At 44.0% G+C, this 72,089-nt stretch overlaps 2 protein-coding genes across 2 annotated transcripts; one reads left to right on the top strand and one right to left on the bottom strand.

Moving 5' to 3' along the window:
• Positions 1 to 13,115: 13,115 nt before the first annotated feature.
• On the top strand, positions 13,116 to 31,530 carry POU1F1 (POU class 1 homeobox 1). The gene is made up of 6 exons (XM_083170967.1): positions 13,116 to 13,257; positions 17,341 to 17,490; positions 23,603 to 23,824; positions 25,523 to 25,687; positions 28,699 to 28,759; positions 31,317 to 31,530. The coding sequence occupies exons 1-6, from the start codon at positions 13,116 to 13,118 to the stop codon at positions 31,528 to 31,530; spliced, it is 954 nt and encodes a 317-aa protein (XP_083027093.1).
• Positions 31,531 to 40,329: 8,799 nt separating this feature from the next.
• On the bottom strand, positions 40,330 to 55,487 carry CHMP2B (charged multivesicular body protein 2B). The gene is made up of 6 exons (XM_083171930.1): positions 55,330 to 55,487; positions 48,154 to 48,245; positions 45,668 to 45,862; positions 45,396 to 45,498; positions 42,744 to 42,850; positions 40,330 to 41,910 (listed from the first exon to the last, which is right to left on the bottom strand). Exons 1-6 carry the CDS (start codon positions 55,361 to 55,363, stop codon positions 41,797 to 41,799), a joined length of 645 nt encoding a protein of 214 aa, XP_083028056.1. The 5' UTR covers positions 55,364 to 55,487; the 3' UTR covers positions 40,330 to 41,796.
• Between the last annotated feature and the right edge of the window lie 16,602 nt (positions 55,488 to 72,089).

The following is a 72,089-nucleotide window of genomic DNA, read 5'->3' as shown; positions in this document are numbered from 1 at the left end:
GCTCCACCTGTGTATCTTTTAAAATGTGTCAGTGATTAATGATTGCAGTTGTGCAGCAGCTAGGTTGTCTGGAAAATGTGCACTGTTGGTAGCTCTCAAGGGCTAGGGTTGGCTACCACTGCACTAGAAGGTTCCATCTCTTTCTCTGGAATTTTACCACCCTCTCTCCCCAGTCACCTTTTTGTCCCCACCTGTTTTTTTCTTTTTCTTTGCCTTTTGGGGTTTGTCAACCTATATTTGTGGCGGGAGTAACAGTGGCTATTGCGCTGCTGTTTTAGGTTGCGCTCTTTGCCCAATACATTGTATAAAGTGGCTTTCCTACCGGGGTCATTGGGGTTTGGCTGTCTGGCCGGCTCTATTATGGTATACTGGGGAGAGAGTTGGAGACCCGGCATTTGTTGGCGTTGCCAATAAATTAAAGAATACCATGTTGTTGACATGAGTGTCGGCGTTAAGGCGAAGTGTCACTGTGGGTCTGGCCGTTCTTTCTTATTGCCACCATATTTAGTTTAAAGATTTAAATAAATTCTGGTTGACCAATTTTAAAAGGCATTTCAGTTGTCCGTGTGATTATTTCTAGTTAATTAGTGATGAGATTATTATGCAATGATGTCACACAACACACATCTACCAATAGAAAGTGTATGCTATAATAGGGCATAGTGTATGTTTCTCCTTATCTGGGAAGATGAGAAAACAATTAAGTCAGCACATAAGCCCTGAAAGGTCACATATTGGTCAGGAGACACAACGCACACGCTAATTACCACATGTACTCCTTAAAATGACAAATACTCATTTCTATTCATAAATTACCTCAGGTCACTCACTGCATTGATGCATATTGGTGCATCGAGTGACAAAAACATCATCTGTTCTCTGCTTCGGCAGGTTTCAGTTTCAGTAACAAACACAGCATCTTCCTAGCAAAGTGATTTCATCAGCATATTCAGGTCTGGCGTATATGGAAAGGTCATCACTGAGCGATACACTATCGCTCCAGCTGTTGTGGAACTTTAAGTCCCAGCATGCCCTGCAATGTTACCACCTAGGACAGGTGCACACAAACCTTTCTTTGTAGCATAACTGAAACTTCATCTATACTTCTAGAACATCCAGGGCTGCTACAATGTCCATCTTTTTTTTCCCTTATATTCATTTTTATTACAGTTAGGGTTTTACTACACACACATACACACATACACACCACAACCAGCACAATGACAAAAGTAAGCAATTGGAGGTTTCCAATTAGCTTAATTAGTGCAATTGATCGACCTTCTGCAACGCTACCTCCTCCTTCAGTTCTACTCTCCAGCATTACAGACAGCTTCCAGCAGTGGCACGCACAAGATTTCTAGAGGGGAGTTTCCAGATGTGATCCAAAATCTCCCGTTGTGCAAAACACTGGAGCAAGAGCAGGAGTCTGGGGAAGCGATAGAAGAACCGGTACTTGTGTATTATCTGGGCGCCCAAGATTTCCATCGTAGGGCATTGTACAACCAAAAATCGATCGCATGCGATGCGACCCGATTTTTAATTGTACAGGCACCCTGATGTAATTACTATGTTAAATGCCCCACCATTGTTAACGCCACCCCAGTATCGACGCCAACCCGAAGCGTGGCGAGCGCTGCGAGCCCGCGAGGGTCGGCGGTACGCGTCCTCCGACCTTTTCATACCCCCACTATCCACGTCGGTGTGGAGATGATTTTATATAGTGTGGCGAGCGCAGCGAGCCACCGAGCCCGAAGCGTGGCGAGCAGACGCGGATTACTTTACATTTATTCTGCATCCCCTCGCCACGCTTCGGGCTCGGTGGCTCGCTGCGCTCGCCACACTATATAAAATCAACTCCACGCCGACGTGGATAGTGGGGGTATGAAAAAGTCAGAGGACGCGTACCGCTGCCCCTCACGGGCTCTCTGCGCTCGCCACGCTTCGGGCTGGCGTTGATACTGGGGTGGTGTTAACAATGGGGGGGGATTTCACATAGTAATCACCCATCAGGGTGGGTGTACAATTAAAAATTGGGTCTGTGGGTGCATTTAACATTGGAATCAGGCATCAAGGTGCCTGTACAATGTAATATCGGGTATAATTGCGTCGCATCGCATGCCATTATAATGGCATGCGATGCGACACAATATTAAAATTGTATACTCTGCACGGGAAAGCCTCAAATCGAGTCCCATCGCATGCCTTCGCATACCTTAATTAGTGGTATGCGATGTGATGAGATGGGCGCCCAGATAATACAAAAGTACCGAAGAACCTAGTAACAACTCTGAACATTGGTCTTTTTCAGAGCAGGATTAAGGCCCATGGGGGCCCAGGGTACTTAACACAAGGGGGGCCCTCAAGACTAAATAACCACACACACAAACACATAGCATACGTCCACCCAACACACATTGCATACATATACACACACACAGACAAAGCATATATACATAGATACATACATACATCAGGGTTGCCTACCTGACCCTCTCCATGAGGGAGAAAATGCTCTGTTCCTGGACTTCCCTGGTAATGTATGATTGCCATCACCTGTGGTGAAACACCTTTACCTAGCCCCCAAAAGGTGACGGCAATCATACATTACCGGGGAAGTCCAGGAACAGAGCATTTTCTCCCTGAAGGAGAGGAGGGTAGGCAACTCTGACATACATACACACATAGAGCGGGATGTATCAACGCTTACCGCAGCGCTGACATCCCGTTTACGCATCCGCAGTGCCTTCTCATGATGTATCAATAAAGTTTCGCATTGCTGTTAGTAAAAAAACTCAGCCGGCTTGTACTATCGCGGCGTTTCTGGTGCGGTAGTTACTGTCATTCATTTGTATGTAAGCTGACGCGCTGTGTAATGTATTAACATTCGCAGCGCTCAGCTATGCCTCGGAAATATTCGCCTAGTATTGCAGGCGATAAACATATAAAAAACGCATCAGCAGCAGGGACTTTTGGCCAGCGGGCATTAGAGGAACTTCACAAACACATCAACCATATACACAGCCAGCATAGCGCTATTTAGCGCTATGTATAGCATTCAGGTAATCATGTTATCATCATGCTAAATAGTGCTATGCTGGCTGTGTGTTTGGAAAGTTCCTATAATGTCTGCTGCCCCTAGTCCAGTGCATAGAAAAAAACAAATTTAATAGATCTGCGCATGAGATGCAAAATACACTTCATTGCGCATGCGCAAAAAAAAAAAAAACAACGAAAAGATTCCGACGGAGGTCTGCATTACCGCAGATCTAGGAACAGAGGGAAAAAATGATACATAACGCGGAAAACTCCGCAAAAAGCCCGCGAAAACACCACGGAAAAAAGGACTCCACTTCACTACAGAAATGCGAGTATTGATACATCCCGCCCATAGACACATTACATATACTGTATATATACATATATAAACCACATAACACACACACACAGCATGCATACAGTACACACAGCATAGATAAAAACACTTAGATCATACAAAACAATATATATATACATACATACAAACATACAGTATATTATACATACAATACACATGCACAGCATACATACACACACACACCCTACATATATACATTCATTAATTTAAAAAACAAATATACACATAAAACATACATACATACAGAGTATGCATACATACATACATACGCATCATCAAGGGGGGACTCCCAACTGCACCCCCGCCACAGGACACTGCTGGCCCCAGGTGGGATGCGAGAATGTCCCCAAAAACGGGTCGTTCATGTGGAAAGCGGGACATTTGGGAGGTATGCTTTACTATGGCCTGTACCAAATATTCAAATTATATGAATATGTGGGCAGATCCATAAACACCGGAAACTTGGTAGAAGAAGCTGCTACCACTGGGCATGTGCAGCAGCTCTGCTCTGTCCCTAACCTGCATGATGTAGCGGCAGCTCTAGTACTCGTATTATATACTATTGCTATTGTCATAATGCAAGACACCAAAAGGAGGGTATTTCTGGGCAACCGTAAACACACCTGTCCCACCTGCATTTGTCTATATCCAGAGACCATCTGGGCATAGAACAGGTCTGCTCTACCCCTCCCGCACACATTACCCTACCTTTTAACCAGAGGAGTCTCTTACATATTTGTGATCTGTTATTTGTCTGTTTGTCAGGTATATATTCGGACACTGTTGGACCGATTTAGATGAAACCAATGCGAATTGGCTTGATTGGGTCCAGATTAGGTTCACAGCCACTAAGACCCCCAATCCTGACTCTGTGGGGATTTCGGGGGCCAAAAAAGTGGTCCAGCCACTACACAAAAGTGGATCAGGGAAGCAAGATATGGCAAAGTTGCATAACATTGAAGGGGTTTGCATGGGTCCTCAAACTGCGGCCCTCCAGATGTTGTGAAACTACAAATCCCAGCATGCCTTGCCACAGTTTTGCTATAAGGGAGTGTTAAAACTGTGGCAAGGCATGCTGGGATTTGAAGTTTCACAACATCTGGAGGGCCGCAGTTTGAGGACCCATGGGTTAGAGCACCTGGGGTTTAGGAAAAAAAAATGCTGAGATCCGGGAGCCGACCACAAAAAGATGTATAGTGGGTACACCATGGGCATGGAGAGCAGGTTCAGGGCCTTCCACTGGACGGATTTCAATGAGAACTTCAGATGACACCAGGCGGCCACCTCCTGGGTCTGTTGGAAGAGCTGTAAAGCTTAAAACAAGAGAAGGATGAAGTTCAAGTAATGCTAATTGCGCAACCCAACCCGAGCAACGCCGGGTACCTCAGTTAGTAGTCAATAGAGCATGGGATAATATGTGTTAAACCATGTAGAATGATAAAGTGGAGAAGTTAGCCAAGCATGCAATCTGCTTTAGCCATCTCTTAGCAGGTAGCTGAGGACCACGAGAAACAGCATGTTTCCTATTTTTTCATTCATACTTTTCTTAAGCTGAGCTGATATCATGCACATGTCAGTCACTTTTAGTTCTCTGTGAGTGAGCATTACCTACTGTATGGTCAGATCCCAGATACTGTTGAATAAAATGGTTAAAGATAAAGTACAGTACTGTACCAACCAATCAAATTTAAACTGTCATTTCTGAAGCACATGCCACTGATTTGTGAACCATAAAGTCCAAGATGCTCCTGATGAAGGACCCAATGATCTGAAATGCATTGAGCAACTATACTTGTGGCTGGAGAACAGTACCATTTGCTTTTTGGGAGGATCATCCACACCGAAGCTTTGCCTGAAAGAATCGGCACCTGTTATCTAACACCACAGGAGTGGTTGGTGAGATCCCCGCTTTTATCACCGGCTGGTGATGATATGCTTGTTTTTACCTACCTTTGTGAGTGAAATAATTGAATAAATTGTTCCCCCCTGTCTACAAAGGTGTTGCACTATTTCCTTTCTTTTTCTAGAGATTAACTAATGGAAAAGGAAGTGTATGGACTGTGATTTATTGGGACACAGAATATCTCCCTAAAAATAAGAGAGGAATCTCTTGGACTTTATGGTTCACAAATCAGTGTAAGTTCATTGGCTTATGCTCCTCCAACCTTAGCGCTCAAGACAGTGAATATTTTTTCTTTTTACATATGTTTTGAAGTTTTGGTGTAAGTTCTTGTCAGTGTTTATGCTGCTTTGGTATATTTTGCGCAATTGTACAAATCATTCCATAATCCATTTCTGAAGCACAGCTATAAGCTGAATGGTTGGTATCATTTGAGCATCAATTTCTATATATAAATGGGAAAAGTATAAAGGTTTTATATATATATATATATATATATATATATATATATATATATATATATATATATATATATGGGGATACGGTCATTGTGTCTACAGCAAGTTGTTCGACAGTCATTAGGTCAACACCATTAGGTTGACATGGTTCTAGCTCGACATGGTTCTAGGTCGACATGGGTCAAGGTTGACATGGGTCTAGGTCGACATGAGTTTAGGTCGACAGGTCATTAGGTCGACACAAGCATTAGGTCGACAGTGTCTAGGTCGACCTTCAAAGGGTTGACATGGGGTTTATGCTGTTTTTTTGAGCCGACAGGCAGTATTTCATGCCCTACCATCCACTAGGTCGTGGTGGGAGAATAAAATAGTGTGCCCGATGCATTGCGAGCGAAGCCGGTGCACTGGAAACTGGGTCCATGTCGACTGTGTCAACATTCCGGTCAAAAAAGCAGTTTAAAACCCCATGTTGACCTAGACACTGCTGACCTAATGCTTGTGTTGACCTATTGATCTGTCGACCAAAACCCATGTCGACCTTGTCCCATGTCGACATTGTCCCATGTCGAACTTTACCCATATTGAATTTTCTGTAGACCAAACGATTCCAACCCATATATGGGCAGATACTGTAGATAAATAGAAAGATAGATTTTATCTATCTATCTATCTATCTATCTATCTATATATATGTATATATATATATATATATATATATATATATATATATATATATATATATAGTATTCCAAATAAGGAGGCACTCGGAGACTGTATAATCAAGCAAGAATTTCTGTATTGAGGGTTAAGTACTCCTAGATATAGCGCTAGGGACCCCCAATATACAGAGAAGCCTTGACGCGGCTTGGGGGCATGTCATACACCTGCGCATGTATATGTAACCAATATCTCTGAATTCTATTATTATGTAGTGTTCAAGATTGGTTGCTAAAACTATTCAGTGTGTCGGGGGAACCAATGTCTTGTTACTTACTAAGTATTAACCCCTCCCTTGCATGCACCTGAAAAGTTTTACTGAACTAATTTGAGCATCTACCACTATCTGTATGTATGTTGTGAGAGGCAGAGAGGAGCCTGTATTAGGCGGATATGCAGGTCCTGATATGCCACATGAAGTAGTCTGGGGTTGCTCCAAGGTAGGTAGCTCTTAGTTCAGATATACCAAGTAAGGAGCCATTATCATGTGGCTCCTTGCTGACTAATTGTAGACCCAATTTAGAGTAACAGTGGTGAGGGGTGCGGTGCCCCTGGACTGGTTGGGCTGGGTGGCTTTAGTGCGGCATGCCCTTACATTCTATTAACACTTTTCCCTCAATAACACTATCTCTCTCTTTATGTATAGCTTCGGCTTCCTATCACTAATTATTAACACTTAGTATCTCACTGGCATGCCGCACTGGGCCTCCTAGCTTATGATAGTTTTTTGGGGTGCCGCACCCTGCACCTAGATATAGCGCTAGGGACCCCCAATATACAGAGAAGCCTTGACGCGGCTTGGGGGCATGTCATACACCTGCGCAGGTATATGTAACCAATATCTCTGAATTGTTACTTTATATATATATATATATATATATATATATAATTGGAATTGAATTGGAATAGTATTATGTACTAATAATGAATATCTGCTTGGCGCTGTTTGTACAGATTTCTATAAGCACTGTTGAGATTAGAACCGTGAGAACTTTATAAGCCAATACCTTGCCTAGGACGCCTGCTTTCTACGTATATACATTTGCCTTTTATTTACCACGCGGACAGCGCAGAACACGAGCAGGTGCTTCTGTAACACAAATCTAACTAGACTTGTCCTTTACCTAATATGTTTGTTTCTTAAAATCTGGCTTTACGCCATTGTCACCTATAATGCAATTATGCTTGGTTGCATTGAAAATCCAGTGAAGCAAACGTTAGCAGCGAGACCTAATAAGCCATCTATATGTTCTGTAAAACCTAGCGCATTGTGCTGCCGCATGGGAAAGTGTCTTCCTTTCAGCCGGCTAATTGGCTCTGTATTCCTGCTGATCTGTATTACACTGACCAGGGACAATTTATTTCTGTATAGTCCACACTTCTGCTTAAGATGAGATGAGACACAGCCTTATGTAAAAATGATGTGTGCAACGGTAAAACGTCTTCATTTCGGGAGAACTATAACAACAATTTAACAGCATTTTTAGCTATTCCTCCTATTAGTCATGAAAATGTATATTTAAAATCCTTGAGCTGGATGTAACTTATACAAGAGCAGGAAGTGCAGCTGCCATAGGGCCCACGGATTACTGGGGCCCACCTTCTCAGTCAGTACAGTTACATATGCTATATACATTGGGGTCTACTAATATCTAGTTAAGTAACTGTCCTTGAGTAAGCATTGAGTAGGGGATGTATTAAAATACATCGTCGCCCCTTGACGCCCCCCAACAGCGATGCTAGCGCATATGTATTAACATATTCGCCTAGCATTGTAGTGCGATGATGGAAGCCCCCACAATACCTGTGATGTGGTGTGCGGGGGGTCTCCGTCACCTCCCTGGGCGCCTCCTCCTCCCCTCACGCTGGGAAGCCTAAGCAAGCTGTCCCCGGTGCCTCCTCCTCCCCCCTGCAGCCGGAAGGACATCCGTCTGCGTTGCTAGGGGTAGGAGGAGTTTACCTTGCAGATCCAGGAGGACCTGGAGGAAGGTAAGCCAGGTAGAGGTGGGTCGGCATCTGTGACGGAGGCGGTGGGTTGCGGAGGGTGGCGATAGAAGCCCGTAGGCTTCTATAGGGTATCGCCACCTTTGAGTGGCGATACCCTGCCCTGCAAAGATGCAGCGACTGGGTATTGGTACATTTTAAAATGCAGTAAAATCCCCCAAAAAAGGCGGTTTACTGCATTTTTCCCTTACATTCCGCCCTGATTGTGATAAGGTGCCCATAAACGGTGCAAGGGTGCTGTGCGATGCGATGTGCGCTCCCATGGGCATCCCATTTCACAACACATAAAGTCTCTGCAGCACATGCTTATTGAACTAGGTCCAGATTGCATTGCATCAGACGCAAATCGCATGCAAATGGCATGTGATGCGATCTACTTCAAAACGCATGGGAATATTGTACCGTGTATGGGCACCTTTAGACTACATTCCTAAGGGGATAAAAGAATGTTGATAATATAAACAGAAATGCATTATGATTTGCATATTTCTATAAATTGCTGTAATAGGCAGATAGGAGAGATGTCACTGCCAATCGATTGAGGTCCGGATTACAGAAATATGTAGCATAAATTACACTTCTTTATTCACAAAAAATTATAATATTTCATATATACAAGAGGATAATATCTTAATGCTGTTAATAAATGCGAGTCACATGTTCTTGGTAAAAATATAATGAAACATAAATGCAGATACAAATTAGATTAAATGGAGTACAAAGTTTAAAATCAAATGAGAATCTTCTTCCCTGCAGTAGCACAAATGTAAACATCAGTGTTGTAATGTAAATAGACAGCAGCGATCAGTCATTACACAGTCAGCCAATCAGAATTAGCTGCTGTTTCATGACCATTGCCTATATTTAGTATAAGCATGACTCCTCCATTCCCAGGAAGGAAGATTTATACCAATATGAGTCCTTATGATGAGTGTCAATGGATGCAAGTTATCATTTTCCGCACTAAATTAATAATATGCCTTATACTCCTGGGATTTCCAAGATTAAACATTGTGGGGGTATATTCAATTGCAGGTAATATTTAAAAATAAACAGTGATGCTGTTTTTTTTCCCTGTGGCTGCATGGTTTTTTCCTGTTCAACAGCTGCAATCATTTTAATAGGAATTAACAGGTTTCTTTTTTTTTCTTTTCTCACAGCCCCGAGGTCTAAATTTTTTTTTACAAATATCGTTTTTGCAAGCTTAAATGTCAGTTTCAAGAACTCAAGAACTCAAGAACTCCTTCAGAAACCCTTGGACTCTCTATTGATGAATTAGGCAACTGAAAATTACCCTAATACTGCTTTCACATTGCAGAAATGGGTAATGACACGGTATTCTTAAATGGGACTTTAAAACGGGTCTGAGCCTTAAGACCTTTCACATTGCAGGTGAAAACCGTTTTAAAAATCATTTAATACCATTCAAACATTCAACCTGTTTAACCCCCAAGGGACACGTTTCAAGCCATAGAAATAGAGCTGTTCAAACTGCCAAAAAAACGGCTTTAAAACGTGTAGGACTCTGCTTTTTAACTGTGTTGAAATACCGGTTAACTTTAACCGGTAAATCAACTCTGGCACTTTCATATTGCAGCCTTAAACGTTTTAAAATGGAAAAAAAAGGCCAAATACCGTTTTAAAAGTGCAGTGTGAAAGGGGTTTAATTGACAGTGTGTTGTTGTTTTTTTTTACTGTAAAATTACCATGAAATTAACTTATTTTATAGTTAATTCACTTGACATTTCATTATCTAAGTATTTAAACAAAATAATTGCTTTTTACTATTTTGTTTACTTTTTAATTTGAAATGGCCAAATACTTAACCATAAATTACAGTCCCAATCCTAAACTGGTCATATAGGACTGTTACTGTATGCATTTCATGCCTTATTTCTTAAAATGACCTTTAAGCTTGTTTCCCCCCAAGTATTTCTTTTAATCATGGCCCTCACAAATCGTTTCTTATCTCAGTGATATGCAATTATGTTTATCAGGGCTAAAATGCAGTGATAAATCAGACCCCAAAGTTTGAGATTTATCTGGTGAAATGTTATTTTTATTAATATTTGAATCTTTAAAAATAGCTCCATCTAGTGGAGAAAGTGTAAATTCATCCAACTGTCACTACAATCACCTGTGCTATATAGTCAGGTGTCAGATTTATTGAAACAGAGAATTGAATATGCAAAAGAATTGCTCTGTTATCATATGTAATACTCATGCTATATAGTACGCTATATACATATACAGTCTTGGTGTGCAAAGAATTTCATCTATATTCAACCACACAACGGTAAATCCCATATTTCTTTCATAACTGACTATAATAAACTCATACTTTAGAGCACGGATGGGGAACCTTCGGCTCTCCTGCTGTTGTTGAACTACACATCCCAGCATGCCCTGCAACAGGTTTTAGCATGGCCAACTAGCAAATCTGTAGCAGGGCATGCTGGGATGTGTAGTTCTACAACAGCTGGAGGGCCAAAGGTTCCCCATCCCTGCTTTAGAGGGTGTTATTCCATCAACTATTCTTCTGTGGGTAATGGCTGAGTTAACTCTGTTGCATAATAGGTTGTCCCATCTTTCTATGTTGTTACTGAAAGATTTCAAAGCTAGAATATAATGTTACATATATTGTCTATGGGAGACATTTATTTTAACTGATGTCACTACTTGAAACCAAGGTTGTTTCAGAGCACATGGCTGTGAGTTATTCTATAATATGATTTGGAAAGTGATTCTGAGATTCTGTGAGACAGTTAGATTTGGGTGGGGTTTGTACTTCAAACGGATATCTTATAAAATCCCTATAAAATAAGCCGGTTGCAGTGCCAGAGCCCCCTCTCGCCCATAGCCCTCTGATGACTGATCATGACATAGAGGGGTATTCAATCCCGGCCAGGTGAAAAAAATGTCCTTTTTTGTGCCTGTTTTTTTGGGTGAATTTGATTTGTTTATTCAATCTGAGTGCTGACATTTCACCTGGGAGAAAAATCCAGCATTGGTAAAAAAACACGTGTATTTTGCGAAATTGGCACAAATTCATGTGGTTTTGTTGAATTTGCTGTAAATTTGTTGTTTTTGCAGCTGTTTTCACCCATGCAATTTCGCCCTCCCCCCAAAAAAATAAAAAATAAAAAGGCATTGTCTAAAATGTACTAAAAAAGGGCAAAAATATGATTGAATACTGAAAAGGCGAATCTCAGACGTTTTTTTATCCGGTGAAGATTTCATCCTTGATTTAAAACCCCCCTTAGCCTAAACTGTGCCTAAATATAGCAAGTATTAGAACAATACAGGGTACACATTACAGTAACTGAAAAACTAAAACAGAGCACAGGTAACATTTCCCAGTAGACAAAACAGCTGAGATGTAGGGAAGAAGAGGCTTTATGTGCAGCAGTCACTGTTATAATAGCAACAGCAGAAATATGCTTCATATGTTTTTTTATGTATCCTCTGCAATAATACTGTATATTCTATTATTTAACCTTTTCTTCAATGGATCCCGGGAATTATGGCCCTTATTCTAATCGTCACTCTCCCCTGCGTGACTGTGCATGCATATATGCATATATGTGCTCGCTTGGTAAAGCGGTCGTGGGGAACTGTTAGTTCGCCGGCTTGTTCACACCCAGCAGTGCACGCGGGAGGCGTGGGCCAGTGGCGAAGGGACGCGCCCATGGGAAAGCGCAGCATCTCATGGGCGTTCACATGAAAACGCTGGGTGTTTCCATGCTGATGCATCCGTTACGCAGGTGCGGGAAGTGGGCAGCTGACCTCAGCTGCCCGTCCGCTTCCCATACAGGTTGCCCGCAGATGTAAGACACCTGAGAGGTGTCTTACATCTGCGAGTGCCTGCAAAATCATTCGATGACCATCAAATGATTTTGTCCCTGCAAAATTCACAGCTTTGCGTGTCATTCAAATGCCGCCCACTGCCCACACTACCAGACCCCCCCCATCACACGCCGAATATCCCTGCACGATATTCGGCGTGCGATGGGGGGGCTGGGTGTGTGGGCAGCGGGCAGCGTTTGAATGACACGCAAAGCTGTGAATTTTGCAGCTTTGCATGTCAACCAGAATAACCTCCTATGTGTTTTGTTTACTTCTTAAAGGTTAAGAAAAATATATATATATTTTAAATATATTCATTTCTTAATCTTATTAATAATTACTGAATTCCATTTGGGGTAGAACCCTAAAATAAGAAGTATTTTAGGATAGCATTTACACTACTGCTCCTCAGCTTCAGAGATGCACAATCTGGGTCTCTAAACCTGTACGCAGTGTTCTACTTTCACATAAAGCCTAATGTACAGCAGAGCTGTGTGAGCGAGTAGCCCCTCTCAGGTTTCTGTGCCGCTAGACCAATAGGCCATTGTTGTACTGGGTGGGAAGGACAGTTGATACGTTTATGTAGCCATCTCCAGGGAAGAAATCATTAACATGGATCAAGGGATTTCCTAACAGTATAAATACCTGCACACGCCACGCATTCAGCAGGCTGCCCCTTAATGCATACATGCAAGCAGAAGAAAACTTTAAACGATTCCTATAGATTTTTTAGAAGCCCAAAAATCCAAAAACTTTTAAAACTCACCTCTGTTTTGTTTCTTAACTCTCTGGGGGGATGAGTTTCCAGGCCTTTGTGACAGCTGATACATTCGTACCTATAAACTCAGATTCTTCTGCCACTTTCCCCCTTAGGATGCATCACAGCACGGCTGAGTATCTACCTGTGACCAATCATACAACTAACATGGTGTCCACAGGTACTTGTATATTTTAATTGCTGATTTTCCTGTATAGCCATAAGCTTTTAGAATCTGATGTGGGTGCTTAGTTTAAATCTATATCACAGTTTAGTGGGAATTAATTGGCAATTTATTGTTCATGTTATATCTTCTGTTGTTTTTATTGTTAATTAATTATATATTTCAGTTTTCTCAATGAAAAACAGCGACAGTTTGTGAAATGAGTTATAATATTGTACTACGGTGTTTAATAACAATTAACTAGCATTATTTCCAAAAAGAGGATCATGTAGTCAACATTCTAACAATGCAAAGGTTAAGACAGTATTATCGATTTGATGAAAATTAACATAGAAACATAGAAACATAGAATTTGACGGCAGATAAGAACCACTTGGCCCATTTAGTCTGCCCCTTTTTTAAACATGTTACCTCAAACCATATTTGATCCTGATTTTTTTGTAAGGATATCACTATGCCTATCCCAAAGCATGTTTAAATTGTACTACTGTATTTGCCTCTACCACCTCTGATGGGAGGCTAATGGGAGGCGAAAATTAATCAATTATAAATTGTTAATAATTATAAATTATTTCATTTAAAATGTAGATGTATTAAATCCAAAACGGTATTTTGAATAAAAAAATCTACTAAACCAGTATGAAATTATAAAAATTATTATTTTATTTTTTTTAAATTGTAAATCTGGTATACAACTATACATTATTTATGATAAAGAAGATAAGGTCAGTTGTTGATTTTTGTTTTAAATAAGTATTTATAATAATAGTTATAATGATATTAACAATAATAATGTGAAAACTATTGATGATGATTATTATTGTTGCTATAAATACTATTTATTATTATTGTTGTTGCTATTATTACAATAATAATATAATATAATAATTATTATTATTATTATTATTATTATTATTATTATTATTATTATTATTATTATTATTACTACAATTATAAAATGTAATAATCTGTATTATTATTATTATTATTACTACTACTACTCCAACAACACCAGAGCTGAATAAAACTACACAGTAGAATATTCTGGCACCATGTAAGTAAATAATAATAATAATAATAATAATAATAATAATAATAATAATAATAAAACCCACAATATTAATTTTCACACCAGGCGCACTGTTTAGCCTGAAAATCAGATACATTTTATTTTGTACACTATGGGGTATATTCAATTCCCTTAATGCGAGCTATGATGGCAAGCAGTGCCGATACCTCGTCGCCATAGCTCGCCATCAGTATTCAACTTCCGCTCGTTCACTCGCCGTTTCCACCTGGCTGGTTCTTTTCAGCAAGGTGGAAATGGCAAGTGTGGCCATCAAAACAGCGGCGCTAAAATCCCCTCAGCGAGGTTTGCCACAAATGCAGCGCTGCATTTTGTGGCGAACCTCGCCGTTTAGTGGGAATCTTCGCCGTCCTCTGCTCTGTATTTTGTAAACATAGAAATGAAAAGATACTTTAATACCCCTTTCACATCGCACTTTTAAAACGGTATATTGCCTTTTTTTTCCATTTTAAAACGTTTAAGGCTGCAATGTGAAAGTGCCAGAGTTGATTTACCGGTTAAAGTTAACCGGTATTTCAACATGGTTAAAAAGCCGAGTCCTACATGTTTTAAAGCCGTTTTTTGGGCAGTTTGAACAGCTCTATTTCAATGGCTTGAAACGTGTCCCTTGGGGGTTAAACGGGTTGAGTGTTTGAATGGTATTAAATGATTTTTAAAACTGTTTTCACCTGCAATGTGAAAGGTCTCAAGGCTCAGGCCCGTTTTAAAGTCCCATTTAAGAATACCGTGTCATTACCCATTTCTGCAATGTGAAAGCAGTATAACTATGCCACATTTATTTGTTTGAATGACTTGCTATTCAGAAATACATTTTATTACCATTACAGCAGTCTCCCTGCCTTACTGCCACCTTCAATAGATAAATGTGCTTTGATTATTGTTAAGTAATTAATTTAATAATTATTATTATTATCATTATTATGATTTTATTTATAAGGCCCAACAAGTGTTTCGACACGCCGTAATCAACAGAAATGCATTCAAAGATAGATGCAATTTGGGAGTTTTATTTCAAATTGATGCTATCTATTATCTTCTAGAGGGTGCTACATAAATAAGAATTAAATTCTGATTGGTTGCCAATAGCAACATCCCATGTGAAATAAAACTAACATCTTAGTAAATACAGTATCACTCTAAGTCGCTTGGAGCCTGTAAATCGAAAACTGAACAATATGCAAACTTACTGGACACTCATAAACATATCAGCAGCGTTCCGCTTTTCTAAAAGTCTTAAATGGGTATTTATGACGGGTCTACTAAATTTAGGTTGACATGCACTGGGTCAACCACTGTAGGTCGACAGGGCTAAGGTCGACACCTGAAATAGGTCGACATGGCTAAGGTTGACAGGGTTGGACGGCCGTTTGGGATAAATTTACTAAAATGGGAGTTCTCTTTCACATATGGGCAACCAATCAGTATAACTTATTCACTGTTCATCTATCATCCGGATACCAATTATTACATATTCCTATGTGGATTTGTATCATTTGAATGCACAAAACTGTTTGAGGTATATTGACTAAGATAGGAGTTCTATTGAAAATGGGATGTTGCCCATAGCAACCAATCAGATTCTATCTACTATCTTCTAGAAGGTGCTAAATAAGAAGTAGAATCTGTTTTTTTGCTATGGGCAACATCCCATCTGCAACTGAACTCCCATCTTGCATACGCCCTTTTGCAACTTTTAACTTTTTCAGTTATATCCAATATGGACAACCCAGTAGAGCTCCTGTATGTCATATCCAAGGGCAGGGGAAATAAACAGCACTTCCTGCTCATATCAATACTAGCTGTTGCACCCCACATTACTTACTTCCTCTTAAGGGCCCCACAATGCAACTTTGGCCCGATTTCACCTGATCCCGGCTGAAATCGGCCCAAATGGCACGTGCATGACATCCGATCCGATGCGCGGTCCCATGCGCATTGGACCGGAGTCGGAGGATGTGCTGCACGTCCACCCCATGACTTGGACCCCCTCCCTTCGGTGGGGAACGGGATCGCATGGGATACGCAGGGCCGGTGCAAGGCAAGTCGGGGTGGGGGCGCCCCGGTGCCGGGGGGGGGGGGGTGGTACCTGTGGAAAAAACCTGCGGCCCCGGCATCCCTGCAGTGCAGGAGCGGTCAGGGGTGTCCGTGCGGCAGTCGTCATGTGTATAAAGCTGGCTGCGGCCGGCGGGGTCCCTGCAGTGAATAGAAAATAACTAGCGCTTCCCGCGCCGCCGCGCGCATAACGCTAGTTATTTTCTATTCACTGCAGGGACCCCGCCGGCCGCAGCCAGCTTTATACACATGACGGCGCCGCAGGTACCACTGCCGCATGGACACCCCTGACCGGTCCTGCAAGTTTTTTACACAGTTCGCTGGGGGTGAGGGGCGAACTGCCGCCCTCCAGGTGCCGGCACCCTAGGCAAATGCCTAGAGCTGCCTAGTGGTGGCGCCGGCCCTGGGGATACGTCACGTGCAGAAGGACCGCATGCCATCCTGCCGCCCAGGAAAGTCCCAGGTGACTCAAGGGAAATTGAATGCGACTTCTCCCCTTTGAGATGTCGCATAGGGCCTGATTCTGGTTGACTTGGTAAACTGCGAAGATCGCAGCTTACCAAGTCCCAGAGTGCCCGCCCTGCCGAAGCAACACCCCGCCCCTGTAACCCCTCGCAACCATGGGGGGATACGTTATGAGAACAGATCTTCTCGCATGGTCGGCGAATATCAATGATTTCTCCTTGGCTCGCAAATATAAGTCAGTGGAGCCTGACTTACATTTGTGTGGCATAATATGTGACAGGCATTATGGTGTATGGCATAATATGTACATTGTTGACTCGTACCTTCGGTGCGCACTGTCCCTGTTTTTCTCAGCAACAAGTTAATATTGATAAACTTTAGGAGGTATTTTGAATAAATACTAAATAATATAAACTGTCTGAAAACAAAGTGTACTTTCTGAATGAATCTTGAATACTCATACATTTTCTTACCAGTCCCGTCTGTTTTGTCTTTGGTCCAAATTCCTAAATTATCTCACATATACTTCTCTGTGCCTAATGTGGAAAATATACCAGCAGGACTGCACTATCCAAACCCCTCCTGCCACTATGGAAACCAGCAATCTACCTATGGGGTCATGGCAGGTAAGAATCTTTTATTCATTTAATAAGATCATAGTTCTGCTTTACTTTTACATTTTTTTATTTATTAACAGTTTCTTATATAGCGCATACAAATTACGCAGCGCTTTACAGAGTATAGTTGAACATTCACATCAGTCCCTGCCCCAGTGGAGCTTACAATCTATATTCCCTACCACATGTACACGCACACAGACATTCTAGGGTTAATTTTCTTGGAAGCCAATAAACCTACCTGTATATTTTTGGCTTGTGGGAGGAAACCGGAGTACCCGGAGTAAATCCACACAAGGACAGTGAGGCAGTAATGTTAACCATTATACCATCCGTGCTGCCCCAAACATGGACATTTTCAGCAGACCTGGTGCCTTTTCAGATCTGTGCCAATCGATGTTAGCTGACACATCGTAAAACTGCACATGTACAAACATTATACACTGACAGGTGGGTGTTGATCATGGGCCCTGCACTGCACACCATCATCCAGGACAGATACTCCATACTATACTTTGGGTCAGCTGTGTAAATGTTATAGCGTTGTCTTCTGAAATATGGCATCGGTACAGTAGATAACAAACACACTTTCACCAAAGATCCTTCCCTGTTTCTGCTTTCCACTGTGCCTTCAGTTTAAGAATCGGACCCTTGTGCTCTCACTCTCCTGTTCACTGCTTATTATAAGCACAGAGGTGGGCAGCAGAAACTGGAAAAATAATCTGATAACATTTTATATGTTGGGTTTGTTTTTATCTTTTATTTAATGGTATCTGATGACCATGTATGCTGAGTAAACATCTGTGTACACATCATATGATATAGGATTACCCCGTACTATTTTTGAGAGAGAGAGAGAGAGAGAGAGAGAAATTCTGATGATGTCTTATTTAATTAGAGGTTCCGGAACAGAGTTCCTGCTTGTTCCTGCAAAAAAAATAGCACTAGGGTTACATACTGTATGTTAAGTTTATCAGACAGGGTACATGACCATACATGTAATCACTAGAGACAGGATTATATGCATTTGCATATTTGCATATGCATTTGCATATTTTGCCCATTCTTACTGGTTATTGCATATTTTACCTAAATTCTAGTGATGGTGCATATTTTAGGCCCTGCCCCTTTCCACCCGCAAGTTACAGCACTGCTTTGCCCTGCTGCTGTTGGCCAGGTAGTGGTAGAGTGTGCAGGCTGGGGCAATATGTGCGCAGTGTGGTGAACATTGAATGTACGATATGTCTGACACTGCTCTAGGCTGCCAATCCATGTTGATAAAAGTCAGTCGGGGTGGATGCTATTACGAAGCTCCCGAACCTTTGCCTGCCCCTGGCCTGGGACTTTACCCCAAGAGACAGACTTTTGCAGCAGAGGAGGTGGGCAGAAGGGTTGTGACATCACAAGGTGCGGAGGAAATGCTGTGTCACAGTGAGTATGCGGCGCAGGGAGGAAGCCTTCCACTGCGCCGCCCTCACACGAAATGCTGACATTTGATCCATCGGCGCTGGAGATGAGGGTCTGTGTAGTTGATGCAAGAAGAGCTTTGGATGCTGCAGTCTGCTGTAGCAGCCAGGAAGAAAAAAAGTTCTGTGTATAGCACTAGACATCTGCAGATGCTGTGGGCCTATTTTTGAGGTTTATTTGCAACTAATTGTATGCTGATTTTTTTTATAAATAAGTTAAAAATTACTTTTTTCATTATTTAATGTAGCATATTTGAACACTTTTCATGCATATTTTAAGTGTTTTTCATGCATATTTGCATGCATATTTCAAGCTTTTTATGTTGCATATAATCCTGTCTCTAGTAATCACAGTATGTAATTAAAGGGACACAAGATCGCTCAGCACAAACATCTCTTGGGGGGTTATTCTAGTTCATTCTTTCTGACAAAATCCTTCTTAGATGGACAAAACCATGTGCACTGCGGGTGGGGCAGATGTAACTTGTGCAGAGAGAATTAGATTTGGGTGGTGTTTTTCTTCAAAGTGAGATCTATATTGCAGTGTAAAATAAAGCAGTCCGTATTTACCCTGCACAGAAACAAAATAACTCACCCAAATCTAATTCTATCTGCACATGTTACATCTGCCCCCCTGCAGTGCACATGGTTTTTGTCAGAAAGAATGAACTAGAATAAACCCCTTGATGTAGATCCTGAAATTTCATGGATTTATATTTTACGTTTTATAGTTGTGTTGCAAATGATTTATATTATATGACATTGGATATCACTACTAGAGGGACAGTACACAATATGGCTCCCATATATACCCGATATTTCATCATAATTGGATAAAACAGTATGTTTTGGGAATGTACCATATATTCAATATATTCTCCATTTGCCTTGCACCTCAGTAAAGCTTTCTTTATTTAGAAAGTCCAGTCTTCTTTTTCTTTATTATTATACTACAGTATTATATTATAAAATAATTAGTCATAGTGGTAGTGTTTTCTTATCCAAAATACTGCATCCACTCAAACACCAGCTGATACATTCAATATTTTATTGTACAAAATCCTTTTTTTGATTTAATGTATACCTTATTTTAATAAACAAGAATAAAAGTTATATTTTATTATATGTATTCATTTTTATTATGGGTCATATACAATGGGCGACTATGCCCAGAGTGTATAGACAGCGATGATGACATCATCGCTGCGGGGAAAGCCGCTCAGTGCATACAGACTGAGTGGCTTTCCTCCTGCCCAGCGCCGATGGAAGGGGGGAGGACGGTGTTGCATAGCGCAGCGCTATGCAAAGCCGTATTGAAAGACGCTCATCTGCTGGTATAACCAGCGGCTTTCCCGGCGATGTTGCAGGAGTGCTCACCGCTCATCGCCGGGCCATACACACTGGGAGACTTTGAGCTGAAAGCCGCTCAAACCTGCTGTTTTGAGCGACTTTCAGCTGAAAGTCAATCAGTGTGTATGGGCCTTAAGAGAACCCCAGAAAAAGAGTCGGTACTTGTGTATTTTAGTGGCGCCCATCGCATCGCATACCAAAAGGCATGCGTGCGATGGTATGCGATGCAATGCGATATCGCGCGATGTTGTACAATGTCATACAATTTAAAAATTGTATGGCATTGTATATGGCATACAATGCCATACAATGCGATGCGATTAAACCTTGTATAAGCACCCTAATGGGTGCTTACGATGTTAAATGCAGCCCCATGCCACCCCCCCACTATAAATGTGAACCCGAAGCGTGGCGAGCGCAGCAAGCCCGCGAGGGGCGGCGGTACGCGTCCTACGACCTTTTCATACCCCCACTATCCACGTTGGCGTGGAGTTGAGAATAGAAAGTGTGGCGAAAGCAGCGATCCACTGAGCCCGAAGCGTGGCGAGCACAGCGAGCCCTGCGTGGGGACGCGGATACCTGTGAAGCCCGCGAGGGGACGCTGATACCTGTGAAGGTATCCGCGTCCCTTCACGGGGCTCGCTGCGCTCACCACACTTTCTATTCTCAACTCCACGCAGATGTGTATAGTGGGGGTATGAAAAGGTCGTATGACGCGTACCGCCGCCGCTCGCCACGCTTCGTGTTCACGTTTATAGGGGGGGGGGGGTGGTGTGGGGTTGCATTTAACATAGTAAGCTCCCTTTAGGGTGCTTATACAATTTTTCATCGTATAGGGGGCAAAAATCGCGTCACATTGCATGCCATCAGGTACATGGCATGCGATGCGATGCGATTAAAACATCGCGCGACCAACATCGGGGGCGCCGCTAAAATACACAAGTACCAAAGAGTCTCCTTTGTACTTGCGACTCAAAACATAAACCTTTGTGTACGGTAAATACTTATATGGTAAAGACATATTATTTGAAGAGCCATACTTGTTTCAATTGTAGAACAAACATGCAAATAGCCTTAATACCGATGACATATATTTAAAGCTCTTAACAATATATTACTACTGTGTATATCCCCAGGAATTAAACCCACAGCTCCAGAGATGTTATCTGCGAGTATTTCTCAAACAAGGATTTTACAGACCTGCAGTATGCCCCTCTCAAGTGTGGTAAATGGAGTGAGTACTTTGCAAGGTAAGTTGTTTTGGAAACTGGTCAATTACAGCTATGGTAGATTATACTGATAGTTATTGTGCACACCTGTAAATAGATTTTAAACTTAATATACTTAAAGTAGATCTACACATTTTTAGCAAGCTTACAGAATTTGCAAATATTTATTCTTATTTCTATTGTTGCGATATGGCTTAAATATAGCATTTACGTTGTGTAGACAAACTGCTCAATTACAGCATTTATGCTCCACTGAAAGGCTGCAATAATACACAGTGACAACAGCTGGCTGCCGGCTGAGGTCTGTTGTAATAAATGAGTTAAAACTAGTAGAATGAGGCTACTAAAGTCCCGAGAAATTTTAGAGATCTTTTTGTTTACATTTGACTGGAATTTTTTCAGGCAAACCCAATAGGTGACGAGCATTCAGAAGTGCTGTATTTCAACTTCAAAATCCTCTACTTCATTTGGCTACATTATTGGAAAGAACATGTTCATTGTATTAGAAACTCAAGCGTTTATATTTTAAAATACAGTCTGGTGAAATTGTAGTAGGTTTGAATTAATATACATTTTTAACTTTGTTCAAAAATTTCATAAAAAAATGCTTAAATACTTTTTTTTTTAATCAAAACTGTTTGAAACCCAAAAAAAATTTCTACTTTGCCAGTATAGGGCCCAATTCAGACCTGACCGCTGAAGTGCGAATTCGCACACAGCAGCCGATTAACAATACACGGCGCTGCATGTGTATGGCCCGTGGTAGCCGTTGGCGAGGTGATTGACAGGAAGTATTTCATTATAGCAGGGCAGCATCTACCTGATTGCTGGATGCTGCTAATTTGCTCATTAGCGATCAAGTCTGAATTACCCCCATAAAATACAAAAAACAGCATTCAGAAATTTGTTGCTGCTGCTTTACAGAGAACAGAATGGAATAGAAGCCGTGTAATTCTGGGAGGATACGGTCATATTGTCTACAGCATTTAGGTCTACAAGCATTAGGTCTACACCACTAGGTCGACCTGCATTAAGGTCGACCTGCATTAAGGTAGACATGCATTTAGGTCGACATGACTGAATGTCGACAGGGTCATTAGGTCGACAGGGTCATTAGGTCGACAGGGTCATTAGGTCGACTTTTATAAGGTCGACAGGGCCATTAGGTTGACATGGGGAAGGTCGACAGGCAAAAGGACGACATGGGGTCATTTGACTGTTTTATGAGTCAACATGTGCCGACAGGCGGTATTTCATGCCCTACCATCCACTAGGGCGTGGTGGGAGAATAAAATAGTGTGTGTAGCGTAGCGAGGCACCGTGCCCGAAAAAATACCATGTCGACTTTTTCACTGTCGACCTAATGACCCTGTCGACCTTATACCTGTCAACCTAAAGACCCTGTCGACCTAACACCTGTCGACCTAACACATATCGACCTAATGACCCTGTCGACCTAACCCATGTCGACCTTCAGTCAGGTCGACCTAAATGCAAGTCGACCTAATGGTGTAGACCCAATGCTTGTAGACCTAAATGCAGTCTGACGAATGATCCCATTCCATTCTGGGATAGTAGAGGGGCAGATCAATTGTACTAAAGTTTGAAAAGTAATAAAATGGAGAGGGATAAGCTACCAACCAATCAGCTCCTTCCATTGTTCAAACACTGATTAAACTGTACTTTATCTCTCCAGATACAATACTGTAAATATTGGATCAATGTAAAACTGGCACATTTTTTTATTACATATTTCATTTCAAACATGACATTTTATCCAAGGGTTTAATTATACCATCACTGTCCATGTGACTACTAGGGGCCAGCAGCCGAAAGGGGACCTGTTCCAGAAGTAAATTAATATACAAACATAAAGGGTATTTATCAGATTTTTGAAGAGAGATAAAGTGGCAGGTTTACTAAACTTGGGGAGAGATAGAGTACAGTACATGCCAAGGTCGTTAGAAGCTGATTAGCTGGTGCAATATCTCTCATCTTCCACCCAAATAAGAATTTGTAGTAATACATTAATGGGAACCCAGCGTTTCTTCTTCCTTCCCACAGGCGTCCACACAGGCAGCCTCCCCCCCTGCCTGATGAGCGCTAACTCCTGCACACTGGGCCACGGGTTTGCCCCAGTACACCAGACTCTCCTAGAGGATGTCACAACCACGGACTTCAAGCAGGAGTTCAGGAGAAAGAGCAAGCCCATCGAGGAGCCCATCGACATGGATTCCCCGGAAATCAGAGAGCTGGAAAAGTTTGCTAATGAATTCAAAGTGAGAAGAATAAAGCTGGGTAGGGTTCTCTAGTGGACATTATTACATTATGTACATTATGGGGGTGGGGCATATTATATTGATTATTTTAAATAATCTTGCTCTGTACTTGGCTCAGAGCAATGTCGCAGTCAATGGGAACATGCAATGGGGCCGTATTATTGAGCGACTATTAGCACATCCAGATATACTGTATGGAAAGGCCATGTAAGACAAGACTTAGGCAGCAAAATCCCATTGTGCTATAATATTTTCCAGTGTCTGCCTTCCAGCAGAGAGCCACACCCACTGCCACCAACTGCCAATCCAAACTAATGCACTGGCAGTTGGTATTCCACCCATATTTGAATTTTGAGCTGTGCTGCAGCCACTCCTCTGGAGCAGCCACTGACGGTCCCTGTTTCTCTCTCCAAAGCTTTCATTATTAGTATTGGTCATGTCTTACTTATCAGATATGATTCCAGACCTCACAAATAAGCACTGAAGCTGGGCTACACCCCTATAACGCACCCATGAGCACATCAGTTCAGTGCATTCACATGGAACCTGGAAACACCCACTTTATTTTAGGCTCTGATGATGACTTGCTTACAGTTTTATACACAAGTGCAGCCCACAGGAAGAGGCGTCCGCTTTTACACTCTACTGTGATTGTTTTATTTAGCTGAATGTAATAGCCGCCCACATTGGGTAATTATGAAATGGTGGCAATTCGGATTCCAACGGTCAGAATGCCAACCACAGAATTGCGATGGTCACAATGCCGACGGATCCCAGTGAGTATTCGAACCCTAAACCTAGCCCTATCGCTAACCCACACCTCCTGCTGCCTCACCCTAACTATCCCGTCATGCAGCCTAACAGTCCTGTCTTGCAGGTTAACCCTAACCATCCCCTCCTGCAGCCTAACACTAACAGTCCCCTCTTGCAGGCTAATCCTAACCATCCCATCCTGCAGCCTAACCCTAACCGTTTCCACCCCCACAGCCTGACCCTAACCATGCCCTCCCGCAGTAACTCTAAACGTTCCCTCCCGCAGCCTAACCCTAACCATCCCCTCCTGCAGCCTAACCCTAACCGCTTCCACCCCACAGCCTGACCCTAACCATGCCCTCCCGCAGTCTAACTCTAAATGTTCCTTCCCGCAGCCTAACCCTAGCTGTCCCTTCTTGCAGGCTAACCCTAACCTCTTCCACTCAACAGCCTGATCATAAACATCTCGTCCCCCAGCCTAACACTAACAATCCCCTCTTGCAGGCTAACCCTAACCCTCCAACCCCCCACAGCCTAACCCTAACCTTTTCCACCCACAGCCTGCCCCCAACTATTCCCTCTCACAAACTAACCCTAACTGTCCCCTCCCGCAGCCTAAGCCATCCCTTCACCCCTCATCCTAGAGGCCCTATTGCCTCAACCTAACTCCAAACCTAATCCCAAAACTTACTGTTAGAACCTGTTGGTATTGTGAGTGTCAGGATTCTGACTCTGTGGACACTGAATGCCATGATCACAGCTACATCCTCTCCACATCCCAGGGCTGCAAAACTGGTTGTTGCAGTCCGGATCAATAACCATGTGCTACTGCATTGTGCATTATTTCTGACTAATGCTGTGATACTTTAGTTGTCTTTTAAAATGTTGTTCTTATAAGACAGAAGTCCCTTGGATATTGATCCTCTGCCTCCTGACACATATACCGCTTATTAATCTCAAGCAGGTTACACTCAGACCAATGTTGGAGAAGCCCTGGCGGCAGTGCACGGCTCCGAGTTCAGCCAAACAACCATCTGCCGCTTTGAAAATTTACAGCTCAGTTTCAAGAACGCCTGCAAACTAAAATCCATTCTGTCCAAGTGGCTGGATGAGGCGGAACAGGTTGGAGGTACGGTGCTACACTTACACCTAGTTCCACTCAGAATCATTTATTATTTATTTATTACCAGTTTCTTATATAGCGCACACATATTCCGCAGCGCTGTACAGAGAATATTTGAACAGTCACATCAGCCCTGCCCCGGTGGACGTTACAATCTATATTCCCAACCACAAGTACACACACACACACAGTCATTCTAGCGTTAATTATGTTGCGAGCCAATTAACCTACCAGTATAGTTTTGGATCATAGATTTTTATACGTAGATACTATTTGTCTGCTAAAATAATTGTAATACTGATACATGTCGGCAATATTATTATACCTGACAACAGATTTGTGAAGCTGTTTTATTGTACCTGACATTGTATCATTCCAAGGTAATGTCATTTTATTCAATAAAAATCAGTGTGACAGCAAATAATAGCTCAAACAAGACACTGGGGGTCTTGTAAGGATGCTGGGAACTGGAACAGTTCAAACTAAGGGCCTGATTCAGACCTGTTCACTAGGCAACCACCGTCTAGCCGCCGCACCTAGGCCCTCACCCCCTCGCGGTCTCTGTTCCTGCTTCTGGGTACAGCATGCTCTTCCCACGCCATGATGTCATGACATCACATCGAGCACACAGCAAAGTAGCGCACAGTCAGAGGAGGCAAGCGGTAGTGCCATCGGTTGTGGAGCTGGCACACAGCGGAGTGCGGGAGCCATATCTCATTAAGAAAAGAGTCACATGCCGCTCAAGAGCCACAGGTTGGCCTCCCCTGTCCTAGTGATATATGGCGGATACCAGCTGGAACCAGAGGCTTTCCAGAGGGACACACTTTCCTGTATAGTCTGTTTCTGCTTTCGATCCTGATGCTGCGACACCACGCATTGGGATCCATTCTGCATCAAATGCTGCTAACACTGTGCGATTCTGGGGCATTAGTTGTAAGATAGTTATACACTTGCTCTTCCCAGGGAACAGACTGGGAGATGCTATGTCCAGAAGTCAGATGGTCAATATCTTGGTCTCACCACTATGCAAATTACAGTACTGCCGTTCTCCGATTGGCCAAACGGATACCATAGAAGATTATACAGTTAGATAATAAAAGTTTAATAAAGTTCCGATTTAAGACCAATTTGCTAGGCTGCGTATATTCGCTGTCTAGTGAGCAGGTAAACGCCGAATGCATGCCACCTTGCTATCTGAATCCACGTGACATGTACACTTACACATCCGCGCTCACACATCCGTGCATACACATCCGCGCATACACATCCGCGCTTACACATCCATCCGCGCTTGCACTTCCGCTCACTATCAAATGATTTTTCCACCCTTTGCAGATCAAAGTTAAGGTGGCCATACATCAGAAAGATATTGTACCCAATCATACAATCTCAACTGATTGTAAGATGGATTGTATGCAGATTGTGTGCACATCTTATGTACATAATCATACAATCAATCAGCAGATGGATTGTATGACTGATTGTAAGATGGATTGTATGCAGATTGTGTGTACATCTTGTGTACACAATCATGCAGTAGATGGATTGTATGATTGATTGTATGATCGATTGTGTGTAGATTGTGTGTCCAAAAACCACCAAGGACTGCCGGGGATTTCAAGGGAAATTGTACACAATCATGAGCGCAATCGATCTTAAGATCGATCTTTCTGATGTATGGCCAGCTTAAGCCTATACTTACTTCTACCCTGCATGATTTGGGCCGAATTGGGGGTGGTCGCTGACGTCTTGTGATGTCAGACGCCCGCCCCGAGCAGCCATAGGCACGCCTATGTTTGCAGGGGTATGCCTAGTGTTTCTATGGGCGGGACCATCATTTTTGTGGGCAGGCCCATAAAACACTGGGCGTATCCCTGTAACCGTCCCTTGCCTGTCCATCATAATCTGTACGCCCTGCTGAGTGTAATTTTCACCGAAGGCATTCAGTCTGGTGGTGTGCACAAGTGACTGCATGTGCACTCCCCTATCATTGAAAATGGGGATGAATTAGATGCTTACTGAGCAGGTCTGAATTGGCCCCAAAAACACACTACAGATTTAAACTGAAATAGCTGTACTTGTGTTAAGGTGAATGTTCTAGATTTAGAAATAAAAACATCATGGTTTGCATCGGACTCTGTTATAGGGGATGCGGTCAATTTGCCGGCGGTCGGGATCCCGGCGTTCAGAATCCCGACACTGGAATCCCGACCGCCGAAATCCCGAAACTTTCTCCCTCCGTGGGTTTCCACGACACCCATAGAGGGAGAATAAAATAGCGTGCCGAGCGTAGCGAGGCACCGGGCCCGCTGCGTGGCGAGCGCAGCGAGCCCGCAAGGGGGGGCGATCCACGTCCCCCCATGTCGGGATTTCGGCGGTCGGGATTCCAGTGTCGGGATTCCGACCGCCGGGATCCCGACCGCCGGGATTACGTATCGGATCCTGTTATAGATATCATGGGTGAGATTTAATAGGATGAGAGATTCAGAAAGTGAGAGATTTGGGAAGAAATCTTCAGTTTTTTTAAAGCGGCAATCATTTACACTGCAAAATCAAACTGGTCCTGAAGGGTAAATGATTGCCGCTTTAAAAAACCTGGAGATTTCTTCCCAAATCTCTCACTTTCTGAATCTCTCATCCTATTAAATTTCACCCCATGTGTTTAGGGCAGCACGGACGGTGTAATGGTTAGCATTACTGCCTCACAGCACTGAGGTCATGGGATCGATTCCCACCATGGCCCTAACTGTGCGGAGTTTGTAAATTCTCCCTGTGTTTGCATGGGTTTCCTCTGGGTAATTCCGGTTTCTTCCCACAATTCAAAAATATACTGGTAGGTTATTTGGCTCCTAACAAAATTAACCCTAGAATGTCTGTGTGCATGTGCATGTGGTAGGCTCCACTGGGGCAGGGACTGATGTGAATGTTCAAATATTCTCTGTACAGCGCTGCGGAATATGTGTGCGCTATATAAGAAATTGTTAATAAATAAATAAATGTGTTCTGTCTCTAAACAGCTCTGTACAATGAAAAAATTGGAGGAAATGAACGGAAACGGAAGCGCAGGACTACAATAAGGTATCGCAGAATACACATTGGTTTACTTTGTTAGGATCTTTGTTTCCGAATAATGATACATTTTAATCTGTAAACCTATATCTAGAAGGTGCCCACAAACTAGAAAGATCTGCGATCATTCTAGTGTGTGCGCATAAATTAGCCTTCAAATCTTTTGCCTGTCCTGGACAAAAGATTTCAGGCAAGCGCACAGCTTTACCAAAGATTTTTCTTAAGATCCAGTGTGCGTTCCTATGGATCTTTTGGTAAATCTTCTGATCTTTCATGCAGCACGTAAAATCAGAAGATTTAGCAAAATATCCACGGGAGCGCGCATCTAACCGAATCGGCCGATTTTCGACCGATTATTGGTAAACATCAGACTATATATTGGCCGATTTATCGGAAATCGGCCAAAAAATCGTTCTAGTGTGTGGGCACCGTAAGAAACACATAAAACTGGTCACACAAAACGTCACAGCAATTTCTCATTGAGTTCTACTCAGATGAAGTTTTAAAGGTAACGCAATAGGAAAAACATATCCAGTATGCTTTATCCTCCAGTGATAGTCGGTATTATAACCAGTCGTAGGGCCAGATGTATCAAGCTTCAAAAAGAGATAAAATAGAGAGTGATAAACAACCAGCCAATCAGCTCCTACCTGTCATGTTACAGGATGGGTTTGAAAAATGACAGGTAGGACGGAGCTGATTGGCTTGGCTGTTGATCACTCTCCAATCAATCACTTTTTGAAGCTTGATACACCTGGCCCTTAGTACGAACTGCAATTAGTGATATTATGTACAGGAATCAGTAATAGTATGTACAGTACCTTAATCTGTGACAGTGTGTACTGTTATCAGTGATAGTATTTACTGCAATCAGTGATAGTATGTACTGCAATCAGTGACAGTATGTACTACAATCAGTGACAGTATGTACTGTTATCAGTGATAGTAGGTACTGTAATCAGTAATAGTAGGTACTGTAATCAGTGATAGTAGGTACTGTAATCAGTGATAGTATGTACTGTTATCAGTGATAGTAGGTACTGCAATCAGTGATAGTAGGTAGTATGTACTGTAATCAGTGATAGTATGTACTGCAATCAGTGATAGTAGGTACTGTAATCAGTGATAGTATGTACTGTTATCAGTGATAGTATGTACTGTTATCAGTGATAGTATGTACTGTTATCAGTGATAGTATGTACTGTAATCAGTGATATTATGTACTGCAATCAGTGATAGTATGTATGGAAGTAATCAGTGATAGTATGTACTGCAATCAGTGACAGTATGTACTGTTATCAGTGATAGTAGGTACTGCAATCAGTGATAGTAGGTAGTATGTACTGTAATCAGTGATAGTATGTACTGCAATCAGTGATAGTAGGTACTGTAATCAGTGATAGTATGTACTGTTATCAGTGATAGTATGTACTGTTATCAGTGACAGTATGTACTACAATCAGTGACAGTATGTACTGTTATCAGTGATAGTAGGTACTGTAATCAGTAATAGTAGGTACTGTAATCAGTGATAGTAGGTACTGTAATCAGTGATAGTATGTACTGTTATCAGTGATAGTAGGTACTGCAATCAGTGATAGTAGGTAGTATGTACTGTAATCAGTGATAGTATGTACTGCAATCAGTGATAGTAGGTACTGTAATCAGTGATAGTATGTACTGTTATCAGTGATAGTATGTACTGTTATCAGTGATAGTATGTACTGTTATCAGTGATAGTATGTACTGTAATCAGTGATATTATGTACTGCAATCAGTGATAGTATGTATGGAAGTAATCAGTGATAGTATGTACTGCAATCAGTGACAGTATGTACTGTTATCAGTGATAGTAGGTACTGCAATCAGTGATAGTATGTACTGTTATCAGTGATAGTAGGTACTGTAATCAGTGATATTATGTACTGTTATCAGTGATAGTATGTACTGTTATCAGTGATAGTAGGTACTGTAATCAGTGATATTATGTACTGCAATCAGTGATATTATGTACTGCAATCAGTGATAGTATGTACTGTAGTAATCAGTGATAGTATGTACTGCAATCAGTGACAGTATGTACTGTTATCAGTGATAGTAGGTACTGCAATCAGTGATAGTACAGATGGAGCCGGGCTCCCTCTTGCTGGCGAATCGCCAGACTGTCTCCGCTGGCGATCAGCCAGCAGCCCAGCGTCCATCTGACTGAGACGCGCAAGGTACTAATTAAGGTATGGCAAACCTGACATTACAACCTGGACTGAGTGTAACTTGAGGACTGTGGCTGGGAACCACTGATATAAAAGGACAAATATTGCAAACCTTCTATAAAGGAGAGGTGTTGCCCATTGTAACCAATTCGATTCTACCATTTTATTGAAAATACTAGTTATATGCTAGCAAGAAGCTAATTGGAGGATTTGATATATCCCCTCAAAGTCTGATAACAGGACTCATAGTCCATTTCTTCAGTTATATTTCTTGTTAAGAGTCATTTATATCCATAATATATTCCACATTTGTCTGCAAAGTCATCTAATAGCCCCGTCTCCCCTTTGTATAACAGCATAGCAGCCAAGGAAGCTTTGGAGTCACATTTTGGGGAGCAGAGCAAACCTTCCTCACAAGAAATCATGAGGATGGCCGAAAGCCTCAACCTGGAGAAGGAAGTCGTCCGAGTCTGGTTCTGCAATCGGAGGCAGAGAGAGAAGAGGGTGAAGACCAGCCTGCACCAGAACACATTCAGCACATTCTCAAAAGACCACCACGAATGCAGATAAATGACATTTAAAACACACCTACATGTGGTCAACTATTATTTAAGACTAATACAATCTCTTATACAGTTATACCCCTTTTACACCAGAGCCGTGACCCGGGTTTTTTCCGCTCCAGTCTGGGCAGGGGCTTGGTGTAAAAGGGCTAAAAAATATAATAACCGGGTCCTGTTACCCAGTGTCCGACTCTGCAAATGTTCAGGGTCGGACACAGGGCTTCCCCGGAGTCAGGGGCCGTGGAAATGGGTAGCAACCGACACGGGGACCCATTTCCACCAATAGGGAGCCCTAGCCTCCGGACTGCAGCACCCTGAGGTCAGTCTGGAGGTTGGGCAGGGGCTGCATACAGCCTCCGCTGCTGTCTGCGGTACTATTCAGACAGCAGTGAAGGCTGGGAGGTGAATGGATGCCTGTGTACAGCATCCATTCACCTCATGGACGGAGGCTGGGGACGCACGAAGGCTGGGGCCGCTTACCTGGGTGCTGGGCTTGCCCCAAGCGTGTCGGCCGGCGTTGCGGGGGTGTTGGTCGGCGGGTTTCCCGGCGCTGGGAGATGATGCCATCTCCCTGAGCCGGCTCATGGCCTGACTTCACCGGCGTCTCCCATCCAGCATAGGGAACAACTGCCGGGTCGCATCCGGGTCCAAAAACCCGGGCGCGACCTGGCAGTTTTGGAGTAAAAGTGGTATAATAGAACCTTCTCCTTATAATAACTCATCTGGACCTTTTCATTTTGATGTAGGAAGGCCATGATTCCTTGCAAGAACATGTGCCCAGCCCCAGTCTACCTAGCCATCTGATTTATCAATTATACTCTATCAGTTTATACAGTGTTTTTGTGTGTTGTACAGTTTTAGATTGAATTTATTTATTTATATTAAAATGAAACATGATATTCTGTATGCTACTGTATATAAGAAACAGTTAATAAATAAATTATGTGTTTCCCCTTCGTAGGAAGCAATATAACATATTACCACAAGAGGTCAGTATTGTTTTACTAATATGCGTATATGGTGGGGTTTTCATTTTGGCCTTTGTTTTTTTGGTAGTCTTGTTGGTGGTTGTTAAAATAAGATAACAGAAAAGTTGAGGTGCATCTATCTATTCCTAAAATGTACAGGTGTATATTACATTTACATATATTGTAAATAATATCTGCATAATCTGGGAGATTTGATATCACTACATACAATGACATCACTACTTACAATGTAATCTGATGTCATTACTTCATTGCTCATTGGGGAAGCTAGTGTACAAGGGCGTAACTACCATAGGTGCCAGGGGTGCAGTTACTCTATGGCCCAGAGCTGAAGGGCGCCCATCTCTACTGTCTAAGTAATATGTTTTACATACATTTATCGCCATCAGTTGTTAAATAGGGGGCCCTTACAAAATTTGGTACTTATATATTATCTGGGCTCCCATGTTAAATGCACCCCATTTTTTCATACCCCTACTATCCAACTACGCATGGAGTTGATTTTATATAGTGTGGCGAGCGCAGCGAGCCACCGTGCCCGAAGCGTGGTGAGCGCAGCGAGCCCCGCGAGGGGATGCGGTCTCATAAGAAAAACGGGAGCCCAGATATTACATAAGTACCCAAAATTTTGCTATGGGGCCTACGAATATCTAGGTACGCCCCTGCTAGTGTATTATAAGAAACTACAGTAGTTTCAAGGATGTCAAAATGACGGAACATCATGACAGTAACAGAGAAACACTTGAATGCTCCACTGGGCACCATCTAGTGCACGCCAACACGCAAAACACTTTAATCCCCCCTATAGAGGTGAGGAGTAGCGTTGCTATGCAGAATATTAAACTATATAATAAAAAACTTACACATTATTACAGATGTTACCAGTCACCAGGGGCATCTTAAGAGAAAAGGGGGCTTGTCTCCATTTGGCCCCTCCTCATCTCTTACCAGCATCGCAGTGGGACCCAGCACTAGGGTCATTATTGGAACCTTACACTGTACCATAGTCCAATGCACATGCACAAGTCTCCGGGACATTGGCGCCCATGTTCTCTCATTCTTTCTTCACCCCCCTATCTGCTTTCATCTGATGCACACAAGGCTACGGATCGTAGGTAAAACACATGAGTATTGCCATTTTTTTCATCCTATTTATCGTCCCAATGTGTCGAAATCAGATTAAATCAGCCAAAATCGCACTAGCGTATGGGCAGTCAGACACTGCTCCAGGGAGATTTGGTATCCAGTCACAGGGTCTAGGTCAATAGCAATTGCTGAAACATAAAAATGTCGACTTAAAAGAACATAAAAATCTTTTTTTCTGAACCTTTTCATACTTCACATTCCCTGACACACGTTGGAGGACACCCGACTACAGAGACCTAGATCTCCCACTGCACCTAAAATCTCCTCCCCCACAGGGAGTTGAGTGCACGCAGGGGCGTAACTAGAACTCTATGGGCCCCATAGCAAAATCTTGATAGGGGCCCCCCTTCTGTCAGGCTGAGAGTGGGAGAAGCAGGACAGAAGGAGGGGTGCAAGCAGGAGTGGCAGATAAAGGGCCTTATTTTGGTTCATTCTTTCTGACAAAATCCTTTTTAGATGGACAAAACCATGTGCATTGCAGGGGGGCAGATGTAACATGTGCAGAGAGAATTAGATTTGGGTGAGTAATTTTGTTTCTGTGCAGGGAAAATACTGACTGCTTTATTTTTACACTGCAATATAGATCTCACTTTGAAGTAAAACCCCACCCAAATCTAATTCTCTCTGCACAAGTAACACCTGCCCCACCTGCAGTGCACATGGTTTTGCCCATCTAAGAAGGATTTTGTCAGAAAGAATGAACCAAAATAAGGCCCAAAGAGAGGTAAGCAAGAGAGATAATGTCAGGGAGAGAGAGAGAGAGAAAGAGAGAGTATAAGGGAGAAAGAGACTGTATGGATAAATGGACAGACAGGGGTGATATACAGTATATCCAGAGCCAGATTGGGACCATAAATTAGCCCTGGAAGAAAAATCTGTAAATATAAGTGGGACCAAATAAAATATAGGAGGGACCTGCACGTACGTACACACACACACACACACACACACACACACACACACACACACACACACACACATGAGGGCAGGGGAAGCTGGCTGTGGGGGCACAGACAAATGGGAAAGGTGGTCAGGCTGGGGGGGTGGGGGCAGCAGACACATGTAGGTGAGAGAGGCAGGCTTACACACACACACACACACACACACACACTCACACACACACACGGGCAGGGGAGGCTGGCTGTCACTTGTGGTGGGGCATATGCAGTTTGGAGAGGGGGCAGGTTTTCACAGGCAGGGGTGAAGACACATGCAGGTGACAGGCAGGCTGTCACTTGCAGGGAAGGTCACAGGCAGGCACAGGAGTGTAGGGAGGCAGGCTCTAACATGGGGGTTGGCACATACACATGCATGGGGAAGGAAGCAGGGCTCTCAAATCTAGGTGGGCTGGGTAAAAAGTATCAACTCTAGATACAGGGTAGCCCGTCCCTCCACCCCACCCAGTTACCTGATCCTCCTGAGTGGCCATACTGCGGGCTCTGCACAAGTTGAGTCTGTGCCCGGAAGACTCCCAACGGCCACCAGACGCTCTGCCTCTCACTGTGTTGTGGGGAGGAGCTCTGCTGCTCTATGCCGCCCTCCCTCCCTCCCTCCGGCGTCCCTGCGCAGCCACAGCATAGTAACAGTACCACTACTGCATGAAAGTTTCTCTGCTCCTCCTGTGAAGAAGGAGCCGCCGGGCGCACGCTGGTAGAAAATCTCAGTGAGCGGCGCCCGGCATTCGGAGAGAGAAAGCAGCTGCAGTGTCCTCTTGTCTAGCGCACCAAGCAGCCTGCACTACACCGCCTCCTGCCTCCCACCATGTCAGATACATTAAAAGTGCAGGCAGTGCGGCAATTATAGCGGATGCAGGGGATTATCTGCTGGGGTCCTAGGGCCCCCCAAGCGGCCGGGCCCCATAGCAGTTGCATCCCCTGCACCCACTGTAGTTACGCCACTGAGTGCACGGTGTCCCGCGGCACTGACTTGTACCCCAAGCAACTCCACAGACTTTGTTACCTCCCACAGACTAGCCCCAGCCCCATGGTGAACTTCACCAGCACATAAGAAGCACCCCTTCCCATCCAAACTCCCTACCCCCACCACTGTTCTACAGTGCTCCCCCCACCCCTTGGCATTGTGACCAATAAACACCCTTGTATTTACTATGTCTGGCTTCATTCATGTTATTGCAACCTGCATAACCCCATTCTCTGTATAGACCCAATTCTGCTAGCAGCTAGAAATGGTTTACTACGGAATACACACTGCGCTGTCAATCTGGTCTATGATTGAACAAAATAATGAGGGATTTATGGCACACCAAGCACAATGAAGGAGGGCACGCTGTATTAAATGCAAAACATTTTTATATATAGACACAAAAAAATTAAATTTAAGACTGAGGTGGGTAATAAACTAAAATTGGAATATAATGATCACAGATACATATACAATTACATGAATACAAAGATACAAATCATATAATAAGATTGAGGTGGGTATTAAACTAAAATTGGAATTAAATGTACAGTAGTATGTAAAATACAAGAATAAAATACTGAGCCAGTGTTTTATATAAAAAGTAGCAGACTTTGTGACTAATTAGTAGCACAATTAGCTGGCGTCCCAGCAAGAGTAGCAAAGTTAAAGATGGTCCCTTCAGGGGATTGCCGTTAGCCGTACACACAGTTTAAAGTAAACCTGAATTAGCGGGTAAGCTGACATGCATAAAGTTCATGCAGGTGTTGGCAGGTAGCAAGCGTCTGCGTGTTAGTATAGCAGGCACAATTAGTAGGAGCCCAAACTAATCCTACTAATTGTGCCTGCTATACTAACACGCAGACGCTTGCTACCTGCCAACACCTGCATGAACTTTATGCGTGTCAGCTTACCCGCTAATTCAGGTTTACTTGGCTCACTAACTTTGCTTCTACCATAAGGCTTTAAACTGTGTGTACGGCTAACGGCAATCCCCTGAAGGGACCATCTTTAACTTTGCTACTCTTGCTGGGACGCCAGCTAATTGTGCTACTAATTAGTCACGAAGTCTGCTACTTTTTATATAAAACACTGGCTCAGTTTTTTATTCTTGTATTTTACATACTACTGTACATTTAATTCCAATTTTAGTTTAATACCCACCTCAATCTTATTATATGATTTGTATCTTTGTATTCATGTAATTGTATATGTATCTGTGATCATTATATTCCAATTTTAGTTTATTACCCACCTCAGTCTTAAATTTAATTTTTTTGTGTCTATATATAAAAATGTTTTGCATTTAATACAGCGTGCCCTCCTTCATTGTGCTTGGTGTGCCATAAATCCCTCATTATTTTGTTCAATCATAGACCAGATTGACAGCGCAGTGTGTATTCCGTAGTAAACCATTTCTGTGTGAAGAGAACTTGTTTTCTTCCTCATTTGAAGTCTGGCCGACTTCTCACTACTGCAGCAGCCAATCAAGTCATTTTTATACATTTTATTTATAAAAGTTATATACAGACCACAATATTTTTTGTTAATTAGTGCCGGGGCTCTCAGGAGAATAGGATATTTCCCTTTTTCCTGAGAACACAAATCTCCAAATGCCTGTGCTAGAGCACCACCGTTGTAGAGTTCCAACATACTTCACCATTCATCTCAGAAGCGCAGGTCGCGCCCCTTGTTATTTATTTGTCATCCGGACACACTTTGCCAAAGGTAACGTATTCGGAGTGCAGCTGGAGAAGCGGGTGGCACCTTGGCTGAAGAAAAGCGAGCAAAGAGACAAGCAGTAAACTAATTTGGGGCCATGTGATGAAATCTACAGATTGACTAAAAAAAAACCCATGTCAACCTTCTCATGTGCCGACCAATTCCATGTCAACCTTCTCATGTGTCAACATTTAGTCTATATTGGCGTTGTGCACAACAACATTTCTGTATAGAAATGTGCATTACTACCAACGTATTAAAACCACTGAAATGTAAGATAGTGATGCATTATTGAAGCAATTACTGTATTACGTTGCAGACCATTAGGTTAGCTTACATTTTTTTCTGATCATATTTTTGCCCCAAAACGTAAAAGGGCTTAGCTCTTGTAATTGGGGCAATATCCTGATCAGAAGTGCCAGGTTTTAGAACCAAACGCTTATAAATAAATACACCCACAATAGTGTTACTAGGTTCCCTAGACACAGTTAGTGGTTATTCGATTCCATCCATAAACCAAAGATAAGTATTTCTAGGACAATAAATTGACATGAAAAGCTTGTTTTAAAATTTGACATTAGAATACATTTTTTGTGTAAACTGTGTAAATATGTATGGATTATTGAAGTAAGGAAAGACTGCCCTTGCTGTTCGACTTAAGATTTGAGTGCTTAGTGCTGTGCAATCTTTGCTATCTCTGTACTTTTTACATACAATTCATACAATCTGCATTCGATTTGCACTATATAGTCATTGCTGCCCTGTCTATCTGGGTTTCGATTTGTGCTGTCACGGAAGCGCGCATTGGGATCGCAAGGTAAAAAACCTGAGCAATCTGCATGCAATTTTGACTATATAGTCAAAATCTAATGTCAAATCTCACCGTGTGCTCACAGCATAACGGTTTCTAGGGCACCTAGTAACACTATTGTGGGTGTATTTGGATAGTGGAGGCTCCACTAGTAGGGGGCTGAGTGTTATTGGAGACCACTAACTCTTAGCGCAATTCTGAGAATTTTTGTTGGTTGCTTATAAATAAATGCCTTGTTGCCTCCTTGGCAACATACGGTACTTGCTCTTGCCGGTCAGGGCAAAAACAGCATTCTCGTCTACAGCAGCTCCATAAACTGACACCTCCCGGTCTCTTGAGTTTGCTAGAGAGTGTATATACATGTAAAATAGCTTAAAAAAGAGTGAGAAACAGCGCTCTCCAAGTGTAGTATATTGGTAACACAATCTTGGGGTGCTGGTGATGTGCGTATATATATATATATATATATAAATTAGAAATAAATGCTCATTAAAACATCTTTTGTGGATCTTCTTGTGCTGAAATAACCAGGATATGCCCGGATGGTGCCAGGTGTCACAGAGGAGTGTTGTGAGGCATATTCCTCCAAGGTGAGGTCGTGAAATTCTCCATATAAGGAAAAAAAAAAATCACTCAAATTAAGAAAAAAGTTTTTAAGAGTTTATTAAATATAAAGACACAATAAAAAAAAAAGATAGCTTACATAAATGAAAACAAAGTGCTGGTGCCAGGATTAAAGCCCTCTCTACGCGTTTCGTTACTTATTCCTTACAGGACTGGCTGGACTTCATCAGGAGAGTAGTTTGCACATGTCTTACCTGCATATTTATAGTGCATGTACTAATTAACCAGGGTCATGTATGGCATTTCTGGAATTGTGTCTTTTCGCACACTCGCAGGAGTACCTTAAACCCGCGATATTTGGTGCGCATCTGAATCACTATGCGGTACCCAGGGATAGAATTGGCGCTTACTGCCCATGCTGTTATTGCGATGTCCACATACCTACTGGGCATCTCCCACGCATGTGCAGTAAGTGCTAATTATATCCATGGGTACCACACAGTGATTCACATGTGCACCAAATACAGCAAGCGTTTTGATGAGCACTTATTTATCATTTATACGGAATGCACATTACCAGCACACCAAGATTGTGTTAACAATATACTACACTTAGAGAGCGCTACGTCTCACTCTATTTTAGCTAAATACACCCCAAGATGATACAACAATGTTTTATTGGAGAACAGCAGCAGCCACCTGTCATTCAGGAACTGTGTAGTAACTCTGGAAAATTTCTGGAGAACTTAAAAAAGGACTTTAATTTTGCATATTGGACTAACACAGGATAGAAGCCCTAACACCGTATTCTTTTACCATACATGTAAAATACATCATCCCATAAAAAAATGTACTATATTAGGTTTATTTATAGACCATGTCAGCATTAATCATGTAGACGGTGACAAAATGTTGACCCTGATGGCCCAATAGTTACTTACCTGGTCCCGACAGCTTCATCTGCTCCAGCGCAGCGTCTGGCTATGGGGAGTCATGTGACCATCACTTCCAAACCGATATGTAATCAACACTCCAAAGGTTGACCATTTCTGGTCGAGACAATAGGTTGACACACGAAAAAGGTCAAAATGCTTTAGGTTGACAGACAAAAAGGTCGACACAAGCAAAAGCTCGACGTGGAATTTTTTTTTTTTAATGAATTTTCGACTTGTTGATACTCCACCATACCAGTGGGCATAGAGGGAGACTATAACCATGCCTGATGCATGGCGAGCGCAGCAATCAATGCGATGGGTCGCGGTATCGTTATAGTTTACCCTTGTCAACACAGAAACCCTCCAAAAAAAAGCAAGACAAAATTTGTGATGACCTTTACCTGTATTGAACATTTGCATGTTGACCTTTTGCAGGTCGACCTAAAGCACGTTACTTCACCTTTTTTACTGAGTCGACCAATAGTGGTTGACCCAACGACCTATACCCTTCTGAAGTAGATTGCTGATCCTCCAGCATCCTGGTAAGTATTCCCCAACCCTAATGTCGGCATTTCCCACGTCAACATTATAAATGTTAGTAATGTAAAAATTATCCTAATGACAACAGCCCTGTTTGTTACTGTTAAAAGGTCATAATTGTGTATATTGGTTTTCACAATTTTATTATTTACATGAGTGACTCATAAGCAGAAACAAAGTGATGGTTATGAGAAGGCTTTAATTTACAAAGGCACACATTCAGATGTTAAATGCACAAGAAACATAATAAAAAAACTAACATGGTTTCCAATATCTTCAAATGTAACCGCAAACTAGTCATAAAATAAAATAAATGTTAAAAGTACTAACTAAAGAAATGGAAAGTCCGATTTTATTATTCCAAATAGGACGTCATTTGATGTAAAGTGTTTCGATAGAAGCGCTCGCCTACAAGGAAAAGTCAATTCTACAGGTATAAATAAATTCCGGGTACCAATAAACCTCCCATTTATTATTGCATAGGTCCGTGGTTTCCAAACTTTGGGGTAGATTTATTAAGCGATAAAGTGTGTGGCTTCTATCACCGGCCAATCAACTCCTACCTATCATTTTTCAAACAAAGCCTGTAACAGTTAGGAGCTGATTGGCCGGTGATAAAAACCAAACACTACCGTGTTTCCCCAATAATAAGACCCACTCCAAAAATAAGCCCTACCCTTAGTTCTGGAAAACAATCCAAAATAAGCCCTACCCCGAAAATAAGCCCTACCGAAAAGTTGTGCTGAAACTAAGCCCCGTGGTGTTTTTTGTTCTGAAAAATAAAATAAAAATAAGACAGTGTCTTATGATCGGGGAAACACGGTATCACTTCACCGAGTTTAATAAAACTGCCCTTCTGTTCTTGAGGTACCTCAACAGTCCAGGACAGTTAGCGCCTTGGGACATTTCTTCTTCTTTTTTGGTTCACCTCAACAGTCCAGGTTTCAGGATTATCCCTGCTTTTGCACAAATGGAATAATCAAGCCGATTGAGATACTAATGGTCACCCATGCCTAAGTATGGATATTCTTAAAACCTGGATTGTTGGAGTGTCTTGAAGATCTCAATGGCGGAGAATTGCGACACCCCCAATATGTAACAGTTTCTAATTAAAATAGATTTCCATGGACTCATTCATAGGACTATTAAAACTCTGTTGTAATGCCAATGATCTCACGAGTCAAAGGGAAACTAGACATATGACATATGTTGTGAAAAGATCAGAATTAATCGTCATGCAATTTGGGAATCGGTTACCATGCATATGGCTGGAAGGTTATAGAGTAGTTTGTGGTATGTCATTCTATAAACAACTTGTGTAGCTACAGTAAGTACTACCACAAAGAAAACGTATGCGAGCGCTGAGTTTAAGTAGGAACATTATACAGATTTTTACACTGGAGCAGATGGGAGAAGTCTCCCTTGCTCAAGAAGATGAGACATTTGTACAGAATAAAAGGGGTCACTGTCCTATATACAATTAGTATTACACAAGTCACTGTAGTGTCTATTAACAAGCAAAAGCCACCTTGGTTCCTTCAATCCTCTTCAAAAATAAATTCTTCTGTAAAGCAGGTATTGTGCAGTTCCATTGGTAACCAAGATAAAAGTTCACACAGAGCAGGGGGATAGCCATCGTGAAACAGTTAATCTACCCCCAGAGCCTTGAGCTGGCGTTCTATCTCTTCATCTGAAATGGTTGATGATTTGGCAGTAGAAGCGGAGGGAAGGCCTTTGGCGGCTGATGGTGCATTTGCCATCTGAAAAGTGAACAGGAAAGCAATAAGTTTCCAGATAACCAGGAGCAAGTGTTCTATGTGCAGAACATGAGAACAGTATATAACATGTAAGAGATAGCAACTGTGCTACTATACAAAACTTTTTTGGGGTGCAAATTCACTAATCTTACAGTCATAAATAATCTTGGTTTTGTTAAGGCAATGAGGGACAGAGCATAATACTGACATATAGTAAAAGTCTTATTTAAGCAGAATCAACTTCAAGGTAACTGACGCAAGGAAACTACACCTAAAGCGGATTCTACCCGCAAGGGAACTACACCTGATGCAGATTTTACCCGCAAGGTAACTAAACCTGATGCGGATTCTACCCGTAAGGTAACTACACCTGATTCAGATTCTACCCGCAAGGTAACTGCACCTGATGCGGATTCTACCTCATTAAAGACAGCTTAAGAATTAGGTTGGCAAGTTGCTTCCTAAAAATGCTCTTAACGAGTCACATGGCCGCAGCTTTGCTAAATATGAGTAATAGCTGCCATACATATGCAGTTTTGATTCACCAAACCACCAAAATGCAGTCCGCAATTATAGGCGACCCGTCTGGGAAATTAAGTCATGTTAAAAATGCTCAATTTATCGATCCCAAACAATTTTTGTTCTGAGATGTATGGGGACCTTCATCTGTACTCAACCCTCATACTTCTGCATGTTTACATAGTTATAGTAGTAGATCACAATTACAATACACATTGCTTTTATCATACACCTAAGGATGGAAAATATGTGAAAGTGTAAAGTGTGAAATGGCACAGAAACGCTAAAGTATTTCTTTCTGATCTGCGCACACATACCTTTCCTGAGATTTCAATTCCGATCTCATCCAAAACCTTATTGACAATGTCCTGGCTTTCTTCCTCATCTTCAGATGCATCAAATATATCATCCAAGGTGTCGTTTACTGGGAAGGACACAAACCTTAAATTAATAATAATCCCCGCTCCAAACATCCACAGACGAAAGGTAATTTTAGTTCTTTCAGGCATGTCAGTTTCTCACTCTTAACTCCATTGAGGATAACTATTAAGGGGCATACACATGGGCCGATCACAGCAGCCATTGGCGGCCGCAGGGACCTGGCATCGGCAAGTGAATACCGGTGGGTGACGAACGATGGCGGGCGGGGTATCGGTATGCCCTCATTGACTATCCGCTCTGTAGTAAAAATAAACTTGCTGGGCCGAGTATCGGTATCGTAAGCCCCTTAACATTGTGCGATTTTGGCTAAATTTCTATATGATTTTTACTAGAATCGTAAGGAAAGTTAAGCTGAAATCGCACTGTATATATGCCCCTTGAGAGACCCCAGTTAAGACCTGGTATGATCTTTCCTATATACACCTTGCTAACTCCAAGAAAGAGTACGAGAGAAACGAGTCACGTTGGGAAGATGTCAGAGAGGAGTTACCACAAACACTCCTGGAATAAGTACAGCTGTACTAGACAGCCTGGCCTAGACAGATTTTCCCAAACCTTTCCAACAGCCAGCCCAATCTGCTGTTCAGGTGGTCACAGAGAAGCCATGTCCTGCATAGGTTGACCTTGCCCATGAACACCTCCCTTACTGGGACAAGGTTCTTTCCATGCTGAAACATAGAAAGATTCCTGGTGCTTCACCCTCTCCAGTTCTCCCCAGGGTGTAAGCAAGCAAAGTGAAAAATTGGTCTTCCACTTATTGGCTGCAGAAAAATGGCCGATAGTAAGTAACTGGAAACCCCTCCTCCCGGCTCTTCATAACTGTTTTATAGCGCAGCATATTCCGTTGCACTTTACAATTGGTTATATTATATCTTAGATAGAAATTACAAAAGATATTGTTTTTTGTTGCTATAGGAAATGTCACGACCAAGGTTATATGGGTCTTTTCTCCCAAAAAAAGGGTATTTATACAAACTTTTTTCATCGGTTGAGAAAAATATAATTTAATAATTTTTTTTTACTATTTATTAGTTTATATTCTATAAAAATATATGCAACAGTTAATTTAACAATATCATGCACAAGATACAATCTCAAATACCAATCTGGTTACGGTACAGTGTGCGGCTTTTCAACTGCAGCCCTTTATAAACACCATGTGAACAGATCTAAGGAACAGAATTAACAATTCACTTTGGGCCAGATGTACTAAGCTTCAAAAGTGATAAAATGGAGAGTGATAAACAGCCAGCCAATCAGCTCCTACCTGCCATGTCACAGACTGTGTTTGAAAAATGTCAGACAGGAGCTGATAGGCTGGTTGTTTATCACTCTCCATTTTATCACTTTTGAAGCTTAGTACATCTGGCCCTCAGAGATCTATACAGGTAAATTTCTAATGTGTGTTTTTTTAACATCCAGATGTTTCTGCCCAATCTATTCACAGCAATGATGATACAATTAGTAATTGGTAGTCTGCAATTCTGTAGAGCAGGTTACAGTAGTCTGCCACATGGGGGAGCCCAAGTAAAGAGACTGGAATGTCATTGTGATTATCGGATGTAGTGTACAGCGCTCCTTTGCCTAGAAACCGTGTTTTATATTAGGGTGAACTTAGACAAATACTAGTGTTCCTTTTCTGCCACTGTGCATGATATAAGGATAAGTATGTATATGTACAGGTGCAAATAAGACAACCTATGATGTCAGAATTGAACCACATCTACGGATGAGAGATAAAGGTGTCCTATGGTGTAAAGAGAAACTAAATTGAAATTGGATATGGAAATATTAGTAAACAAAGGCATCTTTGACATGACATACACAAATATACCTGCAATGATGCTTGATTCGTGGGGTAAAAGTCATTGAACTGTACAACGCCGTTATCAGGCTGCTGGACAATAAGGACAGTCTGTATAATCTTTTATCTAGGTTCTTACAGTGTGTTACCACCCTTTGAGGCCTTTTTTATATACTTATATCCCTTTCACACTGCCACCCATATCCTGGGTTATTACACGTGAACACTGCAGAATATTCTGCAGTGTGAAAGCACCCAGTCCAGTGACCCGGCATTTCAACTTGGGTACAGAGCAGGGTTGAACCCAAATAAGCCAGCAATGGAACAACCGGCGCTAGGAGATGATGTCATCTACAAGTACCGGCTCGGAACCAGTCAGCTGCGATGTCAAAAACCCAACAATACGCCAGATCAGGCAGCCTGTTTGAAACAGGTCTCAGTCGGGTCGCACCTGGGAAGGTGTATGTCCCAGCAAAGTCATGTGAAAAAGGGGTAGTATTGTATTACAGCATTTATGGTTTTTAATAGTGTGCAAATGACACTACTGCACATTATAAAAATAAACTAAATTAAAATAAAAACAAAGACAGAAAATGTAAAATAAATAAATAAATAAATAAATATAAAGAAGGAATAAAGAAACCAGTTTTCTTTGTATGAGCAATGATGGCCAAACAGTCACAGCATGGGCGAACAGGAAGGCATTACAGAAAAACAGACTTACTCATTTCTTCTGTCATTTCCATTTTCATATTCTCTTTCTGGAAGTTCTGCATGGTTTGCAGTGTTTTCTGTGGGTCCATTTTCTTGTTGACTGCTTGCATTGTCTACAACAAAATGTCAGATCATTCCAAACTCATTAGAACACAGTGCTTCAGAAAGGTAAAACAGAATGTAACACAAAAAGGTATAAATAACACATATTATAGCAGGAACGACAGCTATGCAGAACGTAACAGAAGGCTTTATTCAGTTTAGTCTTGGATAGGACCTCACCTTAGCTGTGGTGGACATGGCTCCGGCCATCTTCATCTGTGAGCTCATGACCTTGGTCTGCGTTGACATGGATGTGACCTTTGAACTGACGGCGTAGGTTCGAGTTTTTTGCTTACGCAGCTGCACTAACTGCTTTGCCAGCACCCTGCAGGCATCTTGGTTACCGGTCTTTGCCATCTTTTTTATTTCCATTTCCTGAGGAGAAAAACAAAACAGGATCAGAAATATATTAATGCTGCATGTGTGTAGAGCGAATAGGAAGCGGACGCCGCTATGGATTCCATGACGAAAGAGAAAACATACTTTCTCATATCCAGAATACCATGTGTGGAGTGGACAATGCTTGCCTAGATTTAGAATATGTAGCTATAGGTTAATTTATCTTAAAAGGGGAACTTCACTGGTCTCTTTTACATAGTACACGACTCCAGTCCCAACTACGAGAACCACAGGGTTCAGTTATACAGACAATTTCTTGGGAAAGAGACAAATTCCCAGGATGAGGATGTGTCGTCCAGGCCTTGTAGCTGAAGGGTTTAATGAGGCCCGAGAACTGGCCGGAAAGGGGAGGTCTCTCTGGTTGTTTTTTTAAAAAAGGTAACAAAAGTAATTGTAAAACCATACAATTAAATTAAATAAAAAGGGTAATTATCTATAGGTCTATTAAGATACCTAAATTGTAAGTTGCTGTTGTGCTGTTATGCAACGATTTGAGTTCTGTGGTGTAAATTTACTAAGATGGGAGTTCTATTGAGGATAGGATAGACTCTACTTTTTATTTATTTAGCACCAACTAGAACAGGCATGTCCAAACTATGGCGGTCCAGCTGTTGTGAAACTACAAGTCCCAGCATGCTTTGCCACAGTTTTGCTATTAGGAAATGCTAAAACTATGGCAAGGCATGCTGGGGTGTGTAGTTTCACAACAGCTGGAGGGCCAAACCTTGGACGTGCGTGATCTAGAAGATAATAGTTAGAATCCCGATTGGTTGGTTTGGGCGATATCCCATTTTCGATAGAACTCCCATCTTACCCGAATGAGTTTGGATAGGCAACACAAAACACATGGGAAAGGAGCCTTAAGTTACAGCACTAATGTGGACACCACAAGGAAAACCCATACACATTGTTTATTTAGGTAATTAAAAAATAAATTGCTGTTCCACTACAATACCATATATTATAATGGTCTTATTTGGGGCTTATATTAAAGTCCAGTGAGTTTCTACTCGGAATTCTGCCTTTTGATAAAACAAGCCAACGACGCTGGTGGTAACATTTCTGCAGGACTGTATGGATATAGTAGGATTAGCGATTGGTGAATTCATGTACTGTACTTCTAAGAAATTGACAGAGGTAAAGTGATATCAAGACTTCAATAATAAGCAATGGTCCACTACCTCTCCAACATAAAAGGGGGGGTATTCAATCTGTGCTGATATTGAAATGGTGGCAACTCACATATTCAGAGTTGGATCTGTTTTGTAATAAACGGCTGCAGATTGTCGAATTAACGTCCGTTTTCCGACAATCCGCATCCGTTTCAGACAATTTTACGAAGTTCCCACACTCGGAACATTGAATTCCAACCATCGAGTTAGTGGCGGTTCCAACGAAAACGTCCAGGAACGTTCTGACAGAATCCCGAATTGAATACCCCTGTCTGCATTCTATGTAGTACTTGTTCTGAATTTGTGCACACTTTAATGTTTGACTGTTACAGTCCAGGCCTGTCAGTCACGTGGTGCTTTTTTTCAAATAAGCAATGATGACAAATATGTTACAGTACTTTTCTCCAAACTATCTTGTCTGCAGGCTATACTGATTGTGTTTGGTTATGCACATCTCTGTGTACATGTATGACAAAACCGTACCATATATAAGCACAGAGTTAGGAAAATGCTGCATAGGCGTCTGAAACGCACTTACAGATGGAGTTCATATCAAGTGTAAATAAATGGCAAAATAAAATCAACAAAAGCAGGATAAAAACATGAAATAAATAAAGGATTAAGACATTACCGATACAGGAAAAAACATCTTCCGACGGTAAGTGGCTGAAAATCAACAAAGTTGGAATCTGATGGAACGCTGTCATTTATTGAGCTGATAAATTTGGCACTCTTGTCCTGGCAGAATACGACCCCAGTTACAGCATCCTGCATTAAGTAGAGTGCTGCCAAAAGGCTTGATCATTATATTCAAGACACCATCATATTTCTGCCTCCAGTATATCTGACATAGGCCTATCCATCAGATTTCCCCTGTTGTACACTTTGCTACAGCCCAGACTAATGCTTGCCGCTGTATGTACCCTTGACGAAAGTCATTAAATTGCAGGTAGTAAAAAACATTTTAAAGGATAAAGATGAACAGCCCACAAGTCATCTCCAGCCGAATGTGAGGTGTACAAACGCGTGAAAATCATAAAAAACAAAACAAAAACCAGAAGCACTAAAAGGTCCAGGAGTGCGTTGTTCACTTACCAGCTGCTTCTCCTGCTTCTCCAAGGCTGTGCGGTCTCTGGTTATGGCCCTCTGCGTGCCTCTTAACTCCTTATTCTGATCCTTTATTATATCTGCAAGGAGGAAGAGAGATGTCTGATTAAATTCCGTCTGATCTATGTGCGCTCCTCTCACCCGCTTTGTAACGCTGCTCCGAGACACAAAAAATTGTTTAATAATGTTTGTGATAAAACGTACAGGGTCAATTATGTGATCGCTGATGAACGCACTAATAACCTGCTGGTGCCATCGGATAGCTACGCGTATAAATAGTTTATAGCTGAAGATTTAGGGGCCGCTGTATCCAAGATCCATCAGCTTATAATGCAGCTTTCACCTTCTGGTACTCCTGGGTAGGGAATATCCTACTGGAAGAATAGGGGAATATAAACACTGCTCAGGGGGTATATTAAATCTAATTAAGAGTGTTTACAGTCGTAATTAGTTCTACGCTTCAGCGTCCCTTTAAGGCCATAAAAGCACATACTTAACAATAAAGCAGTGGTACAGGATTACGGGAGAGTTTTTGGGTTTCTTCAAATCACTATTTACCATTTCTTTTCCATACAGGGTGTAACATGGGTCCTTTCATAGGGGTAGATTTAATAAAGCGTGAGGTCCCATGGGGGCCTCGGGGGTCGCTTCTGGTACTAATAGTCATAATACCTGTGGTGCAAACAAAAATAAGTGCCGTCCGTACCGGAATATCTGGAAGTGTGCGCAGGAACGCTTAATTGATATTGCTCCAATAAGTGGCAATTATAATATATTGGAATTGTGTACCACGTGATGTAGCTGTCAGTAGTTATAGGCAAAAGAAGCTTCTATTAACTATCGGGGCCTATACAGGGGGCAATTTCAGGGAATTTTCTAAGCAAGCTCACTTAGGAAATGCCCCTACATTGTTCCTGGGCTTCCCTGGTAATGAATGACTGCCATCACCTGTGGTGAAACACCTTTCTTATCAATTACCTAGTTCCCCACAGGTCAAGGCAATCATACATTACCAGGGAAGTCCAGAAACAGAGCAGGGGGCAGTACGGATGGTGTAATGGTTAGCATTACTGCCTCACATCGCTGAGGTCATGGGTTTGATTCCCACCATGGCTCTAACTGTGCGGAGTTTGTATATTCTCCCCATACTTGCGTGGGTTTCCTCCGGGTACTCCGGTTTCCTCCCACAATCCAAAAATATAGTGATAGGGTAATTGGCTCCTAACAAAATTAACCCTAGAATGTCTGTGTGCGTGTACATGTGGTAGGGAATATAGATTGTAAGCTCCACTGGGGCAGGGACTGATGTGAATGTTCAACTATACTCTGTAAAGCGCTGCGGAATATGTATGCGTTATATAAGAAACTGGTAATAAATTAAAAAATACATTTTCTACCTCATGGAGAGGGTCAGGTTGGTAAGTATGCTGTTGGGTGACCCAAGGCATAAATAAAAGAGAACTGTGACTTTTCCAAGTAACATTTGGAGTACAGTATCATACCTCCCATCTTTATGCCCTGCTGGGTCGGGACAGGCGCGCAGCGAACCCTATGAAAAACCCTATGAAAAGGGGGAGTGGCCTCGTGAGATGATACATCCTAAGGCCATGCCCCCATTTTTTGCTGCTGAGCACATAGCGTCTATTCCGTTCAGGCTGAGGGGGGGTGATGACTCCCAATTGCCCCCCCTCCACCCCGCCATGGGACAATGGCAGCACCGGGCAGGACGCGGGAACGCCCAGACTTTTTTAGCGGCGCCCCGCTAACACAGCGTCACGGGAAAGCCCAGCGCCGCCATAGACGGCGATGCCCGGCGCTTCCCCGGCAGCACAGCGACTGTGAAGGGGCCGGGGCCGCCCCCTTTGATGCCGGCGGCGGCCCGGGCACGCCCCCCTTTGACGATGGCGGCGGCCCAGGCACGCCCCCTTTGACGACGGCGGCGGCCCGGGCACGCCCCCCTTTGATGACGGCGGCGGCCCGGGCACGCCCCCCTTTGACGACGGCGGCGGCCTGGGCACGCCCCCAGCTGTGACGGAAGCAGCGGCCCGGGCACGCCCCCAGCTGTGACGGAAGCAGCGGCCCGGGCACGCCCCCAGCTGTGACGGAAGCAGCGGCAGCCCGGGCACGCCCCCAGCTGTGACGGCAGCGGGCCGGGACCGCCCCAGGCTGTGACGGCGGCGGGCCGGGACCGCCCCAGGCTGTGACGGCGGCGGGCCCGGTCCGCCCCCCGGCACCCTGCCTGCTCAAAATGCTAGAGTGAACATTAAATGCCCCCAAATACCGGGACAGTTGGAAGGTATGCAGTATAACGAATATTAGCACCTTTTTATTACAGCCTGTATACTTAGATCTCCAGACCCCAATAGTACATAGTAGGGAACCCTACCCTGGAATATCTACAACTCGCCGTGTGCCCCAGTGGTTTCTGATGGAAACTTGATGCAAAGCTACAGCCAAAAGAATCTCAAACAAAGTCCCTAGCATGAGTTTTCCCTCATTCCCTAGCAACGATCAAGGTTTTAGGTATATACATGGCTCAGCACATATGGTTAAATGACTGATGTGCTAATTAAGTCACCTGTGGCCAAGCATGGATTAACTTAAAACCTGGACCATTGGGGGGGGTGCCTTGAGAACCACGATGCAGTACCTCTTCTTTAGTCCAATATGACAAAAAAAAAAAAAGAGACTGATACAGAATACAATCAGAGCCTGGTTTTCAAGCCAGCAATACATTGTGGAAAGGTAACAAAGATATTCACCTCGGCAACTACAGGTGTCATCTTGTGTACTCTGCCAAACCCAGTGACGTAATAAGCAAGCTTTAACCGTGAGAGTGTAGGCCTGCCATGGGGAGTTATGCTTAGTAATAGGGCTCTACATAGTACTTATTAATGATGGTAACATAAGAGGACGGCGAGGATCCCTTAAACGGCGAGGTTCGCTGCAAGTGCAGCCAGTCCACTGCATTTTGTGGCAAGCCCCGCCGTTTTAAAGGCCACACTCGCCGTTTCCACCTCGCCAAAGGGAACCAGTGAGATGGAAAAAGGTGAGTGAAGGGGAGGGAGTTTAATACTTGACGGTGAGCTATTGGCACTTCTCTCCATCATAGCTCGCCAGGGTCATTGAATACCCCTCAAAGTGGAAGGTGAGAACTCACCAGCCAATCAGCTATGTTTGACAAATTAAAGTGGATTGGCTGATGCATTATCACCTTCCACTTTATCTCTTCACCAGGCTTAACATAGTGCTCATTCTAGCACCTGTCAGCTTGAAAACCCATGCAGTTCCTCTTCCCTGCCTGGGGTGTCGCTGTCTACTGTGGTGTTTCTAGCACAGGTCTTGTTTGCATTTCAGTGCTGACATAAAGACCACACTGTGCTAGAAGCACTACAGCAGACAGTGACACCCCAGGCAGGGAAGAGGAACTGCATGGGTTTTCAAAGATGGCGAGTGCTAGAATGAATACTACTTAATACATCTGCCCCAATGTGCATGTGTATAATAGGAATGAATGTGGGGGGGATTTGCATTGTCAGTGAGAAATTGGTAAAGCCCTAGGCACAGCGTTTTCCCCATTCCCATTCATTTGCAGGACTGAAAATGGGACATGGCGATTACTATCCCCCCATAACTCTGGAGTAAGCCTGATTCTCATCTCCCCCCTAATAGTTGCAGCCCAGCTATCAGGTCTGAATTGGGCCCTAAAAAGTCACTCCCAATACAAGCCGCCCCCCCCCTCTGAAGTGAGTACACATACATCTATCCTCCGTGCGTAACCAGTCATGTAACACAAAGCATGAGCTCCGTGTGACTGGTTAGTACCAAGTGTCTTTGCATACTACGATTTCCAATACAATGAGTCTTATTCGCAGAACACACAAGCAGCTTCTGCTGATTAATTCTGCATGCCTATATACTGTGGGCTCCCTTCGGACGCCTCCGGCTGCTAGTTTTCAGTGGCAGCCTACCCAAACCAGCACGATCAGTGCCAAAAAGAGAAAAAAAAAAATATGAATTGCATATCACCCTGCCATCTCCTGTGGCTTGTCACACCCAAGATTGGGTACAAAACTGTGTTTTACTGGAAAACACTGTAACAGTCTTCCATATGCATATACAGATGAGGATGCAAACAGAAAACAGGCAGATCATTTTAATCAGCAGAAGCTGCTTGTGCCTCCTATTTGTATTGTAAATAGAAAGAGTTGCACATAAAGACTCTCGCTTTGGCATAGTGCAACCAGAAGGGCTGATAAAAGCAGAAGGAGGTTTCATTTAGCCATCTATGATTAAGCATGTATATCCTCAAAACTTGGACTGCTGGGGTGCCTTAAGCATGGAGTTGGGGGGGACCGTAGGTTACAGAATTGCTGGATCCTAACTTTTGAAGTAATATGCACAGATCAGGTAATATAATACAGTGTATGACACCAACAATCCATATCCATAAGCCTCCAGAGTAACAACACTGGAAGTGCGGTTTGACACTAATTAGATTTGTCATCGTGTCACTTTGAATACAAAGACAGAGTACAGTCTGACTTCTCCCTTCGTAGCCTGGAAGAATTTCAAGCTGTTTAATATGTCGCTGCCTGATGTACGGTCGACGCGGACAAAACTAACGTAACTTGTATTGCAGCAAGTAATGTTTTTCTTCCACAGAAAGGATAACATACAGTAGGGGACATGCTGGCAGGAGTCTGCTGGGTTTCATTGCCATGTAGATGCTAGACAACCACAAGGGGGAGAGGACAGACAAAGCAATCACCGCATCATACAGAACAGGGATTCCCAAATTCGGCTCCAACTGTACCCTAATGTTGGGTACACACCTAAAGATTTATCTGTCCAATATATCTGGTGAGAACAAAAAATCTAGTAATGTATGGGAGCATCAAAAACCAACCAATTGCTCTCAAAAGCTAATAAAAAAATATGTTCCCATAATCTTTCTGAAGGACCAGTGTTTGTTATCTAGCGTTTGGTAGCAAAAGGATGATTGTCCTTTGCTCCCATACATCACCAGAATTTTTTTTCTAGCCAGGCAATTTGGACAGATAAATCTTTGTGTGTGTGTGTGCCCAGCTTTGCAGTCCAGGTTTTTAGGATATCCATGCTTGAGCAAAAATGGATATCAAAATAACTGTTGTTACTCAAATAAAAATATTTGAGTCACCTGTGCCCAAGTATGAATATTGCTTGGACTGACATGGGGAGACAGTCTACCGAGCTGCAGAGGTATCTTTATATTGTGAGACAGAAGCAAACAGAAAATCACCATGTTATTGAGGGTAGGAAAATGCCAAAATACTGGGTACTGCCAAAGAATTTTTTTTTATTTTTTTTTTATATAAATACTGCGGTCTACAAGCTATATCCTATATAACGGGCAGTAAAATTATTCCCAGATGGTATTTTGTTCTCTGAATGAAAAAGAAAACCTGATCTGAGGAACAGGACAATAGGTGACAAACCTAAAGAATACACATGGTTAAATTATACACAGTAGGCATTTTCAGCAAGTTCCGATAGTTTGGTTTGAATTAATCTTCACAAAAAATAAATAATAATAATAATAATAATAATTTAAATTGGATTTCCCGCAAAAATTTGCATTTTGTAGTTTTTGCAGGAATGTCATTTTAAAAAGTTTTTCTTCTTTACTGGTGCAGGTACGAGGCAAAATCCTGAGAATCCTGAATGGCTACAAATTGCAGCAATAATCCATGCCCTTTGCTCACACAGGAGTCAATGATGCCGCATGTTTGTCAGAGGATAAAAATAAAAGTTGTTTCACCTCCGTCAGGAAGACAGTCTGAGTCAGAGATTCGTGTGTCCTGCCCCTATGATCACCTGATGAGTAGGTGACGTCAGTGTCAAGTCACACGCAAAAATCACGTGTGTAAATAGTAGTTACAAAGGGGAGGAAAAAAAAAACTACTTCCGGAAAGGAGTGTATACATAGTAACGAAATCTGTAATAGGTTCCAAAACATGTAGAATTAAAAAAAAAAAAAAATCCAATAAAATCCACATACATTTGGGAAAATATGATATAGTCCGGTTGTAGTTTGCTAGCTCAACACAGAACACCAGCAGTTTCTGGAGCTGCATTGCAGAGTGATACTTGTATAAAACACAATGCACTGTACTATGCACACAAGGTACAAACTAGAACTCTAAGTGGAAGGCAAATCAGGCAACATCTCTCTGAAGATACTGTCACACATATCAAGCATGTAAAAAACCAGTAGCTACATCACTGAAGGAATTAGGTCTCTGGAGTGTATAATCCAGAAAGACAATTTAAAGGGAATACACTCACACAGTAAAGTATTAAGTCAATGCTGTAATATAAATGTATTGTATTTTGGCAAAAGTTCATATAGACAATAATGGGATAAATGTGACCTACAGTATGAGACATAATGAGGTTGCAGATATGATGCGCTTAGCTGTACACAACCTTGCCAATAACTCTGTCTGAGAGGTGTATTGGAAAACAAATGTAGCAGACACATGTACACTGCAGTATCAGCCAGGCAGGGGGGAGGCAGACACAGAGGAACAGACACTCCTACAGAATGACATCTATGCAGCCAGGGCAAGGGGCACCATGAGCACAGCCAAGGTGGTACAGTGACTAGCATCTGTCAGGGGCACCAAGTAAGAGCACAGTGACAGGTGAGCTAGGATATAGCACTGACAAGGAACTTGGTACCAGAATACAGGGTTAATGCTGCATGCGGGGGGGACCCCAGGCACACAGGCTGGTATGAGGAGGGGTACCCAATATTATAAAGGGTAGTTATGGTGGAGAGATGGGCAGCACCAGGGTTAGAAGTTGGTGGGTGGGGGGTGCACTCTGTGGCTGGAGATAGTGGGAAGGGGCACTATAATTGAATATAATGAGTGGTGGGACACTATGTACCTGGAAGATGTGTTGGGGGCCACAGCATAAGCAGGAGGGGGTGAGGGGCTCTGTCACAGCGCTAGTACCCGTGTCTGCATGGGGCACACAGTTAGGAGCACTGTGCTATGGTCTAAACATGAGAGGAGTGGGCACACAGGTGGCCTATGGCCCAGTGGCTGGCAGGCAGACAAGGTGTGGGAGCTACACAGGCACCGGGGGGGTATCACATACTGTAATACAGTCACTTACCGTCCACCGTCTTCTTCTTGAACAGGGAGGCCATGTCTGCTACTGCTGCCGCCGCCCGCACTCTATTTCCTCATTCACTCTGCAACCAGGAACCGGTTACACCGCTGGTCTCACCACGTGACCCGCCGTAGCACCGCCTTGCTGTGACGTCACCCCCGGGAGCGCACGCCCTCTACCCCTTAATTGCTATAGAAACATGAGCGTGAGTCATTCAGACAGTGATACAGCAGCATTGAGCGCATCACACAGTCACACTCAAAGTGCTGCTGTCCTGTGTCTCCTACACCTGCTACTGTATATACACATTCTGAGCTCTATACCCCTCACCTGCACTCGTGCTCTGTATTAGACACTCCTGTGTATTACACATACCACTGTCCTCTGTCTCATTCACCCTGAGCTCCTGTACCCCACACCTGTACTATTCCTGTGTGTTACACACCGCTGTCCCCTGTTCCTCCTACACCCTGAGCTCCTGTACCCCACACCTGTACTATTCCTGTGTGTTACACACCGCTGTCCCCTGTTCCTCCTACACCCTGAGCTCCTGTACCCCACACCTGTACTATTCCTGTGTATTACACACCGCTGTCCTCTGTGCCTCCTACACTCTGAGCTCATGTACCCCACACCTGTACTATTCCTGTGTATTACACACCGCTGTCCTCTGTGCCTCCTACACCCTGAGCTCCTGTACCCCACACCTGTACTATTCCTGTGTGTTACACACCGCTGTCCCCTGTTCCTCCTACACCCTGAGCTCCTATACCCCACACCTGTACTATTCCTGTGTGTTACACACCGCTGTCCTCTGTGCCTCCTACACTCTGAGCTCATGTACCCCACACCTGTACTATTCCTGTGTATTACACACCGCTGTCCTCTGTGCCTCCTACACCCTGAGCTCCTGTACCCCACACCTGTACTATTCCTGTGTATTACACACCGCTGTCCTCTGTCTCATACACCCTGACCTCATGTACCCCACACCTGTACTATTCCTGTGTGTTACACATACCACTGTCCTCTGTGCCTCCTACACTCTGAGCTCATGTACCCCACACTGTACTATTCCTGTGTATTACACATACCACTGTCCTCTGCCTCCTACACCCTGAGCTCCTGTACCCCACACTGTACTATTCCTGTGTGTTACACACCGCTGTCCTCTGTGTCTTCTACACCCCCAGCTCCTGTACCCCACACCTGTACTATTCCTGTGTATAACACACCGCTGTCCTCTGTGTCTTCTACACCCTGAGCTCCTGTACCCCACACTGTACTATTCCTGTGTGTTACACACTGCTGTCCTCTGTGTCTCATACACCCTGAGCTCCTGTACCCCACACCTGTACTATTCCTGTGTATTACACACCACTGTCCTCTGTGTCTTCTACACCCTGAGCTCCTGTACCCCACACACCTGTACTATTCCTGTGTATTACACACCGCTGTCCTCTGTGCCTCCTACACCCTGAGCTCCTGTACCCCACACTGTACTATTCCTGTGTATTACACACCGCTGTCCTCTGTCTCATACACCCTGACCTCATGTACCTCACACCTGTACTATTCCTGTGTATTACACGCTACGGTCCTCTGTGCCTCCTACACCCTGAGCTCCTGTACCCCACACCTGTACTATTCCTGTGTATTACACACCACTGTCCTCTGTGCCTCCTACACCCTGAGCTTCTGTACCCCACATCTGTACTATTATTATTTCTGTGTATAACAATCTGCTTCGCTCCTGTGCCTTCTACCCCCTGTACTCCTGTACCCCACACCTGTACCATACTTGCCTATGTTTGAAAACTAGTTTCAGGGAGATTATAATTGGTGGTACAATTTTGCACAGCGCCCTAATGAGGGGGCTTGTCATGCTCCACCCAAAGGGCATGGCTAGATCCTTATATGGAGAGAAAGTGAAAAGAGATTGTGAATGTGGCACCTAGAAGCGTGGGTGTGCACTGCTACATCTGAGAGGAATCTTGTTAAACAGGGACGTGCGGTGAGGTTTGTGGTTGGTGAGGCACTGGCTTGGTGGATCCAGCGCCGACAGGCTCTGTGGGAGTGTTGGGTCCAGGTTGCTTCTGCGCTGACAGGCAGGTGCGGTAGCTGCCCCCTGCATAAGAAGCAGTGACCAGAAAGAACAGCTCCTGCCTGTCAGCGCTGAAAGAAGCAACCTGGACTCAGTGTTCGCCATTGCTGGCTCCACCAAGCCGCCATTTTACACAAACAAACAGAAACAGTTCACACCTCCACCTCTGTCACTTTACACAAATACACAGATACACACCTCTGTCACAACACAAACACAAAGAAGTCTGTCCCTTAACACAAGCACACACAAGTATGTCACTTAACACAAACACCTGTGCCATTAAAAAAAAACCAGCCCCCAGACACACATTACCTTTTGGTCCAGGCACTGCTTGCAAGCAGCCCAGACAAACCTCCAGCAGAGATCCAGAACGTCCCTCCCGGGACAGGCACCCGGAGACAAAACGAGAGCGCCGGCGGGAGGCAGAAAAGCGACACCGGACAGGAAAGGGCAGCACAGCGTGCGCCGGTGCCCAGTGTCCAGATAACAGCAGGAGCTGGGAGCCCGTCCCAGCTCCACCCGCTCCCCGCAGCAATACAAGTCAACGGACGAGCCACTCACTTATAAAAATGGCACTGTGCAATAAATGGCGGGCACCCCACCTATAGAAGAGCCACGGTGACGGTCAGGGACGTGCTTTCTGCCTGTATGAAAGCACGCCCTTGTCACGGAGACAGCATCACTGTGCCCAATAACTTCTACCTCAGTGACAGGGGTGTGCTTTCATATAGGCAGAAAGCACGTCCCTGTCACCGCGGCACTGCTATAGGTGCCGCCTAAACGACTTTTCTAAATTAGCTTTTGCAGCCCAGTGCTCAGCCCTGCCCACTGCCCGCCCCTGTGTCTTTTGCTGTAATATAGACAGTGGGAGGCACCACTCTTGATGCCTCATAAACTAATTTTAAAAAAAATGGTAAAAATGATTATAATAATACAAAGCATATACTTATGACACATAATATGTGTCATAAGTATTTTCTTTGAATTGTATTATTTTATTAATCATTAATTACAGGGGAGGCACTGCCTCCCCTGACTGCACGTCCCTGTTGTAAAATGACTTATATTCAAATGTAGATGAGCCCCAAAGCAGTTAGTAAGAGCTACTATACTTGGTAAAGTGCTGCGAAATGGTGCAGATGATTCAATGTAAATGTATCTATCTCTCATTCCTTTTTTCCCCATAAATGTAACAGTGTAATGTGGGCTATGTGACATGAGGGAGATTGCTAGACTAATGAGGGAGAGAGGGAGATTGCTGCTATGTCAGGGAGTCTCCTGCAGAATGCAGGAGGGAAGGTAACTATGATGTAACAGTGTAATGTGGGATAGGTGACATGAGGGAGATTGCTAGACTAATCAGGGAGAGGGAGATTGCTGCTATGTCAGGGAGTCACCTGCAGAATGCAGGAGGGGAGGTAACTATAATGTAACAGTGCAATGTGGGCTAGGTGACATGAAAGAGATTGCTAGACTAATGAGGGAGAGAGGGAGATTGCTGCTATGTCAGGGAGTCTCCTGCAAAATGCAGTAGGGGAGGTAACTATAATGTAACAGTGTGATGTGGGCTAGGTGAAATGAGGGAGATTGCTAGACTAATGAGGGAGGGAGAGAGATTGCTGCCATTTCAGGGAGTCTCCTGCAGAATGCAGGAGGGGAAGCAGTTATGACCTGTACTATTCGTGTATTACACACCACTGTCCCCTGTCTCATACACCCTGAGCTCCTGTACCCCACACCTGTACTATTCCTGTGTATTACACACCGCTGTCCTCTGTGCCTCTTACACCCTGAGCTCCTGTACCCCACACCTGTACTATTCCTGTGTATTACACACCGCTGTCCTCTGTGCCTCCTTCACCCTGAGCTCCTATACCCCACACCTGTACTATTCCTGTGTATTACACACCGCTGTCCTCTGTGCCTCCTACACCCTGAGCTCCTGTACCCCACACACCTGTACTATTCCTGTGTCTTACACACCGCTGTCCTCTGTACCTCCTACACCCTGAGCTCCTGTACCCCACACCTGTACTATTCCTGTGTATTACACACCGCTGTCCTCTGTGCCTCCTTCACCCTGAGCTCCTGTACCCCACACGTGTACTATTCCTGTGTATTACACATACCACTGTCCTCTGTGTGTCATACACCCTGAGCTCCTGTACCCCACACCTGTACTATTCCTGTGTATTACACACCACTGTCCTCTGTGCCTCCTACACCCTGAGCTCCTGTACCCCACACTGTACTATTCCGGTGTATTACGCACCGCTGTCCTCTGTGTCTCATACACCCTGAGCTCCTGTACCTCACACCTGTACTATTCCTGTGTATTACACACTGCTGTCCTCTGTGCCTCCTACACCCTGAGCTCCTGTACCCCACACTGTACTATTCCGGTGTATTACGCACTACTGTCCTCTGCCTCCTTCACCCTGAGCTCCTATACCCCACACCTGTACTATTCCTGTGTATTACACACCGCTGTCCTCTGTGCCTCCTACACCCTGAGCTCCTGTACCCCACACACCTGTACTATTCCTGTGTCTTACACACCGCTGTCCTCTGTACCTCCTACACCCTGAGCTCCTGTACCCCACACCTGTACTATTCCTGTGTATTACACACCGCTGTCCTCTGTGCCTCCTTCACCCTGAGCTCCTGTACCCCACACGTGTACTATTCCTGTGTATTACACATACCACTGTCCTCTGTGTGTCATACACCCTGAGCTCCTGTACCCCACACCTGTACTATTCCTGTGTATTACACACCACTGTCCTCTGTGCCTCCTACACCCTGAGCTCCTGTACCCCACACTGTACTATTCCGGTGTATTACGCACCGCTGTCCTCTGTGTCTGATACACCCTGAGCTCCTGTACCTCACACCTGTACTATTCCTGTGTATTACACACTGCTGTCCTCTGTGCCTCCTACACCCTGAGCTCCTGTACCCCACACTGTACTATTCCGGTGTATTACGCACTACTGTCCTCTGCCTCCTACACCCTGAGCTCCTGTACCCCACACACCTGTACTATTCCTGTGTCTTACACACCGCTGTCCTCTGTGCCTCCTACACTCTGAGCTCATGTACCCCACACCTGTACTATTCCTGTGTGTTATACACCGCTGTCCTCTGTGCCTCCTACACCCTGAGCTCCTGTACCCCACACCTGTACTATTCCTGTGTATTACACACCACTGTCCTCTGTGTCTCCTACACCCTGAGCTCCTGTACCCCACACCTGTACTATTCCTGTGTATTACACACTGCTGTCCTCTGTGCCTCCTACACCCTGAGCTCATGTACCCCACACCTGTACTATTCCTGTGTATTACACACCACTGTCCTCTGCCTCCTACACCCTGAGCTCCTGTACCCCACACCTGTGCTGTTCCTGTGTATTACACACCACTGTCCTCTGCCTCCTACACCCTGAGCTTCTGTACCCCACACCTGTACAACTGCTTACATTACAGACAATAAGGTAACATATATACACATTGTGTTTTTCTGGCACCAGTTCTGCTAAAGTGGCTGGGTAGAGGGTAGGGAATCCCAGATGATTTTGAGTCCCAAAAATACCTGTAACTATAATTACCAAAACCCAGGTATTATGGGATTCAAAGCCCCCTGCAGATTGGTCCGGGAGCAGTGGGAAGATGCGGCGATGCCTACCTTCTCAGTTCCAGTCTCACTGTCCAGTCCTCCCAGGCTCTCACAGCTGCCTGTAGAATTCCTAGGGGTCAATCCGATTAGATTGGAATGGTGCAATGTGCCTTTGCTGTGGCGTTTCAACACCAGCAGTGACACCAAATCTTGAGCCCTTTGCAGGCTAGGTTCAGACCAAAATTGTGCGATAGGGGTGGAGAAAATATATATTTTGAATACAACGATTTTATTAATCATAGTTATCCTTTATTTTTACTTCAATCCCGGGACCCCTAGATGAAATCCCAGAATTAAAAATTAGATTAATTGGGATTAGAAGAGGGAATGTGAGAGTCCAGCTGGTGGGCAGAGGGCATGTCAGAGTCCAGCTGGTGGGCAAAGGGCATGTCAGAGTCCAGCTGGTGGGCAGAGGGCATGTCAGAGTCCAGCTGGTGGGCAGAGGGCATGTCAGAGTCCAGCTGGTGGGCAGAGGGCATGTCAGAGTCCAGCTGGTGGGCAGAGGGCATGTCAGAGTCCAGCTGGTGGGCAGAGGGCATGTCAGAGTCCAGCTGGTGGGCAGAGGGCATGTCAGAGTCCAGCTGGTGGGCAGAGGGCATGTCAGAGTCCAGCTGGTGGGCAGAGGGCATGTCAGAGTCCAGCTGGTGGGCAGAGGGCATGTCAGAGTCCAGCTGGTGGGCAGAGGGCATGTCAGAGTCTAGCTGGTGGGCAGAGGGCATGGGTGGGCAAATTTCCCCTCTAATTTAAAATACATCGTTTATGTAATGTGCACAGGCATAATCATAGACGGTGGTCCTGATTTATCCAGTAACATTTTCTTCTGTCATTTTTTTTACTGTGAGTTATATAAACCAACAGTTATATAATAAAGTATATATGATACAACACATTGATGGTTTTCCAATGGTTTTGCCATTAATAAAATAGTCCATTTGTAATTGCTAAAAAAAATCAACAAACCAATCATAGATTATTGTGACAATTTATTGTTTGCTTTGGTCTGAAATCGAATATGTTTTTTCTTAGACAGCTGAGGAGCGGGGACTGTGTTCTGCACTAGACAGCAATATTTCTGGACTGCAGCCTTGCCAACCAGCCAGATGGAAGTACAGTAAGTGCTTTTATTCTCATTTTACAAAAGTTACATGTGCATGGGCTGGGAAGTTGGCATGGGGGGGGGGGGGGGAGGATGAAGCTGTGCCCTAGGGCATAGTATAGTGGAAGCTTGCACGATCCCCGTTGCCAGGTAATTTTGCAGCTCCTTCAGAATGCTGCTGCTGCTGCTGCTGACTGTGGCCTGCTCTAACTATGATGCTCTCTCATTTGCCTGTTTCTCTATGATCTTATTTAGTACATGTTTGATGGTTGTTTATTAAAATGCACCAACATTCTCAGCTGTGCTTTTACATTATAGTGTTCAATCCAGCACCATGCATCTTTCAATACCTGTGCAGTTCCTCGGTCCTGCCTGGGGTGTCGCTCTCCACTGTGGTGTTTCTAGCACAGGTCTGGTCTAACTGCAACACAGGAGAGAGCGACACCCCAGACAAGAAAGAGGAAATGCATGGATTTTGGAAGATGCATGGTGCTAGAATGAACACTATATTATATGGACTTATATAATCAGTGGCATATCTATAAATACTGCACCACCCTGCCAGAAATATCTGCAGCGCCCCCCCCCCCCCCCCCCCCCCATAAAATAAAACCCATCCTCCCCCAAAATCTGAATACTCACAGCATCTATTCACCACTGCTCTGTTGGGTGTCTGCAGTACTTGCTGCCATTTTAGGCTCCACCCTAGAGTGTGATGTATATTCAACTGTTTAGCTCCTGGCACAGGAGCTGTCGGGGGCTGTAGTTTATAGTGATCACTGTGGTGCCTGAGCTGGCAGCAGTACCAACACAGGTGCTGCAGGATGAATCAGGCCTGGCCCAATTACATTACTGCCCACTGTCACAAAGTGGTGCATATAGCGGCCAGGGGCGTAGCAAGCACCTGCAGCACTCAGCACAGGCACATGTTACAGCACCCCATCCTCTAGTACAGAAATGTGTCAGAGAACTGGGTAGACATGAGCATGTGGGCAGCTGGAATGTAGAATGTGTACAGGGAGGGCAGCACCCGATATGGTCAGGGTGCTACTGTAGTATGTCTCAGAGGCTGGTAGTCAGGGCAGATGATTCATGTCTCTTGTGCTGGGAGAGAAGGTAGTATATGCCTCTGGGGTGTTCCAAGGGCAGGTAGGAGGTAGTGTACAGAATCCCAAAGTCAGTAGAGTGTTCTGTGTGTGTGCGTGAGGGGTATATTATGGGTATGGGTCATTGGGTCGACCAAATTAAGGTCTACATGTATTGGGTCGACCACTGAAGGTAAACAGGGCTTAGGTCCACACATGGAAAGGTCAACATGGCTAAGTTCGACAGGGTCAAAGGGTCAACAGAAGCATTAGGTTGACAATGGGAAGGTCGACAGTCAAAAATGTCGACGTGAGTTTTTCTCTCTTTTTTTGCCCATAATGTCGACGTGGACACCATATTGGTGCACCGTGTCCCCTCGCATGGCTCGCTGCGTTCGCCATGCTTCGGGTATGGTGCCTCACAAAAGGTATTGTGACAGGTTACAGCCTTGTAACTGAGGGTTCTATGCAGAGTGGTCATAAGAATCTAGCATACAAGTCGGTACAGTGTTGCCTGGGATGTTGTGGGTGAGATGTAACAGAGTGCGATTTTTTTTAGGTGTCTAAAAAAATCGCACTAAATCGCACATGTTACATGTGCGATTTTCTGAGGGGTTCTAAGGCGACCGATTAATGCCATGCATGCTTGGGGTGCCAGACGGTGTCCCGACAGTCGGGATCCCAACAGTCATTTACCCGACATTGGGATCCCGACTGTTAAAACACAGACGGCCGGGTCCACGACCCCCATAGAGGGAGAATAGAATAGGTTACGAGCATAGCGAGCCCGCAAGGGGCTTTGTTGCGCTGGCCACGCTGTCTGAGTCCAGGCAGTTGGGATCCCGACGTTGGGATAATGACTGTCGGGATCCTGACTGTCGGAGAAACATACCACACCCCATGCTTGTGGTTTGTCAAGTCTCAGCATGTGGAGTAGGCCTTCTGGGACTTGTAGTTCTATTGCAAAAGGCAATGTGTTTTAATCTAATTTGACACTTATCAGCCCGGAGTGCACTGCCCTAGGATCCTGGGGACAGCCCTGGGCTTCAGCCCTGGATGGGGGAACCCCCTTTAATGGGGGTACTGACTCCCCCACGAACCCCATCCAGGGCTGACCAGCCATGGTGCTCATGGTACAGCCGGGGGGAATTGTAAAAAATGGGTCCCCGGTTGTGGCATGACACTGCTGGCTATTGGAGCCAGGTGCTGGTTCCAAAATACCGTTGGAAGGGGAAGGGGGAAGGAGGGGTTTTTTAAATATAAGGAACCCCCTGTTTTTTTATCCCCCATATTTTTGGAACCAGGACCAGCCCAAGAGCCTGCTGCTGGTTTCTTAAATATGGGGGGCCGCTAAACATTCGCCAGTCTGAACCTGGAACTACTTACTTCGTCCCGCCGCATCAGTGGTGTGGTGACGTCATCCGCATCAGCGGCCGCAGCCTGGTCACAGCAAACAGTGCAGCATAGCCCACAACAAATATGGCCGCCGCATACGTGCATATATTATATGCAAATATATGGCGGCCATATTTGATTTGGGTAATGCTGCCATTTGTGACCAGACTGCGGCCTCTTGCACCTAGGATGACGCCAGCCCCGGAGGCACGGTCGGCGGCCCTACCAGTGGGGAATCTAGACCGGCCCACCAGGAAATGGCCTGGTTTCCCAGTGGGCCAATCCGCCTCTGGAGAAGACTCTCTTATTGTACAATTATACTGCCAGGGAGCTTACTTGAACTATTTAGGATTATATACTGGGACACCTTGGGGGAAATTTACTACCGGTACGCAAAATACGGTAGGAATTGGCATATTCGTTTTCAGTCGTATTCGGGCACGTATTCTTATTTTTGTAATTTACTAATGTGAAATAACATTAGCATTTTAGGACCATAACAACCGGTCAAATTCATATTTTTACAAAAATACGAATGAATACGCCATCGAAAGAATACTCTTTGAATTTTACATTGTTCCAATGTAATTTTGAAATTTACTATCAAGTCGTATTTCAAAATACGAACGTATACTAGGCGTATTCTAGTACAATTGTAAAAAAATACTCCAAAAAAATACACCTTAATTTGCAGGTTTCTTTCACAAAATCAGACGTTTAACATGTGTATACTAGGCGTATTCTAGTTGTAAAAAAATACGCCCAAAAAATACGACTCCATACGACATCGAAAAATACGAATCTCAAAATTACGAAAATACCTTTGTAAATAATGTTCCGGAATCCGAATTTGTAAATGAAAGACTCTACCGATAAAAGTCGTATTCAGTCATATATAAAATACGAATGCGACTGAGACATAGTCGTATTCTTAGTAAATTTTGCCCATTGAGTTTCTTTACCTGTGGCCAAGAGATAACATGAAAGAAAATGCCACAGATCCAATAAGAAAAGCTTGCTATATCCTTTATTTATGGTAACGTATGGTTTTTCTTTAGTTTCATGGCAGCAGCACGCGCCACTCTGTGTTTGAATCTTGGCAGCTTGCCAAACTGCCTTACTTCTCTAAGCTACTTTATCAGCGTAGCGCCTGTTTGAATCCTGGCAGCTTGCTAACTGCCTTACTTCTGTAATCTACGTTATCAGCGTCCGTAAACAAGTACCGCGTAGTCAGTCAGAAGTAGCGTAGTGTAATGAGCGTAGGCAGTATTGTTCTCGCGACTAGCATAGTCATCGTATTTACTGAAAAGCGTCTAGTTCTAAAAGCGTCTAGCGTCTTGTTCTAGCGTAGTCGGAATAAGCGTCCCTGTCAGAAACAGCGTCTAGTTCTCGCGGCTAAGTCAGTCAGCTGGTAGATTAAGCGTTACACAGGTAGCGTAGTCAGTCAGCTGTTTGATTCCGTGAGAGGCACACATATATTACAGTCATGGAGAAGCTGACCATCTTCAATCTGCCTCAGAGGAGGAGGCGGTGGCTTTTTTGCATGGCCACAATGTCCTACCCGAGACCCAGACCTGCCCCAATGGACACCCAATGAGGCTCAGTGGGAGGGAGCAGATGTGGTGCTGTCATATCCGAAGCGGTGCCAAAAAGGTCAGTCTGAGGGCAGCACAGTGGTTCAGAGGGTGCCACCTGACCTTCGTCACCCTCATACGTTTTGTATTCTACTGGGCAGAGGAGTTGACCAACATCAAGTTTTGCCAGCGCCATCTCTCCATATCCCAGGCAACCACTGTCCAGTACAGTAATTTAATGCAGGAGGCCTGCACCATCGACCTCCTGTCACAGCCTCACCAGCAAATTGTCGGGCCTGGCTCCATAGTTGAGGTTGACGAAAGCTTTGTCAAGAGCAAGAGCAACGTTGGCCACATGCTGCCCCAGCAGTGGGTTTTCCCCCCCTCTCGCGCCGCATCTCCTGCTGCCAACTCGACCCGCCCCCCGAGCGAAGCGGTGGCATCTCCCCCGGAGCAAAGCGGCGGTGGTGGCAGCAGCTGCACCCCCCCCCCCCGCCGAGCGAAGTGGCCGCATCCCCCCATAGAGCGGTTGAGTGCACTGGAGCCCCCCTCCTGGGGCACTCCGGTGCCATGCACCGGCACTGACCACCCCGGACAGCGGGGTTCACACTCAAAATATAGAAAGGCTGTGGAGATCCTGTAAGTGGCGCAATAAGCGCCAAAGGGGCACACTTGGTGCAGAAGACCCCTTCCTGCGCATCCTGCACGCGCTGACCCTGCTCCCCCAGGCATACAAAGTTGACGCCGCAGAGCCAAAGGCAACAGCGTCGACTTCAGCTGCTGCGCCATATTCAACTGCTAATTATGGCACTGCAGTTTCTAAAAAAATTTTGTGTCTGTTTTTCTTCTTCAAATTAATTGTATTGATATTTAATCATTTTTTCTTCATTCATCTTCTTTATTATTCGGTAAAAAACCAGTTACCAGTTAACACATGTCATCATTACTGTCTCAGGTGTATGATATGGCAGGTGTGACTGTGTTCCTGAAACAACCCCACTATCCACGCCAGCATAGCGAGCGATCCATGCCCCGCGGTACGCGTCCTACCGACGTTTTCATACCCCCACTATCCACGTCGGCGTGGAGTTGATCTTATATAGTGTGCCGAGCGCAGCGAGCCACCGCGCCCCGAAGCGTGGTGAGTGGACTCGGATAAATTCACGCTACAGTGTCTAAATTTAGCATCTAAATTAAGATGCTACAGCGTCTACATTTTGACTACCCCTTTGTTAGCGCGGTTTGCCGGGGTGTCTATTTCTCTGTGGAACTACAAGTGCCGCAATGACCTGTCAGTGCTGGGCTGCCAAGGAGTCAGCGTGGCGCTGCTGCCGGTGCTACGCTGATAACGTAGCTTAGAGAAGTAAGGCAGTCCGGTGTGTCGGGCAGGGGCGTAACTATAGCACCGCAGCCCCCGCCACCGCGGGGGGGGCGCTGTGCATGTGGGGGCGCCGGGGGCTGCGGTGCTATAGTTAAACCCCCCCTCAATCCCCCGCAGACTTACCTATCACGCTGGTCCCGGCGGCTCCGTTCTTCTGCTGAGGACCACCACAAAATGGCCGCCCCCATATAGCACACAGCTCTCTGAAACTGTCTGCTGTATGGGGGCGGCCATTTTCTGGTGGTCCTCAGCAGAAGAACGGAGCCGCCGGGACCAGCGCGATAGGTAAGGCTGTGGGGGATTGAGGGGGGGTTTGCATGGGCGGCGGGGCGGCGGGGTAGGGGTGCTAGGCGGGGCGGCGGGGTAGGGGTGCTCGGCGGGGCGGCAACGGGGGGGGGGGGGGCGCCCAAAACGTAGCTACGCCACTGGTGTCGGGGTGTCTACTTTAGACGCCCCCATTGTTAGCGGTGTGCCGGGCTGTCTATTTCTCTGTCGAACTACAAGTGCCACAATGACCTGTCAGTGCTGGGCTGCCACGGAGTCAGCGTAGGATGCTGATAACGTAGATTACAGATGTAAGGCAGCTGGCGAGCTGCCAGGATTCAAACAGGCGCTACGCTGATAACATAGCTTAGAGAAGTAAGGCAGTCTGGCAAGCTGCCAAGATTCAAAAACAGAGTGTAAGTGAGGTACGCATCCACTCATCATGTACCACAGTCTTAAAAGGAGGAAACTTAACAGATATTCACATTGTTGTTCTTTTGCTTCTGTTTTTCCACATATATACTGTATATTGAGAAATTGGTTTTATGAGAAACGGCCAGTGGGGACCTACAAAAAAGACTGCAGCACCAGATCATCTTCAAAGGAAGTATTTTACTCTATTCCAGTTCACCTTTGCACCTGCAGCATCCCTGTGTCCACAACAGGGAGGCGCTAATTTAGGTTTATCACACCCCTTTTTTATCTATGTCACATAAGTCATAGGTTAGACTGAACAGGTTTACCTAGAAGCAGGCTCTCTAGGAGCGCCTGAGATATACCCAGCACTACATTTCTAAAGTTAAGCAGGGTTTGCTGCAGTCATAGCAAGATATTTGTCATCACAGCACTTAATGTGGCCATTGTGACCCATTTAGAACGTACTGAAGCAGGTCTGTTTCCATCGTAACTAGTTCAGGTGAGAGTTGAACAGAATCCTGACCCACTGTGAAGAAACATATCTTGTACACAAAATGCCACCTCTGCATTCCAGTAACAAACGTTTATTCGGGGAAAGTTCCCTGATCGGTGTGGAATGGATCAGGTGTAGTGTGACAGATTAATGACCCGTGTCATGTAAGACAAATTATGTGCCTGACCCAGTTCTCAATGATTCCCAAATCAATCCCTATGTATGTTCATTGGACCTTATGAATTAGTCAAAACCAGACAAAATGCTTTTTGAGCGGAGAATCAGAAAACCTGATTACATCCATCATTAAAAGGGAGAATTGTCTGTTACAGTGTGAAATGTAGTAATTATCTTATGTTGTTCGTGTCAGACATCCCTCGTGCAACTCATTATGACCTTATCCAAGAACTGCCCTTAATGACAAATTCATTAATCTCTAAGTTTCCTGTAGAGATGAGCAGACCACCCGGCAACATCCATTCATTTACCTTGAAGTGTGTTCAAAATCTCAGGCTTATATGCCAAGGTTCCGTGAATTAATGAACCCAGGAATCAGCGTGATACTTTGATAAATACTTTATTTCGAAGCTGGAACAAAAGTTGGTTTCAATATCAATAGACACTTTTGTGCAGCAAAGAGGTAAGCACAACAATCTGTTCTCTAGGGGGTAAATTTACTAAAACTTCTAAAAATTAAAATAGGTGATTCTGATTCTGTCTGTCATTTTCTAGGGTGCAATAAAGAAATTATAGACAGGATTTAATTTGTTGCTCTGGGCAATGTCACCTCTTTTGTTTTAGTAAATAGTACCCCTTACAGCAAGGGTCTTCAACCTTTAAGACAGTGTGGGCTAGATTAAAAAACTAAATGCAGTCTGAGGGTCACTAAGCTACAGATGGAGTCAGTGGCGTAGCTTGGTTTGGGGTGCCCCCCTCCCCGCCGTTAATGGGGGGGCGCCTCCCCCCCCCCAGCCGCCGGTGCCCCAACCACCCCATCGCCGCAGGCTTACCTGTCTGCGCGTCCCGGCTCCCCTCCTGGCTTCAATTAATAATTCTAAGCAGACGGACCACGATAAAATGGCCACCCCCATACCGCAGACAGTTTCATTTTATCGTGGTCCATCTCCATAGAATTGATTGAAGCCAGGAGGGGAGCCGGGACGTGCAGACAGGTAAGCCTGAGGGGGATGGGGGGCGGGGGCATTACTATAGCACCGCAGCCCCCCGGCGCCCACACATGCACAGCGCCCCCCCCCCCGCGCGCGCGACCGCGGGGGCTGCGGTGCTATAGTTACGCCCCTGGATGGAGTCACACTCATTCATGCAGCTCTGGGCACGCCGTGGCTTGAATGAGACGAGTGTGTGCGTGACACTCCTGCTCCCCATTGACGGCAATAGACACGTAAGCGTGTGAGACGAGCTTGCGCTCCTGTCTCAGCGATCGGCGCGCCAAGACGAGCCATCTCGGCACGCTGGTGCTAAATATGAGTGTGGCTCCATCTGTATATTGCATTGTTTAGCACAGACTTGCTACCTAAAGAGAAGGGCTTGTATTTCAGGACTGATTTCTCCTGCCACATCCGAGGGGATGTGATAATAGCAAACAAATCCCCTCGCATCAGGGGGGGGGGATATGGCGAGGTGGCGTTAAGATGTTCGCTAAGCGTATTAGCGAACGTCCTTTGCTTCGCGAGCGAACAGGTGTTTGTTTATTTTTTTATGTTATACATGTCAACTACGTCCTATGTGGAACTGGACTATTTAGAGCAGCAGTGGCCGAACCTGTCCTCAAGATCTACCAACAGTTCATGTTTCTCAGGCAACCTGTGGATCTATAGTAGGAATGAATGCAGCATGTTTGAAAATGTGCCAGTTAGTAATGACTACAGATGGGCACCAGCTAGGTGATTTGGAAAATGTGGACCGTTGGTAGATCTTGAGGACCGGTTTGGCCAGCCCTGACTTAGAGCAAAGAGTAATATTTAAATACAATGAATGTAGCCCCTATTAAAAAGTCAAAGAGAAAAATCCCTATCTTATCATCTACTACAGATATCAGTAACTTCTGAGAGGAAAGTCTGTAGAGAACTTGGCAAGTTGTTGGTATGAGAATCGGGTTTATAAGCTGCCATCACTCTGTCCATTCTGTTGTGGGACCTTGGGGTATAGCTGCACATTTTTCACAAGTGAAGTGATCCATGCAGAGAACAAAGGTTACAGAAATTACAGAGAGTCTAGTTTTCCAGAACAATCTGGGGAAAGCATATTATACAGTATGTTATCATTATTATTTTATCATTTTTTGAGCAATGTTTCAAATCAATTTGATAGATTAATTAAGGAAAGGAAGTCACATTTATTAATCTCTATTTTATTTTAATCAACTATGGATTTAGGATGCCATTATGATGAATTAAGATATACAATAGTATAAATGTGTCAGTGTATTTAAAATGTAATAATACAATGGAACAATAGTTATGGGGAAAATATTAATTTGTAAGTGATTAAAAATGATTTTTGAACATTATCAAAGTGACATAACAGGAATGCCATTTACATTTCTCAATAAGAAACTTTTGGTTAAGTATATTCTGATTCTCTAGGGAACTGTGTTTTAACTATTGAGTGATTGGAAGGCTTGGTATTGTAATAATACAGGCTGAGTATCCCTTATCCACATATCGATTATCCATATTATTCCGAAAACTATAGTTTCCGGAATGTACTTTTTTCTTTTTCTTAAGGCACTACAGTACTGGGGACATGATTTGTAACTGGCACTCCCGGGGACATAATATGCAACTGGCACTACTGGGGACATGATATGTAACTGACACTACTGGGGACATCTGTAGCTGGCACTACTGGGGACAGGATATGTAACTAGCACTATTGGTGAAATCTGTAACTGGTATTACTGGGGAAATAATATGTCACTGGTACTACTGGGGACATCTGTAACCGGCACTACTAAGGGCCATGATATGTATCACATATACCTCCTGAGGAAGCCGCTGACGTGAGTAGGCGGAGAAAGGCGTAGAGGGCTACAGGGACATTTGGTGGCTACTGGTGACAAGCCTGAAGGGAGCATAACACGCATAAAAACGACCGCAGTGTACTGCTAAAGGACTGGTCATTACGGACTCCCAGGTACCAAGAGCCGGATCCCCATGTGTCAACTACCAAGAGACCACAATAAGAGTGAGTTCTAAACCACTAACCATGTGCACATGAGTGGGGGACAATTGTATACTATAACAGTGTGAA

The sequence above is a fragment of the Crinia signifera genome, chromosome 2 (assembly GCF_055691185.1).
Source record: "Crinia signifera chromosome 2, ASM5569118v1, whole genome shotgun sequence".
Classification (NCBI taxonomy): domain Eukaryota; kingdom Metazoa; phylum Chordata; class Amphibia; order Anura; family Myobatrachidae; genus Crinia; species Crinia signifera.
The sequence above is the reverse complement of the archived record's forward strand: the minus strand, read 5'-3'. Positions and strand labels throughout refer to the sequence as shown.

Bases quoted from the DNA above. Each gene is read 5' to 3' on its own strand.
- POU1F1 (XM_083170967.1), top strand. From the start codon at position 13,116: ATGAGTTTCCAGGCCTTTGTGACAGCTGATACATTCGTACCTATAAAC. The intron at 17,491-23,602 runs GTAAGAATCTTT...GCGTCCACACAG, and splicing joins TACCTATGGGGTCATGGCAG to GCAGCCTCCCCCCCTGCCTG. The intron at 23,825-25,522 runs GTAGGGTTCTCT...AATCTCAAGCAG, and splicing joins AGTGAGAAGAATAAAGCTGG to GTTACACTCAGACCAATGTT.
- CHMP2B (XM_083171930.1), bottom strand. From the start codon at position 55,363: ATGGCCTCCCTGTTCAAGAAGAAGACGGTGGACG. The intron at 48,246-55,329 runs GTAAGTGACTGT...TCCTCCTTGCAG, and splicing joins CAAGAAGAAGACGGTGGACG to ATATAATAAAGGATCAGAAT. The intron at 45,499-45,667 runs GTGAGGTCCTAT...ATTTTGTTGTAG, and splicing joins CCATGTCCACCACAGCTAAG to ACAATGCAAGCAGTCAACAA.